This window comes from Capricornis sumatraensis, chromosome 14 (genome assembly GCF_032405125.1).
Source record: "Capricornis sumatraensis isolate serow.1 chromosome 14, serow.2, whole genome shotgun sequence".
Taxonomy (NCBI): Eukaryota; Metazoa; Chordata; class Mammalia; order Artiodactyla; family Bovidae; genus Capricornis; species Capricornis sumatraensis.
The window spans coordinates 46,260,573-46,332,661 of NC_091082.1; the positions used below are offsets into that span (position 1 = coordinate 46,260,573).

General features: G+C 41.7%; 1 protein-coding gene across 2 annotated transcripts; it reads left to right on the top strand.

The window, feature by feature from the left end:
• Window positions 1–667: 667 nt before the first annotated feature.
• Window positions 668–38,936, top strand: FMO4 (flavin containing dimethylaniline monoxygenase 4). 2 transcript variants are annotated; one of them, XM_068986643.1, is made up of 10 exons: window positions 668–841; window positions 5,237–5,376; window positions 10,554–10,742; window positions 11,367–11,529; window positions 24,679–24,821; window positions 25,942–26,141; window positions 26,409–26,417; window positions 27,270–27,622; window positions 30,233–30,302; window positions 36,341–38,936. In XM_068986643.1, exons 2-10 carry the CDS (start codon window positions 5,245–5,247, stop codon window positions 36,741–36,743), a joined length of 1,662 nt encoding a protein of 553 aa, XP_068842744.1. In that variant the 5' UTR covers window positions 668–841; window positions 5,237–5,244; the 3' UTR covers window positions 36,744–38,936. The 2 variants fall into 2 exon arrangements, with proteins under 2 accessions (XP_068842744.1, XP_068842743.1); XM_068986642.1 differs by lacking the exon at window positions 26,409–26,417.
• The last annotated feature ends 33,153 nt before the right edge of the window (window positions 38,937–72,089 follow it).

Genomic DNA, 72,089 nt, shown 5'->3' on the forward strand with positions numbered 1-72,089 from the left:
AATTGGCCTTCTCCTATGCACTGCAGCTGCTGCTGCTAAGTCACTTCAGTCGTGTCCGACTCTGTGCAACCCCATAGACGGCAGCCCACCAGGCTCCCCCGTCCCTGGGATTCTCCAGGCAACAACACTAGAGTGGCTTGCCATTTTCTTCTCCAGTGCATGAAAGTGAAAAGTGAAAGTCAAGTCGCTCAGTCGTGTCTGACTCTTCGCGATCCCATGGACTACAGCCTATCAGGCTCCTCCATCCATGGGATTTTCCAGGCAAGAGTGCTGGAGTGGGGTGCCATTGCCTTTTCCTATGCACAGTTCCTATAATAGTTCAAGAGACTAATTCTCAAGAGTCATAATTTAGTTAAGCAGAACGCCCAATTCACTGGCGATTGTGGTTTGGGGTGATTTGGCGCCCTCTAAAGGCTACCGTGAGAAGAGCAGTCGCTTACCATGTGCTCCTCTTTAAGTTTAGAGCTCCGTCGGAACTGTGACGTTTAGGAGGGTGGGCGAAAGGGGCAGAAGTCGCTTGTGGCTTTCCAATCCGACAGCTGTATTCTAATTCGTCATTGAGCTCTCCGTCGAGATCACGGAAGTTTCAACTGGTGCCCTACACAACTTTTTTTTCCCTCAGCGAGTATATTTCCTGTCATCAGCATGACAGGAAAAACGGCAGTTTTTGTTTTAAACCGAGAGCACTTTGATTAAAGTCAGCATTCCTTTATTTTTTTTATTTTCTTTTAGAGCAAACAGTTTGCGTTTGGATTTTTTTTTTTTTTTTTTAAGACAAACAGTGTCTTTGGCTATTGGCTTTGAGAAATAATTTGTAAAAGTACCTCTCTGGGCCAACAAGGTAAGTGTCCTGGATTTTTTTCTTTTAATGGGGAAATGTTTCCAGAAGCTGCTTTCACAGAGAGTAAATATTCCCCTTGGTGAGTGCACTCCTTAGAGCTAAATGTGATCCTCTCTTTGGAGAGTCTCTTGATTAGGGTTAAGGCAGCAGAATTAGGGAGAAAACCAGGAAGCAAAGGAACTTCTTAAGGAAACAAAGTTATGCTGTAGGGAGAAGCCACCCGGAAGGAAGACGTGGTGAGAATAACAGAATTGTGGGACTGTCTGTGATTCCAGGCTCCGTTCTGATTTCATCTTTTGGATGAGATGGAATTGCCTGTCACTGAGAAACACAAAATATTCCACAAGTGTCACGTTCGGAAAGACGGTATCAAAGGAAGAACACTGGTAGAGTGATATAATAAGAAATATAAACAGATCTAAGTCCAAGCTATGCTATGCATGCTATGTCGCTTCAGTCGTGCCCGACTCTGCGACCCCATGGACAGCAGCCCAGCAGGCTCCTCTGTCCACAGAACTCTCCAGGCAAGAATACTGGAGTGGGTTGCCATTTCCTTCTCCAAGGGATCGTCTCAACCCAGGAATCAAATCCAGGTCTCCTGCATTGCAGGCAGATTCTTTACCAACTGAGCTATAAGGGAAGCTCAATGGTCGATAATTGTTATTAATAACATCTGAAGAACACATTTAAGTCAGTCTTTTGCAAAGAATGATTCTAAAGAAAGCAAAAAACCCAACTTTGGTTCAGTTGCTCCCTTCACAAAGTTGAGTTTATTCTGACCCTGAGTTTAGATTCTAGCCCTAAGCAGAATCCAACCCTAACCCCTGCCTTTGCTTCTTTGTAAGTTTTAAATTTGATATAATTTCAAATTTATACACAGACGTTTCACAAATGCATCAAAGGACCCAAGTTCAGAGAACATTTTGTCCGTATTCGCCAGCTGTGTTTGCCACCTTCTGTACTATTGTTCCCCTCTTCCTCTGTATTTACATAAATCATAATCAGCTGTATGATTTGCTAATCATCCAAGTCTCTCCATCTCTCAAAAATGACTGCTACATTTTATGGTGTGTCAGGTATGGGATAGGGTTTTCCTGTTGTTCAAAAATCCAACTCAGTTGATTAGGGCTTCTTCTATTAAGAAAATAAATATCAGCAACCTTTGACCTACAATGGACCTTACAATTATAGCACACTCTTATAGTTTACAAAGAGCTTAGCAGTACTGTGTCCTCCCGGCCTGTCAAACCTGCAGTATTTTCCCCTGCCTTTCAATTTACATCTATTTGGGGCATCAATTATTTGGCACTTGGGTGTTTTTGCTCAGGAAAAACACAGCCTAGTACGTGTCTCTAGCTAGGTCTCCAGGCATAGATAAGCAGCCCAAGAGTGTCTGCATGCATTTGTACCCAGGGCATGCTGCTATTATAGAACATATTGCCTGATATCATGTGTGTCAGCCCCTGTCTATATAGTAGCATCTTCTTGTGGACAGTCGCTGGGTCTGTATTTATTACTGTTATTTAGTCACTGATTTTTAATCATTCTGGGGGCCCCCAAACTTGGTATCTGCCCTTAGAGTTACACAGAGTGCACGTGTGGAGTGAATTAATTTGTAGTCTCTTCACTGCAGCACATTTTGCATTTTAACCAGATCACTTAACAACTATTTCTTTCATCTTATTATTGCAAAAGCACAGCACAGCAAGATCTGCCAATTCCAGACTTCTCCCTCTTGCCCTAGAAATGTATGTGTTATCAGTGGAGGCCATTTATTTCTGATTAAAAGCTATCTAGACCTTTCACTCCCCAGTCCAAAGGAAGCCATAGGTGTGTTTGCCTATGTGTTTCCAAACTTGTTGATAAATTTTATCTGTGTGAGATATATTCTCCAGAAAGAAGAGAAGAAAGGAGGGAAGAGTTAGGGAAGTGGGAAATGAATCCTAAGTAAATATTTGGTGCTAGACAGTTTTGTGTAATTATTATCACAGTTTCAGACTCAAACAATCCTTCCGTGTGACTTTGTGTCTTATTTGCAAACAGTAAATCTTAAAGTGTGTAAGTGGGTTGTTTGGGGGGCACATGGCTTGTCAGTTGCAGAGACAGAGTTCAAACCCAGTTCTGCTGCCTCCAGAGTCCATTCTTACTGCAGACTACTCAACTCTTTCAAAATCAAAAAGAGACTCCTAAATAAACCAAAAGTCTCGAGGGGGAAGAGTGTTAATTTTGCTGTAAATAATGAAGCCAGGCAAGAAGTTCTCAACCTTACAAAGGGCTGGATGGCAAGTAAGATTTTGAAACAGGCAAGCCTGGAAAAGCCCTCTGATGCTGCAAGTCCCTGGGTCCTCCTCTGGAACCAGGTAAGTCTGAGGGGTCCAAGGGCTCAGAAGTCTTCTGCCCTCTGTAAAGTCATTAACTCCCTTTGTCTTTGTGCCAAGGGGTTATTTTTAATTTTTTTCCCAGAGCTTTCCCCTTTCTCACTTGTATTAACCATACCTCTTTATTTTCTAAATTTTGATGCTTTGACAGTTAAGGCCTTGCTGATGCCGATGGGACTGCTGCTCCCAGGCTTAGACAGTTCCTTGAGGTAGTAAACAGCCCTCCTGGGAGGGTGACTTTTTGAATGCAAACCAACCAATCCAGAGCCCATTTTCCCCAGTCACTTCCTTTACTGACACTCACTCTTCTTGTGCCTGAGGATTCTGATTTGGCTAGAGAGAAACTGCAAAGCCCTGAGGACAAACCCCCCACCACAAACCCAACCAGAAAGCATGGCAGCAAACCTGAGCTCAAATTAGGGAAGAGGCTCAGTAACAGGAATCATAGGACACTTCAGACTCTCATCCCAGTGAGATGTGCACATCCAGACTCATACTCAGATATCTAGAGTCTCTCTCGACTCAGCCTCTTACTAGCAGACTGGCCTTAAGTCATGTTCAAAGACTCAGCAGTTACACCTGAGTCCACCTGACACTTCAAAGCCCTCCATGGAAATCCATATAGCAGATTCTAGAGACCAAGATGAGATCACATGGAAATGGGGATGTTATCCTTGTCAGGAAAGATTGGAGGAAGCATGGTGTCATGACAATTTATAGCAGGTTTTTAAAATTGTAGTTTTGGGCATATGCGATATCAACATACATTTTTCTTTGATCAGATGGGTTAACACTAAGTTAATTCCAGCGAATCAGGTTTATGTCACATGGAGGGCTTTGAAGCGTCAAGTGGACTCAGGTGTAACTGCTGAGTCTTTGAACATGACTTAAGGCCAGTCTGCTAGTAAGAGGCTGAGTCGAGAGAGACTCTAGGTATCTGAGTATGAGTCTGGATGTGCACATCTCACTGGGATGAGAGTCTGAAGTGTCCCATGATTCCTGCTACTGAGCCTCTTCCCTAATTTGAGCTCAGGTTTGCTGCCATGCTTTCTGGTTGGATTTGTGGTGGGGGGTTTGTCCTCAGGGCTTTGCAGTTTCTCTCTAGCCAAATCAGAATCCTCAGGCACAAGAAGAGTGAGTGTCAGTAAAGGAGGTGACTGGGGGAAATGGGCTCTGGATTGGTTGGTTTGCATTCAAAAAGTCACCCTCCCAGTTCTGTATTACGGTCAGTCAAGCTTTCTTTGTTCAAAGTTAAGAACTTCCCCTCAATTCATGTAGTATCTTTTTTGCTGGCAGGGCACGACCCATGACTAGCTACTCTTTAGGACTTTAGATGCTTTGAATAAGAATGAACATTTTTGCTGGTTGCAGTTTCTAGGATTTTGGGAGGGTTAGGTGATAGCAGTGTTTTTAATACTGAGGGAATATAAAATCTTAAGGGGATCAAGACCATTTACTCCTGAGTCCAAAGGAAGCAACAGGTGTGTCTACCTATGTGTTCCCAAACGTTGATAAATTTTATCTGGGTGAGCTGCCTTTTCCAGAAAGAAGAGAGGAAAGGAAGGAGTCATTAGGGAAGCGGTAAACGAAAGCTGACTAGATATTTGGTGCTAGGTCTTGGCTTAACTAGCTAAGAATAAGAGCAAAATTTAACTGAGTACTTACTGTGTAGCAGACACACTTCTACAACCTTTCCAACATATCTCGGTCATTTAATTTCAGGACAATGCCTATTTTAGATAGGCATTATTATTTCCACTCTCATTGTACTGATGAGAAAACTGAGGCACAGAAAGGATAAACAATTAGCCCAAGATCATCCTGTAAATAAATGAAGCCAGCATCCAAACTGAAACAGTCTGATTTCAGAGCCCTCATATTTAGCCGAAATATGATTCTGCCTCAGCTCAGAGACAAAAGGAGGGTATCTATACTATTGTGAAAGTTGAATTCTGTGACAAGGGCTCCCTTCTAGCCTTGTCATATGAAGAAGCTCTGCTTAATCTGTATCATTCAGAACACACCATGGCCAAGCGAGTTGCAGTGATCGGAGCTGGAGTGAGCGGCCTGTCCTCCATCAGATGCTGCTTAGATGAACACCTGGAGCCCATCTGCTTTGAAAGAAGTAATGCCATCGGCGGACTATGGAAGTTTACTGTGCGTAGTTCATACCCTCCCCCTCCACCAACCATAATCTGGCCATTTGCTCTGTCCCTGCCCAGGCATGGTGGCTGTAGTCTATTTGGTGATCATCAAGAACTTCCCAGGTTGCTCAGTGGTAAAACATCCGCTTGCCAAAGAGAGAGATGAGGGTCCGATCCCTGGGTCAGGGAAGATCCCCCAGAGAAGGAAATGGCAATCCACGCCAGTATTCTGCCTGGGAAATCCCATGGACAGAGGAGCCTGGTGGGCTGTAGTCCATGGGGTCTCAAAAGCGACAGACATGACTGAACACACATGCATGGTGATCGTTAAGGGAGCCGCTCATCGCAGCATCACAGCTTTGTGTATGGAGTTGTGCTGACCCCACGCAGGATGCAGTCTGATTGGTGATGAACTTGGAGAATCGGCGGGGTAGGGGCAAGAGAATTTGGAGGAAAGAGGAAGAAACAGTTAAGTCTGATACACAAACATAGGATTGAACGTTACGATGATTTCTGGACCATGAACATTCTAAGACAAAGTAGCGGAGTATCACATTGGGTAAGCTGAATCTCATTGGTGAATGTGAAGCAGATGGCACCTTAAGAAGGACAGAAGTTGGCATCAGGGGGTGGAGCCCCAGCCCCAAGGCGTTGTTCATGTCTTTTGGAAGAGAATTGCCAAGGGAGAGGCAAGAATCTAGACCTTGTTAGGTCTAGGGGGTAGTTTTTACATTATCAGAAGAAGAACCCAGGCACTGTTTCTCTTCTTAAGAGTGGAATGTGCAGCCCAGGGTGTATGCTCAAGGTTCGGTCAGCCATTAGATGACTTGAGCATCAGGAAGTAGGGCTGGAAATGGCTAAATGACACATGAAAGGTTGTTGCTGAGTCATGAAAGACACTGAGATTCTTGGCCTTCAGCGAAGGGAATTCAATCCAGGGCCAGCGATAAGGCTTGATTGCTCAGAGCTTTTGTGTGATAAAGTTTTATTAAAGTATAAAAGAGAGAGAGAAAGCTTCTGACATAGACAGCAGAAGGGGGAAGAAAGAGTGCCCCCTGCTAGTCTTTAGCAGAAAGTTATATAGCTACTAGCAGGTTGCTAGTTAGAGAAAGGAAATGTCTCAAAACTCAGAGACTGGCACCAGGCCCCTTACCCACAACAGGCATTTTGAGATAACACTGGCACAAGGTGAGTTGTCCCAGGCCATAAAATGCTTGGCATGAATCTTGAAGAAAGGCAAGCAAATATATAGCAAATTCTAAGCAAATGCATAGTTTCATTAACATAGCTTAAGTGAATATTTACATCAATAAAATATACTGGTTCTGAGCCTTAGGCAAACCTACTTGAAGAAAGAGAGTCTAGGGTAAATATAGTTCATTAACATAACTTAAGAAAAATATTTCCATAAGAAAAACACATTGGTTAGCTCAAGGTTTGAAAAAAGTTAAGTTCAGGTGGAAACAGGTGTCATCATGGCAACACAGAATTTTAAAGGAAATCTTTCTATTTTGTATAGAGAAAGAAAAAAAATCTGACTTGCGTAGTTTGTTTCCTCCTGCCACTTAAGAGAGAGATAAAAGATGTTTGACATTTGCAGCCTGTTTCCTCCATTTGGAGACCCCTAGCCTTCCTACCTGCTACCCTCTCACACATGCCTCTGGCCAGAATTGGTCCTGGTTACTGGGAATATCAGGGTCTTCAGTGGGAATAAAGGGATCTGCCTCTGGTAGGGTATAAGGTGTCAAAAGATGGAGGCCCAAGTAGTAAGTGCTTCAGGGGGAAGAGAAGAGCAGCATTTGGCACGAGCTCAGGGCTGGGGAGGTACTTTACACTGGTACGAATGAGGGAAGCCTGCATGGAGGAAGTGGCATTTGCCAGTCTTGGATGGATGGTGAAGAAAACAGAATAAGCAAATGTATGTAAATGATCACAACTCTAGGATTATAGTGTACTGTGCTGTGCTTAGTCGCTCAGTCACGTCCGGCTCTTTGTGACACTGTCGACTGTAGCACGCCAGGCTCCTCTGTCCATGGGGATTCTCCAGTCAAGATTACTGGAGTGGATTGCCATGCCCTCCTCCAGGGGATCTTTCCAACCCAGGGATCGAACTCAGGTCTCCCACACTGCAGGCAGATTCTTTACCACCAGGGAAAGAATTTTCTGAGCCACCAGGGAAACCCATAGTATACTGCTGCTGCTGCTAAGTCGCTTCAGTCATGTCCGATTCTTACGACCCCATAGACGGCAGACCACCAGGCTTCCCCATCCCTGGGATTCTCCAGGCAAGAACACTGGAGTGGGTTGCTATTTCCTTCTCCAGTGTGTGAAAGTGAAAAGTGAAAGTGAAGTTGCTCAGTCGTGTTCGACTCGTAGCAACCCCACGGGCTGCAGCCTACCAGGCTCCTCCGTCCATGGGATTTTTTAGGCAAGAGTACTGGAGTGGCTTGCCATTAGGAAAAAACATTTAGTATTTTTTTTTCTTGTGTACTGTGGGCCTCATCAAGCCACCAAATGTCAGTATGGAAGAAAATATTCGGTCTGGTTTGTGTACTTTTCTCCTATTTTACCCTATTGTTGCAGGAAGGGCGACCCCTTCCAGGGCCCGAAACTGGGCTCTTGTCTAACACTCAGAAATGAATTGTCCAAGGAGACACATCTGCTGACAAAGCAAGAGATTTTATTGGGAAAGGGCACCCGGGTGGAGAGCTGTAGGGTAAGAGAACCCAGGAGAACAGCTCTGCCGCGTGGCTCGCAGTCTCAGGTTTTATGGTGATGGGATTAGTTTCCGGGTGGTCTTTGGCCAATCACTCTAATTCAGAGTCTTTCCTGGTGGCGCATGCATCGCTCAGCCAAGATGGATGCTAACGAGAGGGATCCTGGGAAGTGGACGGACACGCAGTGTCTCCTTTCGGGAGAAAGATCTCAGGGAGACTTGTAGCCAGGTAGCCGGTTGCCTAGTTTTATAAAAAGCAAGGTTGCAGTTACTAGCTTCCAGCAGACATTGTTTTGAGAACGGTGGCATCCAAGCCTGATACGACTCAGCAACTAGGCAACTCTTCCTGTTGGTGGTGGCTTATTAGTTCCGTATTCCTTATCAGAATCTCCTGTCATAAAACAACTCATGCAAATGGTTACTATGGTGCCTGGCCAGGGTGGGCAGTTTCAATCAGTGTGCTTCCCCTAACACTGTGGTTGGCTTGGTTTCCTTCTCCTATTATAAAGTGATATAAACTAATTTTAGAAAATAATATTGCTACTGTATAGCACAGAGAACTCCACTCAATGTTCTGTAGTGACCTAAACGGGAAGGAAATCGAGAGAAGAGTGGGTGTATGTGTATATATGACTGATCCAGTTTGCTGTACAGCAGAAACTGACCCAACATTGTAAAGCAAATATACTCCAATAAAAAATAAATTTAAAAATAAAAAATAATATTGAGTTAAACAAAAGAAAAAATACAGGACTTCCCTGCCAGTCCAATGATTCAGACTTCATACCTCCACTACAAGGGGCATGGGTTCATTCCCGGGTTGGGAAACTAAGATCCCATATGCCATGAGGCAGGGCCAAAAAAAAAAAGAAAAATATATATATAAATTAAATATAATATCAATACTCATGAGCACTAAATAAATTAGCACTATTTAAATTTTGATGTAATTTCTTTCCGTCATATACTTTTTTTTTTCAAAAATGCAATGATAATATTCATTTTCATTCATTCAAGTATTTGTGATGTCCCTCTCCCAGGACACACAGGGAACAAGACAGACAGGGCCCCAACCCTCCTTAGAATCTAGTGGGCAACAGAAACTGTAAACAGATCATTGCAATGCAGTGTAATCAGTTCTGTGCTCAAAGTTCAGGGTACTAGGTTGGGGCAGCAAGTATGATAGCTGCCTTGTGAAGATCTATAGGGTTATGGAAGGCTTCTTAGAGAATGTGATAGCAAAGAAAGAGACTTGAAGAATTAAGAGATTAGCTTTGAACAAGTTCATTGGTGTCCTTAATACAGGTCGTTTTGTTTTGTTTTTGGACGGCAAAGACCAAGATAAGAAGTTGAGGAGTCCAGGAGAAAACAGAGTCAGTGTGTGATGACCCCTTCATGAAAACTGAGATGAGACAGAGACAGACATGGGTGTAAGAGGCTATTGTTGTAGCCACACATTCCGGGAAACAAACTCACTCAGAAGGACAATGCAATAGTGGAGTGCAGTTTATCACACTGGCAGGCCCGAGGCAGAGTCTCCTCTTAGCCAAGGACTCCGACCAGTTTTTGTGAAAACCTTATATACCCTAAGTGTCCGTGCCCAAACCCACCTCCCCAAATTCCCTGAAACTAGTCTGAACAAAGGAAAAGAAAGATACAATCAAAGTTAACCTGTGATTCATAAGCCTTAAGCCTAGGCAGTTAACAGTGGACAATTATCAATAGGCCTGTGGTCATAGCCCAGTAAGCATAATAGAATGTATGATTCTATTCAGTTACACAGATAATTAGGGTATTCTTTTAGGCATGGAGAGTCTAGATATGAGCCCTGAGAGTCTTCCATCCAGGGATCTGGTTTTCCAGTTGGTATGTCGTTTCCATAGATACTGGGCATATAGCTCAAGTCCACAGTCTGCCCCAGGATGGAGTCCTGCCTTCGAGATGGAGCCTGTTCTGTTTCCTCCTTCAATATAAGTTGAAAGGGGGTGGGGGGGGGGTAGTTTTGAAAATTTGAGTCTTCAGTATTTTAAGTGTGGATGGGAACGACTTGATAAAGAGAGAGTGGTTGAATATATACATATACAATAACTAGAAAACTTTGTGAGGCATTCCTTAAGCAAAGGCAAGAAGAAGAGGCTCAGAACCTGAGAGGAGGGAGTAATCATGGCAAGGGAAGAAGGAGAAGATAAGCAAGATGGACCACGGGCCCACGTTCATGGATCTGTTTAAAGACAGTGTTAGGCCTGCAGAGCCCTGTTAAATGTTGTTAGCTTCTTTGTAGTTTGATGAAGATATTATATTTAACAATTCCAACCCCACCAGTGATTTTTTATATCTATAGCAAGGGGATCCAATGCTAAATTTTCCAGAAACTCTTTGGAATGACATATGGAATGCTAGCTGCTGGTGATCTCTGTTCTCTTCCTCCTAGCCCCCTCAGCCCACTCCATCAAGTTAACTGTGCTTTTACACAGGAAACTTCTAAAGATGGGATGACTAGGGTCTACAAGTCACTAGTGACGAATGTCTGCAAAGAAATGTCATGTTACAGCGACTTCCCTTTCCAAGAAAATTATCCTAATTTCATGAACCAAGAAAAATTTTGGAACTACCTCAAAGAGTTTGCTGAGCATTTTGACCTTCTGAAATACATTCAATTTAAGGTAAGATGGCTTGGGTTATGGAAGGTTAATGAATAGGGGCTGGCCCATTCACCAATATAATTGAAATGGGATGCCTAAGAAAACTTCTTCCTAATTTTCTCTCTATACGAATAAGGCAGATAATAATCCTGCTGTTCATGTTTTACTGAAGTCACTAAAATACTGAATTTCCTGGTTCCTTTTCTAAATCCAAAGTCTCATTCAGGATGAAATTTAGAATTTTTTTCAGAGGAAAGGAAAATTGGATTTTGTTCATGAAACCCATTGGAAAGAAATAACTAGAAGTCTGAACCACACAATTTATAATGGGTCAAAACTCATTTTCCTAAATTTTTCCAACATTCAGTATTTTAACTCATCTTCTTCTCACCAGAAATAAAAACTGAATGTTTCTTCCTTGCAGTGAAGTCATTCAGATGTTTTGGGTCCTAATCTTTATGACCACTTTTGAGACTTTGCACAAGTTATTTAACTTCTCTAGGGAGAAGATAAACCAATATTGAAAGGCCTTCTAACATGAGACTCACTTGACCCACTTGAAATAACAAACATGGTTACCATACAGTCATTGCATGAAGTCCCAAGATGACTGGTGGAAAACAAGTGTCTGTCTTTTGCTTTCAGACCACCGTGTGCAGCATAACAAAGCGTCCTGACTTCTCCGAAACTGGTCAATGGGATGTTGTCACAGAGACAGAGGGGAGGCAGGACAGAGCTGTCTTTGATGCTGTCATGGTTTGCACTGGACATTTCCTGAATCCCCATTTACCTCTGGAGTCATTTCCTGGTGAGTCACTTCTACTTGAAACCATGCCTGCTCTTCCAGGTTCTACTAGAAGTTACTGATTTGTAATTGGAAATATTTTCTCGTGATTCTAGACAACTTTATGTTCACCCTCAGAAATAATATGTACCAAATAACTTTGAAAGGCTGAAGTACTATACAGGTGTCAGGGTTTATTATGTACTTATAAATATAAATGCTGATGTTATCATTTAAGTTTTATCATGCCTGTCTGATTCAAGTTTAGTGATCACATAGGGCTCAAAACCATCAGATCTGTCATGAAAAAGGATAGGCTTTGAATTTTATCATTAAATTACAGGTCATTTGAATCAGAAGTGAACTGAAATTCAATAATTTAAAGGAAGTGACAGTATAAGGAAATTTGACAGAATTTTTTTAAGAAACTAGCCCAGAAATTATACATATAAAGAAATATTGTCACCCTTCAAGGTAGTCATTTCAGACTTCCCAAGTGGTCCAGTGGTTGGGAATCTGCCTGCCAAAGCAGGGGAATGGATTTGATCCCCGCTCCAGGAATATCCCATGTGCTGCAGGGCAACTAAAAGCCCACACACCACAACTACTGAAGCCCGTGCATCTAGAGCCCAGGTTCCACAACAAGTGAAGCCACTGCAATGAGAAGCCTGCGCACTGCATCCAGATAGTAGCCACTCTCACCGCAACTAGAGAAAGCCCACCTGCAGCAATGAAGACCCAGCACAGCCGAAAATAAAATTAATTAATTTTTTTAAAAAATCATCACAATAAGAATTCATCCACCTCCTAAACTATCCACACAAAGCAGTTTTAGAAATTTCCCTTCGTAAATGCTTTTGATTCAATAGCACATTCTTTTCAATATACTCACAACTGGCAAAACTCCATCGTTTGAGGTCAAATGAGGATTACTAAAATGTGCAAAGCTACTCTTCTTCTGTTACTTATAAGTGGCCCTAAAGGCAGTGGAGTATGAATTTTTGAAACTTCTCTGAGGAATGAAAAGAACTTTTAAGAAAGGAAGATGTAAAGAACAAAGTTTGCAAGCCTTAGCCAATAAAATATGAAATAAATCTGATGAACATAATCTCAAATTAACAAGATATTCTATTTTTTAAATGTGTTAGGGATCGAGGGAGACTTCAATATATAATTTTGCAATGAAGCAATGTTGTAAATAGTGGGCCAGCTTCAGGCTTGCTGTTAATCTAGGGGCTAAGCAGACAATCCCCTGGTACTAAAGGAATATCTAACTGCTGACTCATAACAATGTTTCTATGGGGAAAACTTTAATCAGAGAGGTAGGGGAGGAATTATCGTAATAGAAATATTGAGGTCCACCTCTGCTGCTGCTGCTGCTGCTAAGTCGCCTCAGTCGTGTCTGACTGTGCAACCCCATAGACGGCAGCCCACCAGGCTCCCCCGTCCCTGGGATTCTCCAGGCAAGAGTACTGGAGTGGGGTGCCATTGCCTTCTCCAATACATGAAGGTGAAAAGTGAAAGTGAAGTCGCTCAGTTGTGTCTGACTCTTAGCGGCCCCATGGACTGCAGCCCACCAGGCTCCTCTGTCCACGGATTTTCCAGGCAAGAGTACTGGAGTGGGGTGCCATTGCCTTCTCTGAGGTCCCCTCTATTTTGCCCTAAAACCCAGATATTGGTGAAGGAAGAAATTCACACATACAGATTTTAGAGACTTGTCCTGAGAGGGGTTTTGGTTTATGTCCAGACTTTGGAAGAGTCTGTTACATGGAACAGCAGGACAGATAATCCCAATTTCCTCCATGTTTCCAGAGTGAGGTACCTTGGTGAGTGGATATGGTGTAAGGTTTCTGGGAAGTTCCGGTTTGCTGAGTCAGACACAACTCAACGACCAAACAATAACAACAATGGTTCCCTGCAGACAATGGCCCTGGATAAGCAGCATTTAGCATGATGGTTATGAACAAAGTTCTGGATCCAGACTGTGGTGCTATTTGCATAATCTTGGATAAACATAACCTGCCTAAGCCTCAGCAAAGTAGAAATACAAATTCCCATTTCAGAATATTGATGAGGATTAAATGTGAAATACTATGAAATATAGCCCCAAAGGAAAAAATAACCCAAAATATTACACCTAGTTGGTGAATGGCAGGCAGAAACAGAATGTAAATCTGTTTCCTGTATGCAGATTCTATGATTTGACACTGATACAACAGGGCCTCTTCATACCTGGGCTAGACCAATACAACAATGAGACCCTAAAATCTAATAAATAATTTTGGCTCCTTCTTGGGTCCTTCAAAACATTATATGACAAACATGATTGTTTCCCAGAACATTGGCTTGCTTTATTACTGTTGTTGCTCTTGTTTTAGATATCTTAAAATACCAAGGGGGAAAAAGGGGGTGGGATGAACTGGGAGATTGAAACTGACATATATACACTATTGATACTATATATTAAATAGATAACTAATGAGAACCTACTGCATAGCTCACGGAACTCTCCTCTTACTCTGTGCTCTGTCGTGACTTAAATGGAAAGGAAATCCAAAAAGGAGGGGTATATGTATGTGTATAGTTGATCTGGGCTTCCCAGGTGACACTAGTGGTAAAGAACCCGCCTGCCAATGCAGGAGACATAAGAGACATGGGTTCTATCCCTGGGTCAGGAAGATCCCCGGAGGAAGGCATGGCAACCCACTCCAGTATTCTTGCCTGGGAAGTTCCACGGACTGAGGAGCCTGGCAGGCTACAGTTCATGGGACAACTGAGTGACTTTCACATGACATGACATAGCTGATTTCACTTTGCTGTAAGGTAGAAGCTAACAACATTGTAAAGCAACTATACTCCAATAAAAAGTTTTATAAAACAAAATTTAAAAATAAAACAGTATAATAAAACAGTATAATACAGATAAACTCTCTGTAAACAACAGCTACTGCTGTTATGAATCATGTCCTTTTTGGTAAGTTATTATCCACTATCTGAAAACTGCTTGAAAGAAACATGTGATTCCCCAGATTAAGAAGTGTTTCTCCCTCTTAGTTAAGTTATAACCCTGGCCTCAGTTATAACCTCAGAGAGCTGGACCCTCCCAGAGCCCACACAGGAATCACAGGACAGGGAGCACAAAGTCCAGCTCTGCAGGTCACCTATCATCATTCTCTCTCACACTCAGAAGTTGTGTAAGAGTGACTCTTTAAACACATCAGTTGTAATCATTAGTTACAGATTAATGATCACAAATGCCTAGTTATATTTAATCAAGTATTAACAAATGTCTTTGAACTTTGTCAGCGGTGTACATGGACTTCAAATGCGTGGTCTTCCTTCTCCTAAGGTAGTCGCTAAGCATTTTCCAACACATAACATTAGGGTGATAAGTATAAGATGAATAAACCACAGCAGCAAAGTACTCCAGAGATATTTGGTGACAAGGCAAACCAAGCCTTATACCCCTCAGCAGAACCCCTTTTTTCTGAATTAGTTGTTTTGATTTACCAAATAGATTCCTTTGAAGGGAAGGGCATTGCATTATTGACATAATCATTGATTTAGAATTACCTATGCATTCTACACTTTTTCTTGGGTGCCCTACTCAAGTAGGCAGTTATGGAGAATCTATTATTTGAAAAGCATTGTGTTAGATACATACAAAATCTATGAACCAAGGTCGAGCCTTCAGCAAGCTTCTCTCCAGCCAAACCCCAGTAAATGGCTTGAAGCCCCACTCTCTAATGCGTTTGAGGCACAGGCTTTTCCCTCTTCTTGAAACTCTCTAGTGCTTCCCTTTTCAAATTCCTAATCATCTTTCTAATGGCATTCTTTGGGAAAAAAAATTCACCTCCTCCAGGATGCCTGCCCTGGTTCAGTCCAGGCTGATGCCCCATGGGAGCCATTGTAACACCTCTTGTTCTGTGAAGCAGTATAGAAGCATTCTTGTCAGCTGAGCCCCAGGGGCAGATGACCTGACTTCTCCAGGCACTGCTACTTACTGTATGGCCTTGGGCAAGTTGCTTAACCTCTCTGTGTCATTTTCTCAGCATTAGTAATACTGAATCATAATATTGTTCACTTTGTAAGGTTGTTGTGAAGTTTAAATTAATTAACATATATAAAGTCTTTAGCAGAGTGTCTGGGACTTGCTAGTAAGGGCTGAATAAATACTAGTTATCTATTGTCTATTTACCTATTTCTTGCTCAAGGATGAACTCCTTGAGCTTAGAGACTGCCTTTTATCCTCACATCTCCTAAGCCTAAAACAAGAAACAGTGCCTTGAGTTGTACAATGTTGAAAGTAAAGGTCATGTAAGGTAGTTATTAACCAATTGTGTTTTGTCTTGTAACGTGCCTGCAGGACTCATCTGTGGGGCTTGTCCTTCTCCTGCCCTTGGTTGCAATTGCAGGCTATTCCCACCAATTTTCTCCTCACTCTCAAATAATAAAAAGTCCTCTGTCTTCTTTTTTTTTTTAATTTTTATTTTTTGTCTTTGCCACATAGCATGCAGAATCTTAGTTCCTTAACCAGGGACAGGGATCAAACCCATGCCCCCTGTAGTGAAAGCAGAGTCCTAACCACTGGACCTCCAGGGAATTCCCCCAACTTCTCATTTTTATAACTGAAATATTCTATGTTGTGTAATAGTAAAAACTTGCAGTTACCTGTAATGGTGAGGTTTCTCCCCTTCCTCAGCCGGTGCCTGCTTTGTGCTGACTGTGGCCGTGGGAAAGAGATGGTGTGCTTGCCTACTCTCTTCCTCTGACTGTTCCTCTCCGTTCCTCTCTGACTCTCTTCCTCCTGCAAGTCCTTTGCCCACCTGCTCCAGTCTCTGGCACTTCCAGAATTGAAGTCAGGGGAAGGACATGAAGAAGTACAGGGGCAGGAAAGTTCTTTATTGACTGGCACCAATGAGGTGCTAGTTCTCTCAGCCCTCGGGGGTGTTTAAGATCCATGCTTTGTGGGGTTCTCTCCAAGGCTCTGCTCCAGAGACTAGCCAGCCCCACTACTAAGGATCTCTCAGTGCAGCCCCTGTTAATAGACCAAGCACTCTGGGGCTGCCCAGTTGACAAGTCCTTCAATCCTAGCTTCTCCCCAGGTCATCTCCATACAAACTAGGTTAAGGTCTCATTGTCAGTCCAGATGGCTACCATGTGCAAAGTCCCTTTAAACTGCCATCACACAGGCTCTCTCCTACATAACTTTCATCTGGTCCACATGAAACATGCATTCCACACTGTCAGCATTTAAAAGAAAAACTTGTTACCAGTGCAGCAAGTTTTTCCACCACCCCTTGCAGGCAACTGCTGTCACAACCTGTCAAGCATGGGCCACACACTAGTCTCTGTGCTCCATAGATTCCAAGGGTCGAGGTCATACAGGGGTCTCCCGGAAGCCCCTCAAATCTGGCTTCATGTCAAGGGGACCGAAAATGCAACAGTGTTTTAAATCCTTTCCTGAAAGTCTCCTGTTTCCAACCTCTGGCCACTTCGACTCAATCCTTGAAAGTGAGTAAGGAGCTAAGGATGACAGAACTGGTCTGCATACACCTGTGCAAATTCTGCCTAGCTGGTTTAGCAGGGCCCTAGAAATGTGGCAACTATTGCATTTTGTTTTCAGCTTTGGGGTCCTCAGCAGGCAAAGACTCCCAATTAAAATACTGTGTTTTATATAGTAGCTCTTCAATAAATGTAATTGAGTAAATGAATGAATCAGTGACTGGAGAATGATAAGGTGAGACAGTCTTATCTTTTTACATGAAAATTGCAAAAGTACTTGAAGTATTAGGGTGAGAGGCTGAGGAGTCCTCTAAAGTGCAGAGCCCCCCTTTCTGATTCTTTGTCCTCTCACCAATCAGTGGGCCTGAAGGTCGCTGGCCCCATGGCTCTTGTTCCCTCTGCCACCTCTCATAATTTCCATTGCTGCCTCTGTGACCACTGACCCTTTCTAACTGGTCCCCAAGAAGGGTCCTCCTGCCTGGTGTTGCTTGGAGCCTAGAGACCAAATTCGGTTCAGAAGCACAGGAGGCTTTACTCTTTGATTGCAGAATGGAAAGGAGTGCGATCTGGCTGTAGAGAATAGCTCTCCAGGAAGGATCGATCGTGGGCGGGGCTGCTTTGTAGAGTTCTGTAGTGGGGAGGGGGTGGAGTTCTCCCCAGACAGGTACAGGCGTGATGTTCACGCTCCAGCTCCAGATTGCAGGGCACAGCAGCACTTCTGCACGAGACCCACCACCGCCAACATTTTGAATTCAGTGACATGCACATGCTTCTGCATACACCCTGGCGCTGAGGAATCTGCACAGTTTAGGAGTGTGTTAGTCGCTCACTCATGTCCAACTCTGTGTGACCCCCTGGACTGTAGCCTACCAGGCTCCTCTGGCCATGGGATTCTCCAGGCAAGAATACTGGAGTGGGGTACCATGCCCTCCTCCAGGAGATCTTCCAGACCCAGGGGTCTCCCACATTGCAGGCAGATTCTTTACCATCTGAGCCACTGGGGAAACCCTTTTCATACTAGGAGCTCAGGTCTAAAGGGCCAGGTTTGAGGCCTCTGCATGTGGCATCCTGTGAGCAAGTGACACTAGACTAAGCATAAAGGAGAAGAAAACAAGAGCCCAGAATGGGCTCTGCCAACCACACATCCCTCCTCTGTCTTTTGTCCTGTTCCTCATCCTTGAGAGGTATTAGGGGCTCAGGTCTGTCTTCTGTGATTGCTTCCTGTTAATTCCAGGCATCCTCACAACCCCGAGTAAAGGACCAGAGCTTCTTTCCAGCTGCCTTTAGATGTGTTGATGGTCACCAGGCCTCAACCCTAACTGTTCGTATCACTGAGCGACAATTTGTCTAACCTTTTGGAGACAGAGAACACCAGACAATTTAACGTACATGGCCCAAGTATTAGCAAGAGCAAATTTTTCCTAATAATGCAAGTGTCTAGGTCTTTTGCCTGTAGGCAAGCATCCCCCAGTGTGGAGGCTCATTGCTGTGGCCTCAGTTTTCCTGGCCATAGTTTGTTGTTTTCTGGAAGAGAAGCTTCAGTTCAGAGAGAGGTTCAATTGAGTAGGCTGGGGGTGGGGTGGGGAGGGGGGGGGGTGGTCTGTTGCCCCGGGGTGTCCTTCCACAGATTGGGGCTCGGGAACCTCTTCACTCAAGGGTGATGTGCCCACGGGGTGGTCCCCTGCAACTTCAGGGCAGAGTGTGGGTGTTAGGATCACCAAGTGGGGTCTCTTCCACTTAGGACTGAGCTGGTCTTGCAGGCTGCTGGTTTTCCAGGTTTTTAGGTGCACCCAGTCTCTTAACCAGAATGGGTAGAGAGCCAGGTCGGTGGGTGGGGTAATCACCTGGTTACCTACCTGGAGGGCATACTAGAGTTGTTCCATTTCAAGTTAAGGTTTCCCTTCTTTGGGGCTGGGGCAGGGGTGGGGGCGGTGGTGGCGGTACTGGGTGGGTCTACCACACTTGAGTTCAAATGCACTTAACTCTAACTTATCCCTTGGGGCTAACCACATAGGGAGTGGGCAATTGGAAGCTACCTAATCCAGTTTTCTTGAGCTTCCTGACACAGCTTGGCTAAGGCCCATTTCAAGCTCTGTTTAGATCTTTCTACTCTCTCCAACAATTAAGGCCTCCAAGCTAAAAGCAGGATTTGCCCATGGCACTCATTATCCCTTTCATCATTTGAGACACAAGGACCCTGGGAGCCCAAACCTAGGAATTATTTCTGTTAATAACGCTTCTGTGTGTGTATGCTCAGTTGCTCAGTCATGTCTGACTCTTTGCAGGCCCAGGGACTGAAGCCCGCCAGGCTCTTCTGTCCATGGAATTTTCCAGATAAGAATACTGGAGCAGGTTGCCATTTCCTACTCCAGGGGACCTTCCTGACCCAGTGATTGAACCCACGTCTCTTGCTTCCTGCATTGGCAGGCGGATTCTTTACCACTAGTGCCACCTGGGGAGCCCTAATAATGCTTCTATCCACCCAGAAAAAGAGGCTACTCGCACCAAGAGATAGCTGAAACTGCTGGGTACTCTCGCCATGACAGTGAAATCAGCCCCCCGGGCTTCCCCAGGACATGTTCCTCGGGTCTGAACAGGCCTGATCTGGGGACCTCTGAGGGGTCTGGTGTTGGGGTTGTTCATTGTGCAGATGGGGCAGGTCTCAACTATCTGACTGACTATACTTCTCGTGCCAGAAGTGACCATGAACTCAGAGAACCAATTATATACCCGGAGTGAGTTCCTTGATGAGCCCCGCTGATGGTTTGAGAAGCTGCAGTTTGGGAAAAGAACTATTGCCTGTGTTCATTACCTAGCCAGCCATGGCCTCCTAGATCTGTAGTGAATCCCCATTTCCAGGTGCGTCTAATTCTTCCTTTGTGCAGACTGAGGAATAATTGGATGGATCTGGCCTTTGAGGAATGGGGACGTGGGGGAATAGTTGCCAGGTTATTGGTTCTGGGTCCGCACTTTGGGCACTTGCACCCGTCTTGTTGTTTCCCTTTATCACCTCTGCATTCTTCTCTTGGTGACCTCTACAGTGAGGCACTGCCATGTTTTTTGGAAGCTATACTGCTTCAGTATGCTTAAGCCATTTTCACCTGTTTATTCTCTGCAGCAGACATGCCTCTTTCCTTCCAAATAGCCCCATGTGTGTAGGATGGCGTACACATCCTGGGATTCTGTGTGAACATCAAAGATCTTCCCCGTCCCAAAGGCTCCAGCAAGGCCTTTCTGACAGAAGTCCCTGGGGGTAGGCTTCTCGCCTCTAAGACATAGGCCTGGGAGGTCTCTGCCTATCCTGCCAGGCTTTTTCCTTCTCTCATAAAACTGCTCCTGTCCATGAATCATTCCTCTTTGGCATGTGGGAGAGGCTCATTTCCTGGGTCGGGGCAACTGGAATAGATCATCTATGGCTTCTGTGTAATAATGCTCCAGGGCTCTGTTTCTGTGGGTAGCAGGGTAGCAGGATTTAGCCTGTCAGTTTCTTATGGTAACTACTGGATTGTCTAAAAGCATAGCCTGAACTTTAATTGACTTTTTGGGGACTAGCCAAAGTCTAAATCTGGTATGGAGTTCATATAGTGATCAGCTGACCAAATGTTAACTTTTCAGCTTCCTTTAGCCAGGTTATAGTAGCTGCTGCTGCTGGGAAGCAAGGAAGCCACCTCTTAGCAGTTTGATCTAATTGTTTAGAGATAGAAGCAACCACCTGAGTAAGGGGTCCCCAGTTTTTGAGCAAATACCCCAAAGATGATTCCCTTTATCTTATGAATGTAAAGGTCAAAAGAGTTTAGCTAAATTTTAGAGAGCCAGAACAGGGGCGTAAAGTAATTACATTTTCAGTTCTTGAAAGATCTTTTCACAGTCTGAACTGCATTCAAAAAAAATCATCCTTTCTTTTTAATTTTTCATAGAGTCCCAGCTATTAGACCACAGTTAGGAATCCAGACGTGGCAAAACCCAGCCATCCCCGGACAAACCCCTAAGCTATCTTCTAGTTTTAGGAGGGGCAAGGCTGCCAATGCTTTCTACACTTCTCTTACCTTCTGTAGGAATGAAGCCTAGGGGTCACCCTAGTGTGTGGTATTTGAGCCTTTTTCTTGGATACCTTATATTCTTTATCCCCCAGGTGGTTCAAGGCGGTTACAGTATTTTTATCAAAGGCCTCCTCAGTAGGGCTGACAATCAGAATTTTGTCTACATTGGAGGAGTGTTGGTGTAGATCTTTTAGGTCTTTAGTTAAAGTCTATCCAAAGATGGTGGAGGAATTTTTGACCCTTTAAGGCAGGACTGCCCAGCAGTATTATTGTTTTCAATACATGTAAAGCATCTTTTAAATCTGATACAGAATTCCAGGTCCCAGGGGACAGTAGAGTAACCAGCAGTGTGTAGTATTAAAGACTCAGTTCAGTTCAGTTCAGTTCAATCGCTCAGTCGTGTCCAACTCTTTGTTACCCCGTGAATCACAGCACACCAGGCCTCCCTGTCCATCACCAACTCCCGGAGTTCACTCAGACTCACGTCCATCATTTTGGTGATACCATCCAGCCATCTCATCCTCTGTCGTCCCCTTCTCCTCCTGCCCCCAATCCCTCCCAGCATCAGAGTCTTTTCCAATGAGTCAACTCTTCACATGAGGTGGTCAAAGTACTGGAATTTCAGCTTCAGCATCACTCCTTCCAAAGAACACCCAGGACTGATATCCTTTAGAATGGACTGGTTGGATCTCCTTGCAGTCCAAGGGACTCTCAAGAGTCTTCTCCAACACCACAGTTCAAAAGCATCAATTCTTTGGCGCTCAGCTTTCTTCACAGTAGATGTATATCCTTGGTGGCTTCACTGATTGCCCTGAGGTCCTGTACCGTATGTTATTTCCCACTGGGTGTCTTTAGGAGGAGAATGGAGGTATTATATGCTGCTAGGCATGTTCTAATAAGGCCCTGGACAATTAGGCCATGTGACAGGGCAGTACCGAACAAGATTTCCCAAGGGAGGGGGTACTGTTTTCTATTTGGCCATTTATATATACATTTTAGATGGATTATCATGAAACTGGCTCCTGCAGCTTATCCCACCCATCCCTGGGCTCAGACCTCAGATTTATTTCAAGGAGATTAACTTGCTCTGTCTGGGAAGGTTTGTCATCAGCCATTATTAACATTATCATCTTGTGCCCTGTGTCTAAGGGGACACCAATCTCCAATTTGTTTCCCATTAGGTGTATAGTAGCCCCCAATTTATTAAGATATCCCTTCCTGGTAGGAGTATGGGGTGTATGGGAACATACAGAAAGGAGTGGGTGAGCCTATGTTTGCCCACTTTACATTCTGATGGTCCTATGAATACCCATTCATGAGCCTTCCCTGATAGCCCCATAATTCTACACATCTTGTGACTGAGTGGTCCTGATTTGATGTTCAGAACTGAGTAGGTAGCACCAGTGTCAACTAAGAATTTGACAGGCTTTCTCTCTCTGTCAAATGTCGACTGGGGCTCCTGGGGGTCAGCTGGAGTGCCAGCTTAGCAGCTCCCTGCCCCCATCATTCTTCTTTTGTTTGGCATTCCAGTCCCATGACTCAGGATAAGCGGTAGTATAGATTTGGAGGCATTACCTGAAGCACCTGAAGGAATGCCAAAGATTTTCTGTAGACTCTTGATTGATTTCCCTAATCTTATTCCAAAGCACAGGTTTCTTTCCTAGAGAAACACTCCTGAGTCAGGGGGTGATACTCAGAAACTTCCAGTTCTGCAGGATGCACCCTAATGAGCTGTCCTTCCATATGGCAGACATTTGGTTCCCCATAACTTAGATGTTCTGTTTTGGGTTTGTTTCAAACTATCAAGGGGAGCAGTTGAAGTGATTTGTTGGCACACAAATTCCACATGATTTGACATAAAAAGACTACAACTACTACTAAGACTTCCAGTTCAGGAAATTTGGAACCAGCACCGAACTGTTAATGGATTTCTCAAAAGACTAAAATGGGAGGTGTCAATATGGCCTGGCCTCCAATCTCACTGGGGGTGAGACTGGCCCTTTTGAGTCAGTCCCCAACAATATTCCTGCCCCAAATCATTCAAGCCAATAAGAACGAGACCAAGTTAGATCAAAAGCAAAAGTAAGTTTTATTCTCTCATCAGAGAATGGAGATGTGTGAGACTGTGCTCTCAAGAACATCTTTCCCCAACAGGCCAGCTCTGGGGCTGCTTTATGGGAACCTCATCAGTAGGAAAGAGTGTGGAGTTCTTAAGGGTCAGGCACAGCCGTGCTGCTCATGGCTTCAGATCGTAGTGCCCAGTGCAGCATCTCTGCCCATGGTACCCTGCCACCATCTCGAATTGAGGCATCCTGCACAGCACTTCTGCACATGTTCTGCTGAGCTAAAGGATGAGGCACAGCCTTTTCACACTAGGAACTCTAGTCTGAAATGCTGGGTACAAGGCCTCTGCACAGGATATCCTATAATCAAGTGAAACTAGACTACGTACAAAGGAAAAGAAAAAGGTTAGACTTTATTACGCAGATTCTACTTTTATTTCTTGGGAATTGTTAATGGACTTTGCCAGTGATGGCCACCACTGTAAACAGCTCTGCTTCCACTGTTACCACAAATCTTAGTTTTCTATGAACCCACAATTTATGTCTGTTATAGACGCCAATAAGATAACTACCAAAAAAAAAAGATCAAGAGAAGAAATATTTGGTAGCCCTTTTCATATACAGTATATAAATATCATAATAGTGATACTTCTATTGACGATGTTTGGAGCTTGAAAGATCAGTGAGAAATACAAATATAAATAACAAAAGAATAAAGTATAAATAAGCATACAGTATAATAAAACAGTAAGTGTATGAGTGCATGCTCAGTTGTGTCCAACTCTTTGCAATGCCATGAACTGTAGCACACCAGCTCCTCTTTCCATGAGATTTCCCAGGCAAGAATACTGGAGTGGGTTGCCATTTCCTACTCCAGGGATCTTTCCAACCCAGAGACTGAACCCAAGTTGGCAGGCAGATTCTTTACCACTGAGCCACCTGGAAAGCTCAATAAGTGTGTGATAAAACACAAAGTGAAGTAAGCACTAAGTAACAAGCCTAAATAACAAGAGTAATTATTTACATGAAAACATGCTACAAAATTTCTTTTTGCAAAAAAGGAGTTTTAATTCAATCTGTAAATATGTTATTAATGTATTCATAAATCACATTCTGATAGAATATACTTTTGGGTAAAATAAAGCATCAACAATTTATTGGGTTGTCCAGTAAGTTTGTTTGGGTTTTTCCCTACAATCATACAGAAAAACCCAAATGAACTTGGCCAATCCAATGCTTCTTGTCTAGGATGTTCAGGGTCATGCATGAGATGTTTCTTATTATCGTCTACAGTAAGCTTGATTTCCTTAAGTAATTGCTTTAAAATGGAACACACAGAAATATAAGTTCTCCTATGTTTTTATCAAGGCATTTTGTACTGTACCAATATCTGGGCTTACAGAATCCAGTGGGCTAGCAGATAGTATACTGATTCTACTTCCTGCAATTGGCACCAGAAGCAAAGGGCTGCCATGTTTCCGAGATGTCCCTTTTCCCAAAGATCCTATGCCTGCCAACTAAAGGAGTCATAACTCTAGATATTTCTGATCCCTCCTTCCACTCAGGAATCCATAGGTTTAAAGGCCAGATCCTACACAGCCAAGAGTACAAGATGCCAGCAGGCTTTCAGGGCAAACGCGTCTTAGTGATCGGTCTTGGAAACACTGGAGGAGACGTTGCAGTGGAGCTCAGTCGAACCGCATCTCAGGTACATCATCTCTGAATCTGCACTCCCGCCCCTAGATCACTTCTGGTGTCCGGAAGGTGGTATTCAAGGGTATAAAACACACTAGCCAAAATATGTGGAAATTATGTGGAACTGCTGAATTCCACATTTGCTAAATTATGTGGAAACAGGGTAAATGGGAAAAGAAAATCTTGAAAATCCATAAAGCCTTTCGTGATGCATGCTTTACACAACTGAACCATCTCCAAGAAGGGTCGAGGAAAACTGTATGGATGCCAAACCACTAGGTATTTTTCAGAGGAGCTCCTGAAACAAGGTCAAATGGGCAAATTGCTCTCCCCACATCAACTATCTTTCTTTTACATACTCTCAGTAATCCTGGAAAAACTCCCACATACAAAGAGAAAGGGAAGTTTGTTTTCTGAACATCTCTTCAACTGGAAATCAGATTTATACTTTGTTTTGTGGTAAAAGCACCTCTTACTTTGCCCAAGATGTATACATAATGATTTTAGAAATCCCAAGCAGAGGTACACCAATTAGAAATCTTCTACTTTATCATAAGTTATAGAACAATGATTAGATGTGGAAATAGTAGATTTTTATTTAATTCAGTTAAAATTGCTATCTCAAAACTCACTTTAAATTCCATATTATTTATGTAAAAAATTGCCTGATAAACAGTATGTATCTACTATTCTTTAAACATGATAAGAATATTTAACTGATACATAGATTAGTCAAAGTGATTTATGAAAACAATAACAGCGGTTGGAATAACTAGTCATTTGTAGATAGTGTTAGTCACTCAGTCATGTCCTACTCTTTGTAACCCCATGGACTATAGACCACCAGGCTCCTTTGTCCATGGAATTCTCCAGCCAAGAACACTGGAGCAGGCTGCCGTTCCCTTCTCCAGGGGATCTGCCTGACCAAGGGATCAAACCCGGGTCTCCTGCATTGCAGGCAGATTCTTTACCAACTGAGCACCAGGGAAGCCCAGTCATTTGTAGATCTGTGTACAAATTCACTAGTCCTCTGTTGTTATAAGACTAGAATGTTATAAGACCATTTGAAATATATTGAAGAAAAATATTACAAAGTGATATACATGTATTTAGTGTTCTTGCCTTATTTTTAGGTCTTTCTCAGTACTAGAACTGGTACCTGGGTTATCAACCGCTCTTCAGATGGGGGCTACCCATTTAATATGATGGTTACAAGAAGACACCGTAATTTTATTGCACAAGTTCTGCCCTCCTGGATTCTGAAGTGGATTCAAGAGAGGCACCTCAATAAAAGATTTGACCATGCGAATTATGGACTAAATATTACTAAGGGGTATTGAATTATATTTTCAATTAATGGTAAAGTTATTTAATCACTATTTCTCATTCTCTTTAATTCAGATCTTAAAGTGTTCGATAATTGTGACTTTGCCTTCGTTTATCCTTTTCTAAGCTTATTTTCTTAAGACAATGTCCATCAGTACCACAGAAGGTCTTGAAATAGGAGTATTCTCTGTCTGCTAGCAGACTAGTAAATGAAGAAAATGAAGGATGGAAACTTTATTTCCAGTTTGAAAATCAGGATTAAATTGGCCTTGAGTATTCTCAGGTTGGCTACCATTCACAAGTAAATGACAGCACCAGTGAGTACAGACGGCTAGCTCTCACTAACCTTTAATAAATGTCCACACTGGCTGAATGATTAGAGGTATGAATTGCCAAAAGGACTTCCTAGAATTATATATTTTAATATACATCTGTATAGACCTACACATTGGCAAGGAAAAAGAAAACCTTGGAAATGCATATAAAGTTATGATTTTTATTAAATGCTTGACCCAAATATTTTTTCTTTGGTAAGATGGCTTTCACTTATGGAAAAAATGAATAACAATGAATGATTCAATATATAAATTTTATAGGCATCATGTCTGCTGCAATTAGGTAGAATGATGCTCATAATGAAAATATGAAAATGTTCATAATGAATATATGTTCACTATGAAAATCCATTAGTAAATAGATACAATTTTTTTAATCCAAAAAGTTTTTTGCAATTTCCTCTTTGCCAAATGTCAATCTTTTGAGGCCTGGGTGATGTGAGATCCAGAACTGATTATCAAATGGATTGTCATATACTTGATCCTGACATTGCTCCAGAAATTAATTCCAAGAGAGAGAGAATTTTAAACCCCACAGGAAAAAAATAGGTTTAGTCAATTTCTACATGCCTTCTACTGGGAGCAGGAAAACAAAGCTTGTTATAGAAAGAGCAAGTGACAACTTGAGAATTGACACTTGCTGTCAAGTGACAACTTGAGAATTGACAACTTTGAATTAGACATTGGTCGGTTTACTCCCTTGATTTGGCAGATAATTATTTTGAACTGACTAAATAAATCATTTGCTGAATGTCTCATAAATATAGCTACAGTGAATAATTTTCTCCTCTGTGTCAAAGGAAAAAACCAAAAAAGATTGTGAATGATGAGCTGCCAACCTGTATCCTCTGTGGGACAGTCACTATTAAAACCAGCGTGAAGGAGTTTACAGAAACCTCTGCTGTCTTTGAAGATGGGACAGTGGAAGAAAACATTGATGTTGTGATCTTCACTACAGGATACACGTATTCTTTCCCCTTTTTTGAAGAACCTCTCAAAACCCTTTGTACAAAGAAGATCTTCCTATATAAGCTGGTCTTCCCCTCAAACCTAGAGAAGACAACATTAGCTATGATTGGCTTCATCAGCCTTACAGGATCCATCTTAGCAGGCACAGAGCTCCAAGCACGATGGGCCACAAGAGTATTCAAAGGTACCTGGACTCTACTTAAAGCCCTGTGTGAACAACTGAGTCTTGAAATCAGTCCCCTGAGATTTATCTAAAATCCAACAAATGTGAGCTAAAGTACCATAAAATATCCAAAAAAAATTTAATGAAGAATTAATTTTCTATGCATGTAATATTATGGTGACTGTGCTTATATCAGTAATGTGAGTGGAAAAAGAAGATTTGACTCTGCGGATAGGATAAATCTGGACAACAGAATAATCACACTTGCTGAGGAAGTACTCAGGATCCCGTTTTATTCTGCTGTAGTCAAATCTAGTCTAGTCTATTTACTCCTGTCTTTCCATTTATCACTAGCAGTAGAGTTTTATATTGCTTCTTAAGAAAGATATTGGGAGTAATATACACTGGGAATAAAGTTGGGGTCTAAGAAGGTAGTGACTTTTAAGAAATGCTCATAAAAACTGTAGACATTGGGCACTAATGGCTGTCAGTTATCACTGTCAGAACACAGGTGACAGAGTCAGGGCTGCCAGAGTCCAATCCCAGTCCAATCCCAACTCATTAGCTTTGCAAGAACCTCTTTAAATCTCAGCCCCTTTGTTAAAATGGGAATAACAAAACCTCTTTCATAAGGGTTTTGTAAAATGAATAACTCTACAAAGCAGTTAACACAGTACTTAGCACAGAGTAAATGCTCATTAACTGATAGCTGTTATTCTTACTTTTTCTATTGTTATCATACCTCTCCAGGGCAAGTTTTAGATTCGTAAGCATTGTAAAGAATTGGATTTGTATTATTACATTTGTATAATTATAAAAATAATCACAGTTGAGCCAATAGTTTGTTCGTTAGAATTTTGCCCTTCATGAATAAAAATCATCAATAATTTATAAGTAGCATATAATACAGTATTAAGTAGTACTGACTTCTCTCATACTGTACAAATGTAGTGTATATCAACTATACTTTAAAATGTTCTCCTAAATTGACAGACATGGTATTTTAATGGGGGGGGTGGAGTGGAGGGAGGAGAAGGTGATTAGGAATCTCATTTATTTGTATTACACAAAAAATCCCATGGCCTTTTATTAAACTATCCAAATGATTATTTAAGGCAAATTAAAGTGCTTTTACAGCATTTTCCAATTATATTAAAAACACAGAAGACTCTTAAGTACTGGGTTTGGGGGAGGGGCTTAATTATTTTTTTTTAATTGGAGAATAATTGCTTTACAATGTTGTGTTTGTTTCTGCCATACAACACTATGAGTCAGCCATAAGTATACATATATTCTCTCCCTCTTGAGCCTCCCTCCGACCCCCTCAACCCAATTCCACCCCTCTAGGCTGTCACAGAGCATCAAGATGAGTGCCAATTCCCACTGGCAAATTCCCACTAGCAATCTGTTTTACATATGGTAATATATGTTTCAGTACTATTCTCTCAATTCGTCCCACCCTCTTCCCCTGCTGTGTCCACAAGTCTGTTCTCTATGTGTTCCATTCCTACTCCAAAAATAGGTTCATCAGTACCAATTTTCTAGATTCCATATATATGAGTTAATATACAATATTTGTTTCTCTCTTTCTGACTTCCTTCACTCTGTATAACAGGTTTCAGGTTCATCCACCTGGGCTGGGATGATCCCGTAGAGGAAGGCATGGCAACCCACTCCAATATTCTTCCCTGGAGAATCCTATGGATAGAGGAGCCTGGTGGGCTACAGTCCAAGGGTCACAAGAGTCAGACATGACTGAAGCAACTTGGCATGTACACATGCACCTCACTAGAGCTGATGCAAATTCATTCCTTTTCATGGCTGAGTAATATTCCATTGTATATATGTACCACAACTTCTTTATCCATTCATCTGTCAACGGACATCTAGTTTGCTTCTGTGTCCTAGCTATTGTAAATATGCTGCAGTGAACATTGGGGTACATGGGTACATGTGTCTTTTTTTGAATTATATTACCTGAGTTTTTAAAGTATTTTATAATGAGCTCAAAAATGCTTATGAGAATGATAGAGCTGACAAAACAAAACTTGATTAGATCACACCACAGTAGTGATTGCATGCCTCTCCAGAGACCCTGCAAGAGACCAGGTACCACCAAGTGAAGTCTTTACAGCTTTATACAGGATGCAATGATCCCAGTGGCAAGTACACTCCAGGGCTAAGTCAGAGCTTTCTCATGTAGATTAGTGAGTACCCAGGTTAAGTGAGTTCAGAGAGGGATTTTACCTCCAGAAAATTATCCTCTGTGTTCTATTCCCATTCTGTACTGTGCTGTGCTAAGTCACTCAGTCGTGTCTGACTCTTTGCGACCCCAGGGACTATAGCCTGCTAGGCTCCTCTGTCCATGAAATTCTCCAGGCAAGAATACCAGAGTGGGTTTCCATGCCTTCCTCCAGGGAATCTTCCGACCCAGGGATCAAACCCACATCTCTTGCAGCTCCTGCATTGCAAGCAGATTCTTTACCACCTTGGGAAAGCCCCAATCTCTTTCTAAGCTATTGCAATCACATGTCCTGAGGTTGGAGCAGTGGGAGGCCAGAAATGAAGGGGAAGAGAACTCAAAGGAAGAGCCACATGTGACTTTGGTGTTGTTTCTGGCTTTTCTCACAGGACTCTGTAAGATACCACCATCTCAAAAACTGATGGCTGAGGCTATGAAGAAGGAGCAGCTCATAGAAAGGTATGAAATTTACCCTGCTACAGGGAAAATTTACCATTATAAATTTGGGAAGCAGTGGGGCAGGTTAGAAATAATTGCGTTATGAGCCAAAAGAATATAATTTTAGTCCTAACTCTTCCACCAGCTAGATTTGTGGTCCAGTGGTTAAGGCTCCATGCTTTCACTGCAGGGCGCATGAGTTCCGTCTCTGTTCAGGGAACTGGGATCCCTGCATGCCACACAGTGTAGTCAAAAAAAAAAAAAATTGATTTTTGGCTTTAGATGATGTGCCTGGTGGGGACATCAGGTCGCCTCAGCAGAACACAGAACCTGGCCCTAGACAATGGCAATCCTTTGTTTACTTGGCCCCAAAACCCTGTTCTCTTTGTTCTCCTACTTCTCAGGCTATTCTTTCTCTATATTTACAAGTGTCTCCTCTTCCTCACTCCTAAACATTGGTGAACCCCAACCTTAATCCTCAAACCTCTTCTTACTTCTGTTAACACTAGTAGGTAACCTTACCAGGCCCATGGCTTTAAATGACATCATGTACTCATGGCTCCCAAACTTGGGTCTCTAACCCAGATCTCTCCTTGGAACTCCAAATCCTAAACCAACTCCCTCTAGGTATCTCCACTTAGAAATGTAATAGGTATCTCAAAATTTAAAAAAAAAAAAACATTTTATTTATGTATTTGGCTGCCTCAGGTCTTCATTGTGGCACACAGGATCTTCATTGCATCATATGAGATCTTTCGCTGTGGCACGTGGGCTTTGTTCCTCTGTGACTTGTGGTATCTTAGTTCCCTGACCAGGGATTGAACCTGTGCCCCCTGCTTTTCAAGGCAGATTCTTAACCACTGGACCACCAGGGAAGTCCCGGTATCTCCAATTTAACATGTCTAGAAACTAACCCTCAACCTCCACCTGCACATGGGCTACTCTGAGACTTTCCCCTTCTTGGTCAATGGGTACTTATTCCAGTTGAACAGTCAAAAACCTTGGAGTGATCTTTTTCCCTCTTTTTCTTTCACATCCTCAGCAAATACTGTTAACTCTTACCTTCAGATAAATTCAGAATCCAGACCCCTCTGACTACCCTGGCTGCTAACCACCCCAGAACAGGCCACTGTGGTCTCTCACCAGGACACTTGCTGTCACCTCTTACCTGGTCTCTGTGCCTCCTCTCTTCTCTTCTATGGTCTACTCTTGACTCCACATAAGAGTGACCAATGCCACATTGCTCTTCTGTTGAAAACCCCCTGCTTCCCATTTCACTCCCCAAAACTTCCTGCAGCTCTGCACCCATCCAGGCAACAGCTCTGTCTATGCTCTCAGTGTCTCCTGTTCTCCCACCTTACCCAAACTGCTCCAGTCCCTCCAGACAGCTCCCTGGGCTTCAGGCATGCCTCGGAACCTTTGCACTTACTCTGCCTGGAATGTTCTGCCCCCTACCCCATACCTGTTGGCTCACTCTGTTCAAATATCCCCTCATAGAGAGAAGCCTTCTCTGAGAACACTGCATGAATGGCAACCCACCCATTCTCATCGTCTTTCCCCTTTCCCCTTCTTTGAATGTCTTCCTAATTCCTCTTACTACTTGATATATTCTATATCTGTTTGGCTGGGGTTTTGTTGTTGCTTTTTTTATTTGTTTTTCACTGTGCCAAGTGGCATACGGGATCTTAGTTACCTGACCAGGAATAGAACCTGTGCCCCCTATAGAGGGAGAACTGACTCTTAACCACTGACCAGCAGGAAAGTCGCTGGCTGGGTTTTTCACAGCCTGCTGCTCTGCCTGTTGGACTGTAAGTTCCTTGACAGCAAAGACTTTGTTTTACTCACTGTTGGAGTCCCAACACCTAGGATAATGCCTGTCATGTGACAGACACTTAAGATTGATTGACTGATTGAAGGAATGAATGAATAAGTGAAAGAATGACATTGGCACATCATGAAAATTTATGAATAACAGAAATAGATAGGGATAGAACATTCCTATACACTGTATATTTGACCCTTGAACAATACAGGTTTGAACTGCATGGGTCCGCAGATTTATATATATATATATATATTGGAAAAATTGAGGGAGGTTTGTGACAGTTTGAAAACACTTGCAGATAAATCATGAAGCCTAGAAATATTGAAAAAATTAATAAAAAGTTAGATATGTCATGAATGTGTAAAATATAGGTAGATATTAGTCTATTTTATCATTTACTGCCATCAAATATACAAAAATCTATTATAAAACTTAAAATTTATCAAAACTTACACACATAAACACAGATCATACATTGTGCCATTCACAAGCAAGAGAAATATAAGCAAGTGTAAAGCATGCATGCATGCTCAGTCACTCAGTCGTGTCTGACTCTTTGTGACCCCATAGACTGCATCCCTCCAGGCTCCTCTGTCCATGGGATTATCCCAGCAAGAATACTGGAGTGGGTTGTCATCTACTCTTCTAGGGGATCTTCTCAAACCCATGGGATCAAACCTGTGTTTTCTGCATTGGCAGGTAGACTCTTTACCACTGAGCCACATAGGAAGCCCAAACAGGGTAAAGATGCAGTGTTAAATCATAACAGCATAAAATTAACTGTAGCACTACTGCAGTAATTTCATAGCTACCTTCTGTTGCTGTTGTGATGAGCTCAGGTGTTTCACATAGCTGCCTAATATGTCATATGACACTAATCACCTCCGCATGAACACTTGACTCTCCAGCAAATTTCGTTATCACAGTAAAAAGTGATCTCTCACATTTCTCATGTATTTTCCATCGTGATTAAGTGCAATAATGTAAACCTTGAATCATAACACGGGACCCATTAGAGTGCCACTAGTGATGCTGGAAGTGCTCCCAAGAAGCAGAAAAAAGTCCTGAATTTACAAGAAAAAGTTGAATTGCTCAACATGTACTATAGACTGAGGTCTGCAGCTGCAGTGGCCTGTCATTTCACAATAAATGAATTCAGCATAAGGACCATTATGGAAAAGAAAATTTGTGAAGCCATCACTGTACCTGTGCCAGCAGGCATGAAAACCTTGCACTTCTTGTGAAATACTTTTTCATCTTGTGTTGAAAATGCAGCTTTTATGTGTGTGCAGGATTGCTATAAGAAAGGCATACTTATAGACTTTTATAGATTTGAAAAATAGTGAAGTCATTATATGACAACCGAAAGCAAAAGAAATGTGAAGTATTTAATGCTTGAGAAGGATGGTTTCCTGATTTTAGAAAGCAGGGTCTTTAAAAAAAAATGTCAAGATAATAGGAGGAGCAGCTTCTGCTGACCAAGAGGAAGCAGACAGAGTTCCAGGATGCCGTTAAGACAGTCACTGGAGAAAAAGGGTATCTGCCTGAAACAGTGTTTTATGCAGACAAAAGTGCCCTATCCTGGGAATGGCGGATAGCAGAATGCCACAAAAGACATTTATTATTAAAGGGGAAAACTGAGCGTAAGAATTTAAGGCAGGAAAGCATAGGCTAACTCTCCATTCATGTGTAAATGCAGTTGGGTTTACGGTCATATTAGTTGTTCAGTCGTGTCTGAACACGCCTGCCAGGCTCCTCTATCCATGGAATTCTCCAGACAAGAATACTGGAGTAGGTTGCCATTCCTTTCTCTAGGGGATGGGTTCACAGTCAGGACTGCCCTTAACTGTAAAACTGCTAACCCCCCAGCCTTGAAAGGAAAAGATAAATACCAGCTACCCGTCTTTTCATTGTACACAAGAAGGCCCGGACAATGACAACCCTTTTTCCAGATTAGTTCCTTCACTGCTCTGTCCCTAAAATCAGAAAGTACCTTGCCAATAAGTCTTTGAAAGTTCTTTTGATATTGGATAATCCCCTGGCCACCCAGAACACAAAGCATCTGAAGTGCTCTATGGAAATGATTTTCAGTGCTATGGAAGAGAATCCCAATAGAGAAAATATCATGAAAGCCTGGAAGGATTACACCTTTGAAGATGCCATCATTGTTATAGAAAAAGCTATGAAAGCCACCAGGCCTGAAACAATGAATTCCTGCTAGAGAAAACTGTGTCCAGATGTTGTGTGTGACTTTGCAGGGTTTACAACAAAGCCAGTCGAGGAAATCCTGAAAGAGAATGTAGATATGGGAGGGGAAAAAAAAAAGGTTGGGAGCGAAGGCTTTCAAGATAAGGATTTTAGAGAAATTCGAGAGCTAATAGACCCCATGCCAGAGGAATTAACAGAAGACAATTTGATAGGGGGATGAGTGCTTCCAAACCAGGGCAAGAGGCTGAGGAAGAAGACATAGGAGAAGCAGCGCCAGAAAGCAAACTGACATCAGACAATCCGGCAAAAGGATTCCAGTTATTTAAGACTGATTTTGACTTCTTTTACAGCATGGACCCTTCTATGATATAGGCAATGAAACTACAGCAAATGATGGAAGAAAAGTTGGTATCATACAGAAACATTTTTAAGAAAAGTGAAAAGGCAAAAAAGTCAGACAGAAATTATAGTGTATTGCCATAACGTTACACAAGTATTTCCATAAAGTTACACCACATGTGCCTGTCTCTCCAGCCTCCCCTTCCACCTCCTCACCTCTTCTCCCTCTGCCACCCTGAGACAGCAAGATCAACCCCTTATCTTCCTCCTCCTCAGCCTACTCAATGTGAAGATGACAAGGATAAAGACCTTTATGATGATCCACTTCCTCTTAATGAATAGTAAATAATCATCATACCCCACTGTTAATAATTTATCTGTTGTGTATGTGTCTTGATGTGAAAATCTAAAACCTGCACAGCAAGAACTGAATGAGAAGTTTTTGTGTCATCATCGTCATCACTGCTTAAGTATTTATCATATAGAACTTGATGTGTAAGATTTGTAGGGAGTGGATAGCCCATCCTTACTAGGCATAAGGTGAGTGACATTTACAGTAATATAAAATTAATAATGTGTTAGCTTTCTTATTGGTTTCTAACTTTGCTTTCAAAGAATTATATTACTATACAATATGCCTCTTTCTTTTATATTTGGAGAACAGTCCATCATCACAGGTAAGTGGGATTTTTTTAATGTAACGATGTTTCCAATACACTATGAATATGACTATAATACCATATACCATAAAAATTTTATAATGAGTATTCATTATTATATAGGCTAGGCTTCCATGAAACAATCATATTGCTACTGCTTCTTCATTATCAAGGTATGATTCATTATCCTTGTAAATAAGTATGAATTTCTTCTTCACATTATCTTTTCATTTTTGATGTCCAGTGTTAGGAATACAAATGACATCTACGGTGTTTTGTATCATATAAGACAATATTGATGTAGGTACTGATAGATGAGTCATCTTATAAACAGACAACATAAACTTATGGTATTGATGAGTACAGTACAGTCCTGTAAATATATTTTCTCTTCCTTATGATTTTCTTAATATCATTTTCTTTTCTCAGTTTACTCTAAGAATACAGCATAGGATCATATAACATACAAAATATGCGTTAACCTGTTTATGCTATCAGTATGGCCTTTAGTTTACTAATAATTTATTAGTAGTTAGGTTTGAGGGGAATCAAGTTTCACTTAGATTTTCAATTATCCAGAGGACTGATACCCCTAACCCCTCATTGTTCAAGGGTCAACTGTACTTATATCTGTGTCATGTTCGGTTCTGTTATACCAAGTATGACCCTCTCAACTCACAATTAACATCAATAAAAATAATTCAGGTGGTTATATATGTGATGCTTTCTGATGATCTTTATTTGTTCAATAACTGTGGTATCTGGACTGATCTGATTTTACCCTCATATCAAATTCAAGAACCTGAAACATTATTTAAAGCTCCTCTTTGCATTGTCTTCTGCCATCTCCTTTAACAAAATTAATTACACTCACAAATACCCTATGGAAATAAACTCCTTTTATTTTTTCTCTCCAACATAGGAAAACATTCCCAACATGGTTTGACTCCAGTAAAAAGAAACAAAATGGTGGGAGGTGGGGAAACTCATAACTTGAAAATCAAGTGATCCATCTTCTTCCCTCTCAGGGGTTTGATGAAAGATCCCGGTGTAGACAAAGCTGACTACATTTCCTACCTGGATGACCTCGCTTCCTTCATAGGCGTAAAGCCCAACATCCCACTTCTGTTCATCAAGGATCCCAGACTAGCATGGGAAGTTTTCTTTGGACCATGTACTCCTTACCAGTATCGCCTAATGGGCCCCGGGAAATGGGATGGAGCCCGAAATGCCATCTTGACCCAGTGGGACAGGACACTGAAACCCTTAAAAACTCGAACCATTCCTGGTTCCTTCAAACCTGCCTCCACATCACATTATTTGAAAGCCTGGGGGGCACCTATACTGCTTGCTGCCCTTCTACTGATCTACAAATCTTCAATTTTTTTGAAACTGGTGCCAGAAAAACTACAGGACAGGTTATCCCCTTAATTAATGAGTATTTGGTGAGGATAAATCTGATGGGTTATGAGGATTGTCCCCTGTCATATTAATTCTGTTCCCAAATACCTTGTGTTTTTCCCCTCTCCTCTCCATCATTGCTGTTATCATCCAAGTTTAGGTCTAATCATCTGTTACCTGAATTACTGTTCTGTCTTCCTCTCAAGTCTCAGTACCTTCTTCCTTGCCTCCTTTACTTAAGCAGTTGTTCTAAAATAAAAAATACTGTTATCGTTTCCATCAAGATCTTGGTAGGAACAAGATAGAACTCAAATTAGGTAATTTGTGGAAACTTTAATATAAAGATTATGTCCAATGGTTTGAGCAGAGTGTAGGGAAATCAGAAGTAGAATGAAATACTTCTAGACTAGTAACGATGAGATGCTTTTACCATCCATAGTTTTTCTAATGAGGCAAAGGGAGAACAAATATGAATAAGAGAGTGAGATTATGTAGAGAGGACCACCTCTCAAGAGCTGTGATCTCCAGCTCACCACTGAAGGCAGTCCATGGTGACCCCAAAAGTACAGAGCTAGGGAAATTCATTTCCTAATCTTACGTTCTTCCCTCCCTCTGATCTTCTGCCCATGCTTCTCAATGGCCTAACCCAACCAAAATTCAGAAGGCAACATTACCGACTATTGTGGATTTAATTGCATTCATTCCCCCCCAAATATAGTTAAGTTCTAACCTCTGGTACCTGTGAATGGTGCCAGAGGTAACTTACTTGGAAATAGGAAGTGAAAGGATGAAAGTCAAGTCGCTCAGTCATGTCCGACTCTTTGCGACCCCATGGACTGTGTAGCCTACCAGGTTCCTCCATTCATGAGATTTTCCAGGCAAGAATACTGGAGTGGGTTGCCATTGAAAATGTACATAAGTTGGAAATAAGATCTTTGCAAATGTACATAAGTTGAGATCATACTGAAACAGGGTGAGCTAGATCCAATATAAAAAGAGGATCCTTATAAAAAGAGGATAAAGCTGCTTCCTGGCAATCTAGTGACTAAGACTCCAGGCTCCCAATGCAGGGGGCCCAGGTTCGATCCCTGGTCAGGGAATTAGATTCCATAAGCCTCAACTGAAGATCTCGCATACTGCAATTAAGACCCAGTGCAGCCAAATAAATAAAATGTTTATAGAGAGAGGATAAGACACAGAGACACAGTCGTAGTAGAGAATACCATGTGAAGACAGGCAGAAGCTGGAATGATGCATCTACACACTAAGGATCGCCAAGCAAGCAAACACCGAAAAAGACACAGAGCAGGTTCTCTCTCAAAATCCACAGAAGAAAAAAGCCCTGCCAGCAACAATTCCAGAATCCTAGCCTCCAGAACTGTGAAAGAAGAAGCCACCCACTCTGCTACGGCAATCCTAGGATACGATGCACCAACTGATGTTTCCTGTGGAGGTCAGGCTCCTAGGCCACAGGATAGAGCAAAGGTGATGGAGGGTGTATGTGGAAGGACAACCAGAAAGGATCCAGAGCAGACATGTTGCTTTCCAGTTTAAAAATCCTTCAAAGTTTCTCCCTGGATTAGAGATAATAAATTCCTTAGCCCTGAAGAGGAGACTTCCTGATCTGAGTCCATTTGCCCAGGTAACCAGAATCCTGGGCTGTAGCTACCCCTCCTCTTCAAAATCCTACCATCTAGCACTCATACCTCCTCACTTTGGCATAAGCTGTTGCCTTTTCCAGCTACTCAAATTCACACCTGTCCTTCTAGTGCAAGCTTGATTATCTCCCTTTATGAAGCCTTCTCTGAGTCCCCAAAGCAGAGCTGACTGCCACTACATAATGACTGGGCTTCCCTGGTGGCTCAGATGGTGAAGAATCTGCTCACAATGCAAGGGATCCAGGTTCAATTCCTGGATTGGGAAGATTCCCAGGAGACGGGCATGGCAACTCACTCCTGTATTCTTGCCTGGAGAATTCCATGGACAGAGGAACCTGTTGGGCTACAGATCGTGGGGTTGCAGAAGAGTTGCACATGACTGAGTAACACTTTCACTTTCTTTCACTTTTCATGACTGCCATCTCACACACCACTCCATCATTTTTCTGTTCTTATTATAACATTAGTGTAATTTTCTTTTTGTGTCCATCTCCAAATAAATGCTGGGTTTTTGAGAGGAACCATCATATTGTTCAGCTAAAACACTGCCTGATAAAAATACTGCAAAATAAATATTTGATGACTAAACAGTGGCTTCACTGGCTGACATTCCTTGTCTCTCTTCTACCCACATTCTTTTCTTCTGCCAACTTGATAAATTACTTCAGACTACTTCAGCTCTGCAAATGAACAAGAACCGTCCACCAACATCTAATTTTATAAGACAATCCATGTGGCAGTCAGAATGTATACAACTGATCAGCAACTGGGAGCCAGGGGTACTGAAGGAAAGCACTAACTCTCGAATTCAACCTGGATTATAATCCCAGCTCTGCTATTAACTGTGAAGCTTTGATCAAGTTACTTAGCCTCTGTGAGCCTCAAGTGTCCTCATCTGGAAAATGAGGCGACAAGAATATCACCTACCTCGAAAGTAAACATGAAGTGAGACAATATAGGGTATTACTTACATAATAAGTTATAGTAAGTTATAATAAATTTATAACTATTAATAGCTGAAGAGTTTGAGGACATTTTAATTCTCTGAATTAAAGGATTTGCAGACTACGACCTGGCTCTATTCCCTGTTGCCTAATCAGGGAGTATGGCCTCTGCTGTCTGTGGGTCACCTGGGAGCAGCTTCCAGCTAGGATCACTCTTGTGTCCCAGTGCCCCCCTCTCCCCCCAAGACCTGAGTCCACCCGCACCACCACTGCTACCATCGCCATCGGCACCACTCCCATGCTTTTCAGACAGACCTTCCAGGATGCAGCAAGCCAGCAATACCAAAGGAAGAATTATTCTCCATCATTAGGAGTGGACCTCCTGACATAACTTGTTGATTGTGTCTCTAGGGTTTTATTGACAATAAGCCCTGGTCAAAGAAGCAACCTAATTCCAGATCTTCAAAACCAACTAAAACTGACCAATAGGAGCAGTGGTGTTGGAGGATGGAAGGAACAAAAAGTGCCCACCAAACCGAGAAGGTATCTTGAGACTGAAAAATGAGGCGGACAGCTCCATGTACTCACTGGATCACATATTACAAGGCAGCTTACTCACCGGGTGGGATCTGGATCAAGCAGACAACGATCCCGAAGTGTTCACAGCTGCACTCCATACCGCCAAGGGGTCTTGGAACAATTTTACAGTTTGCCTAGGCTCTGAGCATATGTCCTTGGAAACAGGACATGCATTCCTAAGTTAAGATCTTTGAACAAGTTAACTAGTCTCACGTGTACCAGAATACGTCAAGGAAGGTTTTCCTCATTGTTTGGGGACTATCAGAGCATAGAGGCCACCTCTATGGCCTTAATGATTCTTAAACAATATCTATTAACTATAAAGCCCTTGACTATGGAGAAGTGATCTGCTGCACAGTACAATCCTGGGTAGGGTCAATGAAAGGACGGGAGAAATTGTAAAGACCTATGATAACCCTCAGAGCAGCAGCTAGTGGTCCATCCACCTCCTCGATTGACAATGAAACACAGGGCCCAAGGGTGATTCATAGTCCCATAACATTTAGAAATATTATTAAAGTCATTTTAATTTTTATCACTTATCATATAATCCATATTTTTAAACATAAAAGTGTAATTTAAATTAAATGGACAATATTAAAGAAGAATTAGGAGGCAAACCGCATTTCCTAAGTTCTTTCAAGGAAATCAAAAATAAGCCAGCTGTAAAAGTCTCTTGTTCAACAATAAAATGTGCTCAAATCTCAGCATTACAATAACGTACTTCTGTTATACAATTTCTGAAGATTTATCTCCCCCAAAAGAAATTTTTCAAGTGTAGGAGAAGTCTCTTTTTTGAAAGGATTAAGCTTCAGAGATTGCATTTTCTAGTTTCATAACGTACATACATATAACAACGTAAGAGGAAATAAGCCCCAAAACATTTTCTTGGACTCCTCTTATGCATACAAGTTCTAACACCCTCTCCACGTTGAGCTCACGCTAGCTCTTCAAGTCAACACTGAGTCTCCATGCAGGTAGTAATCAGAGCACCTACCATTCACTCCATAGGATAGAAATGGAACTATATTCACACTCACACAATCCACTGCACTCTGTTGACCTCACTTTACCCAGGCAATCCAGCCTCCCTCAGCCACCTTCAGTTAACTTTCAGGTACCTGGCAAGTGAACAGTTGGCAAATAATCAGATGTAATGGTTCAGTGGCAGCAGACAAACAGTAACAGACAAAAGCAGAGAAGAGGTGTAACCAAAAAGGAAGACAGGAAGAGGCAGCTCTTTAGAGTCACGTGGGAGAAATAAATCACTCCCAATAACCTTTAAGACCACCACTAACTTGAAAGACAGAAAACCAGTCAACCACAGTAACAGTTTTCTGGGCCCAATCAGCAGAGGGCGCCCAGTCTCTCCATCAGTGGTTCAGAAGGAACGTGCTGAATTACAGCCTGTACTGTTCTAAAGCCTAAATCTTTCTTTGTGTGTGTGAGGGAGGAGGGGGGATTATTTTGTTTTGATTGCAGTGCACAACTTGTGGGATCTTAGCTCCCTGACTAGAGATCAAACCCTGGCCCTGTCGGTGAAAGCAACGAGTCCTAACCACTAAACCACCAGGGAATTCCTAGCCTGAATCATCTTTTGAGAGGAAATTTGGTTTCTGAAAGCAGCTAAAAATCATTTAGGACTCAGTATGAGTGTATAAGATGGAAAGACAAACTGAGAAATTTCCTTTTGATTGAAAATGAAACATGATATTAATAATAAAGTTGATTTGCTTCTGTGATTCCAAACAATAAGTCTGAAAAATGGAGAAAGAGCAAAAGAATGAAGAATGAAAATCCAAAGAAGTGACCAGAGCAAGATGCTTTCATACCTTTTAGACAAAGAAACAATACATTTGTAAAGACCTGACAAGGCAAGGGGGTTTGGGCTGGGATCATAAATGGTGAAAATGTAACTGGGAAGGCAAGGGTTAGTTTGACATGGTTTGTTTGTAAAGATTTCTCAGCCCCAAATTTCCTATTTCTGGTGATAAGAATATCTTCCTTCCTTCTGGTATAGGGAGGGTACCTTTCACATGGAGACTGGCGAGCGTCATAGTGACTTTTCTGCTCCTACTGTTGTCTCAAACTCTTTCAGCTTAAGATACTCAATATGCTTAGTCGCTCAGTCATGTCCGACTCTGCAACCCCGTGGAATGTAGCCCGCCAGGCTCCTCTGTCCATGGGGATTGTGGCTCAGGGCCACAACATGATATAGCACAAGAAGGGAAGGTGAGAGAGCTTATTGCCGAGGTTCCCAAGTGAGTCCAAGGCAAATGTGTACTTGCCCATGGAGGAAAGAAACAAACAAGAGCAAATGTTGAGAGTTTTTTACACAAAACTAATTTTTTAAAATGTGAGATTGTGTCCTTGCATTTTTGGTGCTAGTGTGTCATTTCATTTGTGAAATGATGATGGAGTTTGATGACAGTTTTTGGTTTTGCAGTTTATTTGTTCGCTTTTCTTTGTCCTTATTTGACAAGGTTAAAAAGTTGTGTCCTCAATAATTGTCAATTGTAAAATATTCTAAAATTAGTTATTTTGTAAGATAGGAAACTGAAGCCAAGAGGGAAACTAAAGAGCCATAAGTCCTATAGATTCACAGATCTGGCTTTTCACAGAACTAAACCTAAACCTCAGGCTTCCTCACTTCCAGCCAGTTCTGCTTTCGCTACACAAAAACTCCTTCCTCTGAGAAGCTGTTAAGAAAATCCCCTCCCTGACTTAGAGTCTTCTTTATCCCATGATATTTGCTGTTTTGATTATTAAGCACTGCGGGGCTTTAGTAGAAAATCAAGAAGTCAAAATCCAGGCAAAAAAACTGGAGTGGGTTGCCATGCCTTCCTCCAGGGGATCTTCCTAACCCAGAGACTGAACTCAGGTCTCCAACATTGCAGGTGGATTCTTTACCATCTGAGCCACCAGGGAAGCCCATTCAATATGCCTAAGTGCCATATTTTGGGCTAGCACGCCCTGAACCCTGTCATCATACTTTGTACCACAAAAAGTTAGACCACCACAAGGACCCAGGATACAGCAAAATTTCCTGCTCACACTTCTTAAGCAAAATCACACAAAAGAAGGTAACAAGGCCAAGATGATACCTGCCTGTCCTTTCAATGTCACACTGAAACATTGTTTAACAATCCTCTCAAGGATTATTTTATTTTCTAAGAGAAGTCTGAATGTTCTAATTAACTATTAGAGACTCAGACTCTGTAAAGTTAATTTGTAGATTTATGTTTAATAAAGATAAAATGATTCCTCCCTAGCAAAAGAGATAATCCCAAAGGCTATGGTCTAATGCCCTGCTAAACATGAATCAGCTTGTTTCTAATCTAAGTAATTTATTCTAACTTTTCTTTATTAAACTGCCTATAAATACTCAGCTCCTTAAATGCTCTTTGAACCAGCTTTACATACTGATTCCCTCACCAATTAATGAGATAATTAAATTTTTGACATGGGTTCACAGTTTACATCTCCAAAAAAATAAGGTTATGTTTTTAACTTCTGAAAATCACACTTTCACATTGTAGAAGTGAGTGAGCCACTGATGAGAATTCATCTAAGTAAGCCTTTTTCACAATGAAATCTGGTATGGAAGTGCTTTCTTGGCACCTACTACTGCTCAGGTCATGAGCAGCATGATATGAGGCAAAGGACATGAACTTCAAAGTCAGATCTGAGCTCATATATGATCAATGGACATGAATTTTAGCAAACTCTGGGAGATAGTGGAGGAAGGAGCCTGGCGTACTACAGTCTATGGGGTTGAAAGAGTCAGACATGACTTAGCAAGTGAACAACAACTGCCACTTTCTAGCTCAACAATTTGGGGAAATTCACTCTTTTTCTCTTAGTTCTACTCTGTGTTCATGAAATGAGGATACATATTTCTTCTACAGAATGTTACTGTTAGTGCTAAATGAAATAATACATCCTGCATTTAACATAGTGTCTGAGTCCTAGTAGATGGTTAGTACATACATCACCTTCCCCTTCTCCCAAGGGGATGCTGGCAAATGTCTAAAGAAAATGTAGTGTATGCAGATTCTCACAGTATAAACACTCCCACCATGACTGGTTTCAACCCATCAACCTGAACACAGAGTTGGAAATAAACATACAATTGGCCCTCACACTGCTATATGAGCTGGCTCTTTCTCCTTCTGTTCTCCACCTCCGCAATTCTTTCTCCTCTTTCATATCTCAATTCAAACACTTCTTCATCAGAGGAGATGCCCTGACTCCCAAGGTTAAGTCACGTCTCCTATTATTTTTCCTCATAGTACTGTGTGCCTTTAGTTCAGAACTCTTCTCACAATTTGTAATTACACAGTTATAACTATTAGTTAATTAACCTCTATCACATTGATTAGACTGTAAGAGCCAGAAAGACAGAGAATATATCTGTTTTGCTCTCCATTATTTCCTCAGCATCTAGTTCAAATCTGGTACCAAAAAAAGGGACTCACCTCAATAAATATCTGTTGAATGAATCAAGCAACCAAACAACTGAAGATGGATAGGTGAATGGATTGATAGATGCATGGATGGATGGATAGACAGAACTGAGTTTTTTGTCCCTTGTCCAAATTTTATGTAGTTATTTCCCCTCTAACAGATGCTCAGTCCTCCTCTAAATATTTAGGCACAAAGTTGGTCAAATAAATCCTCTTTGGAAGTAAAGAATTTTCTGATGGTTAGAGAAGTGCAGGACAGTGGCAAACTTTCTGAATGGCAGTCACCTGTAATGTCTCTGTGATTGAGACTGTTCTCCAGAGTCCACTTCAGAACTTGAGTCCACATCCAATTTCCTTCTCTTCTTCATATATTTATGTAAAAATAAAAAATTAATAAATAGGATAATAGTAAGTAGAGCCTTCAATTAAATAGAGTCAGAAAACCAGGAAAGGGAGCTCTCTTGTCCTTCGATTATAGCAGAACTCAACAGGAAGAAAGACTTCTCTTCTTCCCTGGTAAGGACTGGTGATGAAAAGCCATGGACTCACTTTTACTATTGCCCTTTTCCCCACTATAAAAATGTTCTCCCTCCCTTGCCATGTGGGAACCTTCATGTGGCTTACCATGGTTGCAGACCCAGAATTTCCATTTCCTGCTGGGTTTCTGGTGGTGCTAGTGGTAAAGAATCCACTGGCCAGTGCAGGAGACACAAGAGACATGGTTGATCCCTGGGTCTGGAAGATCCCCTGGAGAAGGAAATGGCAACCCAATCTAATATTCTTGCCTGGAGAATCTCATGGACAGAGGAACCTAGTGGGCTACAGTCCACAGGGTCTCAAAGAGGCAGACAGGACTGAAGGGACTTAGCACACATACATGCACACTGACCCCAAACAAATTCATCTCTGCTGCAGAAATACCTGGCAGTCTCTTTGCTTTAGGTCCAACATTTCTTACCACTACTCATACAAAATGCCTTCTATCCAAGTTATAGATTAAGATCAACATTTACTCAGCTTGACTTTGTTCCAGAGAAATAATTTTCACTCATAACTAGAAGTATTTTTCTATATTCAAAATTATCATCTTCACTATTCAAAGGCAACATAGTTAAACTAAGTATACCCCCCCAAAACAGAAACACTTATTTTGAAGTACTTTCTAGAGTGTTGTATAAAAAATGTCTTTTTAAAACTTCTGGTTAATGGCAGAACACAGGATAATTTTTATGTCATCTTTTTAAAACAACAATAAAGGGGGAAAAAAGACAATAGCAGATGGGCGATGTCATCACATTTTCAGCAAATAAAAAGCATATGGAAGGGCCTTCCCTAGTGGTCCAGTGGTTAAAGAATCTCCCTGCCAATGCAGGGGACATGAGTTCGATCCCTGTTCCAGAAAGATTCCACATCCAGCCAGGCAACCAAGCCCAGATGCCACAAGGACTGAGCCTGAGCTCTAGAGCCACAAGCTGCAACTACTGAAGCCCATGCACCCGAATGAGAAGCCAGAGCCCTGCAACTGGAGGGCAGCCACACTCAACAAACTAAAGAAAGCCTTTGCACAGCAACAAAGATCTGGCAGCCAAAAAAAAAAAAAAAAGATGTAAATTTAAAGACCTGTTCATTAAAAAAAAATAAACCATATGGAAGAGACTCCCCTGGTGGTCCAGTGGTTAAGACTGTGCTTCTACTGCAGGGATTGGTTCGATCCCTGGTCAGAGAACTAAGATCCCACATGCAGCACAGTGCAACCAGAAAAACAAACACACATACACACACACAAAACACAAAAAGCATATGGAAGGTAAAGCAACTGACTAGCAAAGTAGAGGAACTTTATAGCTTAAATTAACATAAAGGCATCTAGCGTGGCAAAGGATGGGGATGGGGCAAGTAGATAAAACCAGGTGAGGTAAAGTCTATATTCTAAAGGAGAAGCCCCAGATCCTATCTTCCTGCCCTTCATAAGTATGGCACTCACTTCTCTGGAATGGCTTTAGCAAAAAATATCTGGATTCTAATTTTCAGGGGACCTCAGCAAAAAAAGTGGAGTGCCTAAAATCCCAGTCTGATCACATCCTAATCAGTCCCACTAGTAGAGAAGTCCTGCACAAGCATCAGTTCAGTTGCTCAGTCGTGTCCTACTCTTTGTGACCCCATGAATTGCAGCACACCAGGCTTCTCTGCCCATCACCAACTCCCAGAGTTCACTCAACTCACGTCCATTAAGTCAGTGATGCCATCCAGCCATCTCATCCTCGGTCATCCCCTTCTCCTCCTGCCCCCAATCCCTCCCAGCATCAGAGTCTTTTCCAATGAGTCAGCTCTTCGCACGAGGTGGCCAAAGTATTGGAGTTTCAGTTTTAGCATCAGTCCTTCCAAAGAATACCCAGGACTGATCTCCTTCAGAATGGACTGGTTGGATCTCCTTGCAGTTCAAGGGACTTTCAAGAGTCTTCTCCAACACCACAGTTCAAAAGCATCCATTCTTCAGTGCTCAGCTTTCCTCACAGTCCAACTCTCACATCCATACATGACCACTGGAAAAACCATAGCCTTGACTAGACAGATCTTTGTTGGCAAAGTAACGTCTCTGCTTTTCAATATGCTATTTAGGTTGGTCATAACTTTCCTTCCAAGGAGTGTCTTTTAATTTCATGGCTGCAATCACCATCTGCAGTGATTTTGGAGCTCCCCAAAATAAAGGCTGACACTGTTTCCACTGTTTCCCCATCTATTTCCCATGAAGTGATGGGACCAGATGCCATGATCTTCTTTAAGCCAACTTGTTCACTCTCCTCTTTCACTTTCATCAAGAGGCTTTTTAGTTACTCTGCACTTTCTGCCATAAGGCTGGTGTCATCTGCATATCTGAGGTTATTGATATTTTTCCCAGCAATCTTGATTCCAGCTTGTGCTTCTTCCAGCCCAGCGTTTCTCGTGATGTACTCTGCATAGAAGTTAAATAAGCAGGGTGACAATATACAGCCTTGACGTACTCCTTTTCCTATTTGGAACCAGTCTGTTGTTTCATGTCCAGTTCTAACTGTTGCCTAAGCATACAAAGTCACAAATTAACAGTTTGATTCTGTTCTCTGAAATGTGAACAAAAGACAAGGGCCAATATACGTTTCAGGAAATCATCTAATACAGAAGGCAGGGGCCAAAACAAACACAGAAGAAAAGAACTTGGAGGAATAAAAATAATGCATGAGTTAACATCAAAAGAATTACAATCCAGGGAATGCCCTGGCAGTCGGGTGGTTAGGATTCCTCACTCTCACTGCTGAGGGTCTGGGTTCAGCTCCTGGTCAGGGAACCATCATCCCACACGCTGTGAGGCATGGCCAAAAAAAAAATTATAATCCATCTTCTCGGAGAGATAAAAGATAGTATTGGGCCCGTGAAACAAGAACACAATATTATTGTAAGAAGAACAATAGAACAAGGAGTTTGTAAGAAAAAAAAGAATGGAAGATAAAGTTCAGGAATTCTCACAGAAGGTGGGGCTGACAAATAAAATGATGAACAATACAAAAGCAAAGAAAATGTAAGGACCCATCTAGGAAATTTAACATCTGAATAATAGGACTTTCAGAAGAGATTAAGCATGATTAAATTATTGTGGAGAAGTAAAGTTTGCCACCCAAAATGGGTCTCTTTGGCATGAAGATTATTTTAGGCTGATTATTTTTAAGAACCAGAAGTCTCAAGAAGTTTTTGTTTTTTATCTCTCCCTTAGTTACTTAAAAAATAGGTAAAGGGTCTGTTCCTGGAACTGAGCTATCACCAGTGAAGTGAGTGAAGTCGCTCAGTTGTGTCTGACTCTTTGTGACCCCATGGACTGTAGCCCACCAGGCTTCTCCATCCATTGAATTTTCCAGGCATGAGTACTGGAGTGGGTTGCCATTTCCTTCTCCAACCAAAGACATCTACATAAAACACGGGCTGGGCTGGTGAGGGAGACTTGGCAGGGCCCAGATATCAGAGCCCACTCGGTGTCCTGTTGTCTCTGCCTGGCCCAGCAAACATCTGTTTACCAAACATTGTCTTTTCCATCTCCATGTCAATTGCCTTCAACTACTCAATTGCCTCCTCAAACTACTACTTCAATCCTGTTTGGTTTTCAGCTGAAGATGGTATTTAATGTGAGGGCTTCAGCCATTTTGGTGAGTTACTCAGTTTTCCTGGGTCTCTCCCATGTATCTATGTTATTAAACTTTGGTTCAATTTTCTTCTATCTGTCGCATGTCAGTGTAATTCTCATACCAGCCAGAAGAACCTAAAGGAGTAGAGGAAATTTTTCCTCCCCAACGTGATTAAAGAAATAATACAACCTCCCCTCCCTCAACTGAAGACCCAGTGGGAAAGCCCACTCATTTCATTCAGCATAATGAATGAAAAAAGCATGGTGGAGTTGTTTTAGACATGTGAGTTTTCAGCTGCTGTTACAAATAATAGTGAAAAGATATCACATAAATAGTTCAATATAGGAACCCAGAGCTTAGGGGAGAAATCAAGTTTAGAGATACAAATAGGAATCCATTAGCTTGTTAAAAAACAAGTATTTGAAGCCAAAATATTGGATTAAATAACCTACAGAGAGTTAAATAGAAAAGGAGAAACAGAAAAGAGAGAAGGGAATAGACTAGAGCTCAGAGAAAAGTCCTGCAGAGGAGATAAATACAATGTCTCAGAGAACCAGAGAAAAAGAGTACTTCAGATGATGAGCAAAATCAACTGTATCAAAGGCAACCACAATGGAGGGAAATAGAGGAGATTTAATTCTTGTATTTACTGATTGGAGAGTACCAGTCATCTTAGTAAGAACTGCACATCTTTTAGAAGCATTGATTTTTTCAAAGATTACAGTTGGAGTATGGTGGGATAATGGAGAAGGAAATGGCAACCCACTCCAGTATTCTTGCCTGGGAAATCCCACAGAGGAGCCTGGCAGGCTATAGTCCACAGGGTCTCAAAGAGTCAGACACAACTTAGCAACTCAACAACAACATGGTAGGATAGGGAAAGATGTAGGATATTAACAATTTAAGTGCCAGATAATATAAAACATTGTTTAGATATTAAAATAAATGTGGACAATTTATGGAACAGAATACAGTATTTACATTAATTTCTGAAATAAATTAGGAGACTTCAGAGAAACTGAGCCATGTGAGGGCTTTGCTGCCATATGGTCCTTCTCTCCCAAACCTCACAGAAGTATTTTGCTCAGCAACCAGGGCTGCCCAGAGCTAGTAATATTAATATGTTAATACTTCTATGGGAGGACTTCCCTGCTGGTCCAGTGGTTAAGAACCTGTCTGCCAATGCAGGGGACATGGGTTTGATCCCTGGTCAGGGGTGAACTAAGATCCCACATGCGTCGGGGCAACTGAGCCTGTGAGCCACAACTCCTGAGCCCACTCACCTAGACCCCATGCTCTGCAACAAGAGAAGCCACTGCAGTGAGAAAGCCACAAACCAAAGGAAGAGTAGCCCCAACTGGCCACAACTAGAGAAAGCCCATGCCCGGCAACAAAGATCCACTGAGGTCAAAAATAAATAAATAAAATAATTCTACGGGAAAGTTTGAGAAGCCCCACCCAAAACATGAATGCATTAACAAATGACTCCTACTGGTGACTCAATTTTTAGAGAAGGCTTCAAAAGTGACACTGTTATATTGAAAATATCAACAGATAATCAACAAGGATCTATTGTATAGCACAGAGAACACTGATCAATATTCTGTAATAACCTGAATAGGAAGAGAATTTGAAAAAGAATAGATAAATATGTATTTATATTTCAATTATGTGCTGTACACCTGAAATTGACACAATATTGCTAATCAAGCATGCTCCAATATAAAATAAAAATTAAAAAAAAACATTTGGGGTGAAATATGAAAAGTCAGGTTTTTGAAAAAAAGAAACAAAAGTCACGCTTCAGGAGACAAGATTGCTGACAAGCCAGGGCACATTTGGTGAATCCCCTGGACCATTGTTGGGTCCAGCTCACATACTGCTAACCCTGGATAGCCTCCTGTCACTGTATACTGTATTAATGTCTGCTAAATATTTGAGGAAATTCTCCCCTATAGCTTTCTGAGAAGTCACTTACTATGTTTGCATTCCATTAAATGAATTATATGCCTGTTTTTCAGTGAGAGTCACAACTGTCCCAAATGAAGGGATTCGACTAGGTCAGTGGTTTTTAACTTTCCTGTTATCTCCTCCGGGAGATCAAAGATAACTGGGTGGGAGGCAAAATTAAAACATGGCTTCCCCTCAACTCAACCCACACCCCTGCTTTTTTATCTGCCTTATATATTGGGGTACACAGTAATATTTTTTGAGGGACTATTATACCCTGGAGAAGACTCTTGAGAGTCTCTTAGACTGCAAGGAGATCGAATCAGTCAGTCCTAAAGGAAATCAACCCTGAATATTCGTTGGAAGGGCTGCTATTGAAGCTGAAGCTCCAATACTTTAGCCACCTGATGCAAAGAGTCGACTCTTTGGAAAAGACCCTGATGCTGGGAAAGACTGAAGGTGACAGCAGGAGAAGAAGGACAAAAGGAAAAGGTGACAGCAGAGGCTGAGATGGTTATATTGCTTAATGGACATGAATTTCCCCAAACTCCAGGAGATAACAGAGGACAGAGAAGCCTGGTGTGCTGTGGTCCATGGGGTGGCAAAGAGTCAGATACCACTTAGCACCTGAACAACAGCAAAAAATTTAGAGGCCACTCATTCCTACTAATTCAAAGGATTACACAGAAAAGGATTCTGTGTAAAAACGTTATACTCGGTCAGCTCACTCTCATCCCTAGTCCTGCATCCAAGTGGAGATGCCCAGGAAGTAGGTGGATATTCAAGTTTGAAGCCCCCGAAAGACAGTGGGTTCTCATTCAAAGAAAAGCACTGAATAATATAGAACACTGCATTTCTGTGATAAATTCAGGAGGAGCATTTCTTATAATGCTGTTGTATTAGTTGATGGCATAAGTCACTAAAAGTAATTTTAGGAGGGACCAAAAGAGCCAAGTACGAGTAAGAGGCACCGGACAGTTGGAAGGACTACCTATCCTTTAGAAATCTTCCTTGAATATTATTTTCCTCTCAAATGAGCTTTTGGCAAGGGTTTAGCTCCTTACAGATATGTGGCAAATTAAGGGAGTAATTCTCTGCACTTTGACAATCAACTCTGCCAATGTATACAGAAACATTTACACAACTCTGAGAACTCAGTTCTCTATACCTGCAATAACTTTAGCCAAAAAAAAAAAACCTTCTTGCTCATATTACCAATTGCCCAACTGGTAAAAAAAGGAAAAGAATATTTCAATGAAATGTTTTTATTTTAAATTTAGCAGTGCATTTTGCAGTGAACCCTTCAAGATATTACAGTTGCAATATGTAATCCTGGGTAATTAAATGAATTAATCTGTTCATTTCATATGAATTAACACTAGAACATACTTCCTGAAAATGATATATAAAGTGATATACAAAATAGGTGTAGTTCCTGCCCTTTTCGAGCTTACATTCAAGTGGAGAGATAGAAATTAAACAAATCATAAGTAAATATGTGACTACAGACTGAAAGAAGTTTTGAAGGAGCAGTCTAATAAAAGGAAAATGACAGAGTGACCTAATTTAAACTGTGAAGGAATGTTATCAGGGAAGCTATCTAAGGAAGTGACATTTAAACTAAAATGTAAAAGATTAGTAATAACTTTCCAGCTAAAGACTGGAGGATTAAGGGCATCTCAGGCAAAGGCCAGCAGGCAGGAAGTCCTTGAGGCAGAAGATGGCATAGTGCTGCTGGAAATCAGTAAGCAAGGTAATTGGCCAGGAGGTAAAACTAAACAGACCAAACAAAGCAAGACCTTACAGGTCATGGGAAGGATATTTGCTTTTACCTAGGTAAGTGTTCGGAGAAGGCAATGGTACCCCACTCCAGTACTCTTGCCTGGAAAATCCCATGGACGGAGGAGCCTGATAGGCTGCAGTCCATGGGGTTGCTAACAGTAGGACACAACTGAGTGACTTCACTTTCACTTTTCACTTTCATGCACTGGAGAAGGAAATGGCAACCCACTCTGGTGTTCTTGCCTGGAGAATCCCAGGGATGGCGGAGCCTGGTGGGCTGCCATCTATGGGGTCGCAGAGTCGGACACAACTGACGAGACTTAGCAGCAGCAGTGCGAGCAGCAGCAGATAAGTGTTGTAAACAAAAGTACTACTGGACCTCTTTGATGGTGCAGTGGATAAGAATCCACCGGCCAAGGCAGGGGGCACAGGTCTGAGAAGATTCCACATGCTGTAGAGCAACTAAGCCCATGTGCCACAACTACTGACCCTGCCTGCTGCAACTACTGAAGCCCGCATGTCTACAGCCTGTGTGCTGCAACAAGAGAAGCTACCACAATGAGAAGCCCATGCACGGCAATGAAGAGTAGTCGTGGCTCACCACAACTAGAGAAAGTCCTCTCAAAGCAACGAAGACCCAGCACAGCCAAAAATAAATAAGTAAATAAAAATTTTAAGTACTAAAAAGGTTTTTTTACTTTTCCGACAAAGTCCATCTAGTCAAAGCTATGGTTTTTCCAGTAGTCATGTACAGATGTGACAGCTGGACCCAAAAGAAGGTTGAGTGCCAAAGAATTGATGCTTTTGAACTGTGGTGTTCAACTGTGGTGAGAAGACTCTTGAGAGTCCCTTGGACAGCCAGGAGATTAAACCAGTCAATCCTAAAGGAAATCAACCCTGATATTCATTGGAAGGACTGATGCTGAAGTTGAAGCTCCAAAACTTTGGCCATCTGATACGAAGAGCCAACTCACTGGAAAAGACCCTGATGCTGGGAAAGATTGAAGGCAGGAGGAGAAGGGGATGACAGAGGATGAGCTGGTTGGATGGCATCACCAACTTGATGGACATGAGTTTGAGCAAGCTCCAGGAGCTGGTGAAGGACAGGGAAGCCTGGTGTGCTGCAGTCCTTGGAACTGCAAAGAGTTGGACACGACTTAGCAACTAAACAATGAACAACAGATGTATTAAGGTATAATTGATCCACCATACATACAATTAATCCACTGTAAGCATATAGTTTGGTGAGTTTTATTACATTTATACAGTTGTGCAACCATTATTGCAATCATCCAAAAGTTCAGTTGTGCCCATTTGCACCCATTCATTCCCACCCTTACCTGAGGCCACTGCTAATCTGATGTTGTTACTGAACCTAACTTATGCACAGCAAAGCCAATTTGCTGATGCTGGATCATGGTGAAGGAAAGCACAGTGTTAAGGCAGGGGACCAAGTAAGGAGAATGGGTAGTTCATGCTCAAAAGACCCAAACTCCCGAGAGGCTTTCAGGGAAGCGTTTCTAAAGGCAACACTGCGGTTGAGGGTGGTAGCGTACAGGAGCACCTTATAGGTTTCTGATTGGCTGGTGGTGAAGTAACAGGGTGATGTTTCAGAAATCTTAATCATTTACCTTCTGGTTCCAACCAGTCTGGGGTCTACCTGCTCTATCTTCCACCTACTTTAGTTTCTGCAGAACAACTCAAAGACACGTGTCAGGTTGTTATGTATATCCACTGAGGAAAAACTAGACTCTGCTTTGTCTCTGAACTACTGTTTAAACTATCATTACTTTTCTTGCTTGACTGCTTTTGTTTTTACATTCACTCATTTCTCTAATTAGTAACTGCTCTAAAGAGTATGCTCTTTGGAACTCAGGGAAGGCCTAAGAGACTAAAGCCTTCTTCTACAAATAAGAAATGGGGGACACAGAGGGGCTTTTGTACCCAGGAAGGCCCCCAAAGGATCCTGTTCAGCTTCAATGACTGTCGCCATAGTTTTCTCTTTTCTGGAAGATTTATTAAATAGAATCATATGATATGTAGACTTTTGTGTCTGGCTTATTTCATCTAGCACAGTTTTTGAGATTCAGCAATGTCATTGTAGTTTGTTCCTTTTTATTACTGAGTAGCATTCAAATGTGTACATAAAACAGGTTTATCAATTCACAGTCAAAGGACATTTGGATTATCTGCAGGCGGTGTCGGCAAGGTTCTGTTTAACTATTTTAAGAAACTGCCAAGCGGCTGCATGATTTTCCATCCCATCAGAAATACATGTGACTTTCAGTTTCTCTGTATCTTCATCAACACTTGCTATTGTTTGATGAAATAAAGTTCATATTTTATGGCAAGATAAGAAAAATTGAAATATAAAAATTTTCTTTGCTGTTTCAACCACCTTCCTCCCATTTCATAGGTATCATGCCTCTGCATTAAACAGACCTCCTCAGGAGATAACATCCCTTCTTAATCTCAAGGGTCACAACCACTTAGGAGATAACCTTTCTTGATCTTAAGAGGCCACAGTGACCCATGACCCATTACTTTGTACCTGTAGATCCAGACTGTGTAATTTGTCAAGAATATATCCTTTAAAGTACAGCCCTCTATCTCAAAAACCTATATAACTGTGCTTTGACCTTTAATGGGCAGAACAGTCCTCAGCTTTCTGAAAGACTTCTTCCTGGGTTATCATTCTCAATTTGGTTAGAATAAATTTTCCATTTCTTTCTTAAATTGACTGATTAAACTTTTTGTGGACAGTCTGACCTTTTTCATCTTACTCATTCTAGTGGGTGTGTATTAGTATTAATATCACTTGTGGTTTTAATTTGTGTTTCCCTAATGAATAATGATGTTTAATATCTCATTTATTTTCAGTGTAACTGTAGTTGATTTAAAATATCATGTAAGTTTCAGGCATAGAGCTTCAGATTCTTTTCCATTACTGGTTATCACAAGATACTGAATACAGTTCCCTGGGCTTTACAGTAAACCCTTGCTGTTTTTCTGTTTTATATATAGTATATATAGTACTGTGTATCTGTGAATCCCATACTCCTAATTTATCCTTCCCCCTTTCCTTTTCCCTGTGGTAACCATAAATTTCTATGTCTGTGAATCTCTTCTGTTTTATAAATTTGTGTATTTTTAGATTCCACATGTAAGCAGTATAATATTTATCTAACATTTCATTTTCTTTGAACACTGGGGTGCATGTTTCATTTTTAATTATAGATTTGTCGGGATATATGCCCAGGAGCGGAAATGCTGGATCATAGTAAAGTTCAAGTAAGTCACTTCAGTCATGTTGAACTCTGTGCAATCCCAAGGACTGTAGCCCACCAGGTTTCTCTGTCCATGGGATTCTCCAGGCAAGAATACTGGAGTGGGTTGCCATCCTCCTCTCCAGGGGATCTTCCCGACCCAGGGATCAAACCCAAGTCTCCCGCACTGTGGGCAGATTCTTTACCATCTTGGCAACTTAGCTTTCTTAGCTTTCTGAGGGAACTTCATATTGTTCTCCATAGTGGCTATACCAATTTACACTTTCACCAACAGTGCAGGAGAGTTCCCTTTTCTCTACACACTCTCCAGCATTTGTTATTTGTAGACTTTTTAATAATGGCCAATCTGACGGGTGTGAGGTGATATCTCATTGTGGTTTTTTTTTTTCAAAACGTACTCATTTGTTTTATTTCTGGTTGTGCTGGGTCTTTGTTGCTGCACAGCCTTTTCTCTAGTTGTGGTGAGTGGAGGATACTCTTTAGTTTTCGGTGCTCAGGCTTCTCATTGCAGTGGCTTCTCTTGTTGGGGAGCAAGGGCCCTAGGGCATCAGGGCTTCAGCAGTTGTGGCTCCCAGGCTCCAGAGCAGAGGTTTTAACAGTTGGGGCACATGGGCTTAGTTGCTCTGCAGCATGTGAGATTGTCCCTGATCAGGGATGGAACCCGTGTTCTCCTGCATTGGCAGGCAGATTCTTTACCACTGAGCCACCAGGGAAGCCCTCACTGTAGTTTAGATTGGCATTTCTCTGTTAGTGATGTTGAGCACCTTTTCATGTGCATGCTGGTCATCAGATAACTTTTTTATAATAGGGAAGAACAAGTCTGACTCCATATTGGATGTTTCTTTTACCTTGACCACTATACTCCACTGCCTTTACTGCAAGCTAAAAAAGCAGAGACATTACTTTGCCGACTAAGGTCCGTCTAGTCAAGGCTATGGTTTTTCCTGTGGTCATGTATGGATGTGAGAGTTGGACTGTGAAGAAGGCTGAGCGCCGAAGAATTGATGCTTTTGAACTGTGGTGTTGGAGAAGACTCTTGAGAGTCCCTTGGACTGCAGGGAGATCCAACCAGTCCCTTCTGAAGGAGATCAACCCTGGGATTTCTTTGGAAGGAATGATGCTACAGCTGAAGCTCCAGTACTTGGGCCACCTCATGCAAAGAGTTGACTCATTGGAAAAGACTCTGATGCTGGGAGGGATTGGGGGCAGGAGGAGAAGAGATGACATAGGATGAGATGGCTGGATGGCATCACGGACTCGATGGACGTGAGTCTGAGTGAACTCAGGGAGATGGTGATGGACAGGGAGGCCTGGCATGCTGCAATTCATGGGGTCGCAAAGAGTCAGACACAACTGAGTGACTGAACTGAACTGAATCACAAAAGGAAGATTGCCTATAGCTTAAAACATACATTAAGATCCATCTCTGGGAACCCTGCTGCCATATCTGAGTGTTACACTACAACACTTTTGCTTAGCTCACAAAAAACATCCTGACCAGGCCCACCTGTAAATAGCTGCAGGAAAGACTAGCACATCTCCTCTGGAGTATGGTCAGAACCAGGAAATATCTGCAGCAGCTTACTGCTTTTTCACTTTACTTCCTCACCACTCCTCCCATCTATGTACTGTAAAAGAAACTAGCATTGAAACACAGACAAGATGGTTCTTTATGGCACTCAGTTCAGTTCAGTTCAGTCGCTCAGTTGTGTCCGACTCTTTGCGATCCCATGAATTGCAGCACACCAGGCCTCCCTGTCCATCACCAACTCCCTGAGTTCACTCAGATTCACGTCCATCGAGTCCGTGATACCATCCAGCCATCTCATCCTCTGTCGTCCCCTTCTCCTCCTGCCCTCAATCCCTCCCAGCATCAGAGTCTTTTCCAATGAGTCAACTCTTCGCATGAGGTGCCCAAAGTACTGGAGTTTCAGCTTTAGCATCATTCCTTCCAAAGAAATCCCAGGGCTGATCTCCTTCAGAATGGACTGGTTGGATCTCCCTGCAGTCCAAGGGACTCTCAAGAGTCTTCTCCAACACCACAGTTCAAAAGCATCAATTCTTCGGCGCTCAGCCTTCTTCACAGTCCAACTCTCACATCCATATATGACCACTGGAAAAATCATAGCCTTGACTAGATGGACCTTAGTTGGCAAAGTAATGTCTCTGCTTTTGAATATGCTATCTAGGTTGGTCATAACTTTTCTTCCAAGGAGTAAGTGTCTTTTAATTTCATGGCCTCTATAATAAGGCCTCCATAAAACCCAGAAGGAGGTGGTTTAGAGAGCTTCCAGGTTGGTTAGCATGTGGAGATTCAGGGAGAGTAGTTCACCTGGAGAAGACATGATGCTCCACACTCTTCCCCCACACCTTGCCCTATGATTCTTTTCCATCTGACTGTTCCTGAACTATATCCTTTTATATAATAAACTTATAGTCTAGTAGGTAAAATGTGCCATTCTAGCAAATTAATCTAACCAAAGGAGGGGGACTATGGGAACCTCTGATATCTATTATTTATAACCAATAGGTCAGACAGGCAACAACCTGGGACTTGTGATTGGCATCTGAAATTGGGGGCAGTCTTGTGGGACTGAGTTCTTACCTGTAGAATCTGCTGCTGTCTCTGTAGACAGTGTCAGGTTGAATCGAATTTTATACCTACCTGGTGTCAGAGAATTGCTAGTTGGTGCTGGTGTGAAAAAGCCCCTTTCCATACACATTGGAATTGGTCCCATACATTGGAACTGGGTGCAGAACCTTTAGCAACTTTTTAAGTAAAGAAGCCATTTGTATTTCTTCCTTTGTGGTTTCATAATTCCTATTATATCCTGTTTGCTTAATAATTAATGGTTATAGGAACTCTTTTATGATTATCCTCTTGCTTGTTACATATGTTGCACATATGTTTTTTTCTCCCAATTTTTCTATCTTTAGTTTATGATAACTTTCATCACGAAAACATTTAATTTTACAAGAGAACTTTTGTTTATCTGTTTCTTTGTAGCTTCTGGGCTTGGGGTCTTTCTTGTGTGTTTCTCTCTCCCAAATTACTAAAATAATCTTTGCTTTATTTGAGTGCATCATAGTAGAGTTTCTTAAGCTTAATCCTCTAAACAGTTTGAAACTTATTTTATGATATGCTGTGGGATAAAAATAAACTTTTTCTTTTTCTAAATAATGACTGATATTCTCAATGGCATTTATTCAATACTGCATTATTCCCCTTTGATTTGAAATATTGCCTTTAATATACTAAGTTTTCATAAATACACAAGTGAAGCCAGATTCCCCAAAGTTGATCTAAGGTTTTTGTGGTTTTTTTTTTTTCACAATAAGAATTACAGTTATTCCTGATAATAAAATCATAGTATCAGCATATAGGTGTGCTTAGCACACCTTAGCAAGCAAGGATCATGTACCCAGCTCAAAGGGACAGGATGTTAAGACATTATGGAAGAGCTACTTTAAAAGGAGGGCATATGGGCTTCCTTGGTGGCTCAGCTGGTAAAGAATCAGCCTGCAGTAGAGGAGACCTGAGTTTGATCCCTGGGTTGGGAAGGTTCCCTGGAGGAGAGTAAGGCTACCCACTCCAGTATTCTGGCCTGGAGAACTCCATGGATTGTTTAGTCCATGGGGTCACAACGATTCAGACACGACTGAGCAACTTTCACTTTCTTTTTTTCTTCCTTCATTTGTATTTCTTTCAATACAAATCATCAGGCTATATCACAATATAAACTACATCACACTACATTTTACTTCCAACTGAATTAAATATCTATTGACCTAGATTCTCTTGATGCTCTTAAAGTACAAGTTCTATATTAGCTTCAGCAATTCTGGGGACTATATGCAGCTAAGTAGTTAAGTTCAGAATAGATTCCTGACCACAGAGACAAAGGCCAAAGAAAGATCAATAAGAGCTGCACATAATTTTATGCTGTTTTTAAGAGATTTCATCACAAGGTGATACTTGAGTAAGACAATGGTCAATAAGGGAAGAGCAGTGCAAAATTTTCTCCTGCTTGTCCTATAAACTATTTACCTAAGAGATTTCAAATGGAGTTTGTCCAGGAATAGACTTACTGGCAAGCATTTTAGATTTAACAACTGATGAATTAAAGGTCTATAATCTGTGAGGAATGAAGAAATGACCTTTAAAAAATGGAATAGACATTTTAAGGCCTACCAGACGGGACCTCCAAATAGGGCTAAAATACAAATAACTGCTACAAATGAGAAACTATTATTCCACAAGGCTTGAATATCCTAGAGGAAGGAGATTTACACCACACATTTTGCTTACTTGTGGCTGTGCTGTGTGAACGTGTGATCAATCAGGAAAAGACTCAGAGTTGATTTCCTGACTTGGTCCTCCTCTATGGATATAATCCTAAGAAAATAAGAGCGAGGATTTTTAGTTTGTCCTTCTAATGTTCTCATTAAAACAAGAGCAATTTACTAGATACCTGCTTCTCCAACTCCATGAAATCAAAATAGTATTTATTGAGCAATTTCTTTGCATGTACCAGTCAGCATCCTGTTATACATTAATTCTCACTAATATTTAGAACAATCCTATTAAATAAGTGGGCTTCCCTGGTGGCTCAGCAGTAAAAGAATCCACCTGCAATGCAGGAGTTGCAGGTTTGACCCCTGGGTCAGGAAGATTCCCCTGGAGGAGGAAATGGCAACCCACTCCGGTATTCTTGCCTGGGAAATCTGATGGACAAAGGTGCCTGGTGGGTTACAGTCCATCGGGTCACAAGAGTCGGACACAACATAGTGACTAAACCACCACCACCATTAAATAAGTCTCACTGTTCCCCTTTTATAGAAAACTGAAGTTCAAAGAAGCTAAGTAACTTAAAACTAGTATATGGCATGGACATGGTTCCAATCCAGTCCAGCTGATTCCAGAGTGTAAGTTCTCAACCATTGTACCATACCAGCCCAAAGGGAACAGATGGAAGGAACAGGGCTACAGGTGTGAGATAAGTATGTTGTCATCCTTGTGTAGCAAGGAGACTATTAGAGAGCAGATTTTATCTGATTTCTCTAGAGAGAAATTAGAGGAAGCAATGTTGATTCTCAATAAACCAAAGTACATGCATTATCCTACAGCTGTGGTGTTTAAGAAGTTGATCTTTAATAATTTAGATAACTTTTAATTTGTTGTTGTTCATCTTGTGCAACAAAAGGCAGGCTCACTAAGCCAGCCTGCACTGCCAACAATTTGGCGAAAATTTTCATCCTCCTACCACAATCAAATGTTCAATTTAATTTCAAACTGTAACTAGAAAGTGTTACTTTTTAATAATTATTATTTATTGCTGGCATAGACTCCAAATAAGTCCATTTATGCATGTTTTCTTATTTTGTGTTATTATAGATAGGTGACGTCTATAGTACAATGTGTAAGTTGGTTGTTATTATATAAGCAGCAATTATTAATATAAGCAGCAGGCTTTAGCCAAATCTGCTGAATAGATCAAGTCAGATTAGGTGGGTCAGAGTAGGCCACAGGAAAAATACTCAGTGTCCCTGATAAAAATATAATCTAGAAGTCACAATAAGTGAAAAGAGCAGTACTTTGTTGAGTGGGGTAATTTTTAAAAGACAGGATGAAATTCAGGATGTCTAATCGACCATTTCCTCTTTCAAATAAAAGGGCTAAGAGGGTAAAGGAAATAAATCGAAATGTCAAGGCAGTTCAGCTTCCATAAAGTAGCTGGATCAGTTGTCCTGATTCCAAGTCACATAACTGAGCTATCAAGACTATAGGTAGGGACATCCCTGGTGGTCCAGCGGTTAAGATTCTGAGCTGCCAATGCAGGGGACTTGTGGGTTCAATCCTTGGTTGGGGAACTAAGATCCCACATGCGATGTGGTATGGCCAAAAGATTTTTAAAAAAAGAAATACAGCAGGTAAAGAAAGAAATACTGCAGGCAAAAAAAGAAATACTACAGGTAAAAAAAGAAATATTGCAGGTAAAAAAATAAATACTGCAAAGGTAAATCCCTACACCATGAGAACACCCTTTTCCCCCTAAAGAACAGTCTAAACTTGTCTAAGAGGAGGAGATTTGGACTCACACTCCTATTAATAAACTAAGACTAGTTGCACATGATTTCATTAATCCTTAATTTTTCTAAACCAGTCCGGTATTTGATTAAAATGTATGAAATCATGCTCATCACTTATTCTAACTAGAATTCTGTTTCTCGTGTATCAAATATGTTAGAGTCAATGATACCTTGTACTCATCTTGCGTAAGAACTATATGATTCTACAAGTATAGAGTTGTAGGAAGAATAGGCACAACAGCAGTTTCTGAGGGGGAAAAAAAACTGTCCCAGAATGATTATTCACTATGAGCTGAGAAATGCAAACAAGTGGATGAATGTAACAATAGCACCTAAATCAAAGGAGGTTACAAGTTAAGAGCACTCTGTACCTCCCAGCCCACTTTCAGAATATCATCAGTTCAGTTCAGTCGCTCAATCGTGTCCAACTCTGTGACCCCGTGAATCGCAGCACACCAGGCCTCCCTGTCCATCACCAACTCCCACAGTTCACTCAAACTCACATCCATCAGTTGGTGATGCCATCCAGCCATCTCATCCTCTGTTGTCCCCTTCTCCTTCTGCCCCCAATCTCTTCCAGCATCAGAGTCTTTTCCAATGAGTCTGTTCTTCGTAACAGGTGGCCAAAGTACTGAAGTTTCAACTTTAGCATCAGTCCTTCCAAAGAACACCCAGGACTGAACACCCATCCTTTAGGATGGACTGGTTGGATCTCCTTGCAGTCCAAGGGACTCTCAAGAGTCTTCTCCAACACCACAGTTCAAAAGCATCAATTCTTCGGCACTCAGCTTTCTTCACAGTCCAATTCTCACGTTCAGTTCTAAAAAACACATTCTAACAATGACGCTGATAAAGTAAAATGTAACCAGTAGATGGTGATCAGGATGGTAAGGCATCAGGATATCCAGGCTAGAAATAATACCAGGAGGAAGCTGGATGCTTATGGAATATTTGTTTCCAGCTCCTGGAAAGATTGTTCCTCCTACAGCCTTACCACTGGAAACCATCTAGGAATCCAAACCAGAGCAAGAGGTTATAAATGAACTGAGAGAGCTCACCTTCTCCCTAGAGTTCACCTGGACAAATGTCCACATGCCTCACCTCTCTGTTTACCTTAGTCACCCACAAAAGCCCAAGCTTCCAGATCACCCATCATCATTGGGTCTTCTCATGGGACACTGTACGTACCTGACTGGCCCAATTTTCTTGAGGCTCCCAACCCATTCTGTCCTATGGAACTCCCATCAAACTCCTTGTTCTGAAATAATTCTCTGAGTGTGCCCTACTCCGTGCTTCCCAATAGCCTCTGTGCATATACTGCTGCCTCTGCATCCTTTCCAAGTGAATATTTTTTCCCACATTCAACATATCACAATGTCTGGAGATGGTATAAATATCCTTGTTCTTCTTTCTCACGTAAAAACCAATTCCCCTCTCTGTGCCAACAAAAATTCAGCCCTTTAAAGAGCACACCGTTAGACTCCAGAGTCTATTAACTCTTTAGTTTACAACCATCCATCAACCTCCCATCTCCCACCCTCGTTCTCCGAAGATCGGAAGCCTTGGATTTTCTATGCTCTTTTTAGCCAAACTGTTGTCATCGCTCTTGGTTGATTCCACAACCAAGCCAAGAGCCAACCAATTTACATTCCTACCAACAGTGTAGGAAGTTTCCCTTTTCTCCACCTCCTTCTCAGCATTTATTTTCTGTGAACTTTTTACATACCACACATACATGGCCTTTCTGACCAATGTGAGGTGATACTTCACTGTAGTTTTTCTCTAGTAATTACTGATATTGAGCATCTTTTCATATGCCCACTGGCCATCTAAATACAGTGTTTTTAAAAAGATCAATTTAGTTGCTGTGTTAAGTAAAGCCAGTAAAGTGTGGGGTGGAGTGTCAACAATGGATAGAAACAGAAGCAGAGAGATGAGTTAGGATATGTTGACTTAAACATTCATAACCTGAAAGTTGAGAGTTTTGTTTTATTCGGAGGGAATTTTTAGGACTTCAAGTATGAGAGACAGCATCTCAAATAACCGTGAGAGAACTGCTCCAAGGAGGCAAGGGGAGGAACCGGGTTACATAGAAGTTTTGTAAGAACAGGTAGTCTGAACATCAAAAGATCAGTTGTTGCTGTGTTGCTGTTGTCCTTCAGTCACTAAATTGAGTCCAGCTCTTTTGCAATGAAGGCTCCTCTGTCCTCCACTATTCCCTGGAGTTTGGTCAAATTTATGTCTTATTGAGTCAATGATGTTTTCTAACCATCGTATCCTCTGCCACCTCCTTCTCCTTTTCCAAAGATTATTGTTAATTAAAGAAAACCAGATATCTCAAGTTAAGGAATTTATTAGCACTTTTCTATGTATGGAAGGATGCAAGAGTCTGGGCTCACTGAAATCATTCCTTTCATATGAACCTCAGCTATCTGGGGTCAGTATCCTGTGTTTTCACATCCTGAACTTCCCTTCCTCAGGGCTCACTGTAGAGAGTGGTTGTAGTCTGGTGATTGTTAGAAAGCAGGTATTCTCCTTCTTGAGTTCCCTTAGGGCTCACCAGCTCACATTGAAGGGCTGCAATCGCTGATAATGGTGACATCCTTGCTTACTGATATGGCAGGAAATATTCCATTTCTCATTACTGACTCAATGGACACGAATTGGACCAAACTCTGGGAGATAGTGGAGGACAGAGGAGCCTGATTTGCTGCAGTCCATGAGGTCACGAAGAGTTGGACGTGACTTAGCAACTGAACAACAACAACAATTTCATCTCCCAGATGCCACTGCAGAAGAGAAATGATAATAACTAGGACCAAAGTTGCAGCCCAGAGGAAGGAGAGATTTGCTGATTCTGGATATATTTTGAAGGCACTTGATGATGTGTAGTGTGAAAGAAGGGAAAGAATACAGGATGATTCCAATATTGTTGACCATGATAACTAGCTTATAAATACCATTCCCTAAACATTCAAGGGAGATGGTATGGACCTAACAGAAGCAGAAGATATTAAGAAGTGGCAAGATTATGACCCAGCAATCCCACTGCTGGGCATACACACCAAGGAAACCAGAATTGAAAGAGACACATGTACCCCAATGTTCATCACAGCACTGTTTATAATAGCCAGGACATGGAAACAACCTAGATGTCCATCAGCAGATGAATGGATAAGAAAGCTGTGGTACATATACACAATGGAATATTACTCAGCCATTAAAAAGAATACATTTGAATCAGTTCTGTTGAGATGGATGAAACTGGAGCCGATTATACACAGTGAAGTAAGCAAGAAAGAAAAACACCAATACAGTATACTAACACATATATATGGAATTTAGAAAGATGGTAATGATAACCCTGTATGCAAGACAACAAAAGAGACACAGATGTATAGAACAGTCTTTTGGACTCTGTGGGAGAGGGCAAGGGTGGGATGATTTGGGAGAATGGCACTGAAACATGTATACTATCATGTAAGAAACGAATTGCAAGTCTATGTTCGATACAGAATACAGGATGCTTGGGGCTGGTGCACGGGGATGATCCAGAGAAATGATATGGGGTGGGAGGTGCGAGGAGGGTTCAGGATTGGGAACTCATGTACACCCATGGTGGATTCATGTCAATGTATGGCAAAACCAATACAGTATTGTAAAGCAAAATAAAGTAAACATAAAAATTAAAAAAAAGAAGAAGTGGAAAGAATACACAGAAGAAATATACAAAAAAGGTTTTTGTGACTCAGATAACCGCGATGATGTGATCACTCACTTAGAGTCAGACATCCTTGAATACAAAGTCAAGTGGGCTTTAGGAAGCATCACTACGAACAAAGCAGGTGGAGATGATGGAATTCCAGTTGAGCTATTTCAAATCCTAAAAGATGATGCTGTGAAAGTGCTGCACTCGATATGCCAGCAAATTTGGAAAACTCAGCAGTGGTCACAGGACTGGAAAAGGTCAGTTTTCGTTCCAATCCCAAAGAAAGGCAATGCTAAATAATGTTCAAACTACTGCACAATTGCAGTCATCTCACATGATAGCAAAGTAATGCTTAAAATTCTCCAAGCCAGGCTTCAATAGTAAGTGAAACGTAAGCTCTGAGATATACAAGCTGGATTTAGAAAAGCCAGAGGAACCAGAGATCAAATTGTCAACATCTGTTGGATCATAGAAAAAGCAAGGGAGTCCCAGAAAAATATCTATTTTTGCTTTATTGAATATGCCAAAGCCTTTGACTGTGTAGATCACAACAAACTGTGGAAAATTCTGAAAGAGATGGGAATACCAGACCACCTGACCTGCCTCCTGAGAAATCTGTATGCAGGTCAAGAAGCAACAGTTAGAACTGGAAATGGAACAGACTGGTGCCAAATTGTGAAAGGAGTATGTCAAGGCTGTATATTTTCACTCTGCTTATTTAAATTAAATGCAGAGTACATCATGTGAAATGCCGGGCTGGATGAAGCACAAGCTGGACTCAAGATTGCCAGAAGAAATATCAATAACCTCACATAAGCAGGTGACACCACTCTTCTGGCAAAAAGTGAAGAGGAACTGAAGAACCTCTTGATGAAAGTGAAAGAGGAAAGTGAAAAGCTGTCTTAAAACTCAACAGTCAAACAACTAAGATCATGACATCTGGTCCCATCACTTCATGGCAAACAGATGGGCAAACAAGGGAAACAGTAAGAGACTTTATTTTGTGGGGCTCCAAAATCACTGCAGATGGTGACTGCAGCCATGAAATTAAAAGATGCTTCCTCCTTGGAAGAAAAGCTATGACCAACCTAGAAAGCATTAAAAAGCAGAGACATTACTTTGCCAATAAAGGTCCATCTAGTCAAAGCTATGGTTTTTCCAGTCATGTATGGATGTGAGACTTGAGACTATAAAGAAAGCTGACTGCCGAAGAATTGATGCTTTTGAACTGTGGTGTTGGAGAAGACTCTTGCAAGTCCCTTGGACTGCAAGGAAATCCAACCAGTCAATCTTAAAGGAAATCAGTCCTGAATATTCATTGGAAGGACTGATGCTGAAGCTGAAACTCCAATACTTGGGCCACCTGTTACGAAGAACAGACTCATTGGAAAAGACTCTGATGCTGGGAAAGATTGAAGGCAGGAGGAGAAGGGGATGACAGAGGATGAGATGGTTGGATGGCATCACCAATTCAGTGGACATGAGTTTGAGAAAGCTCCGGATGTTGGCGATGGACAGGGAAGCCTGGCATGCTGCAGTCCATGAGGTCGCAGAGATGGACACAACTGGGTGACTGAATTGAACTGAAACATTCAAGTGCATGGCCTCAACTTTGCCACTAATAATCTAAATAATTTTAGACAAACTATGAGAGATTTAAACTAAATTAGAAGTCCTCCTACTGTGTTTGGTGCATGTACCTCAGTAGGCTGTTCAGGAGATGGGAGGAAAGTCAGGCAAACTGAATTGTGGGCTTTGTATATTAAGGGTCTATTTAAGGTCTCATTTAAAACAGGAATCTGGGGAGTTCCCTAGCAGTCCAGTGGTCAGGACTCCATGCTCTCACTGTAGAGGGCCCAGTTCAGTCCTTGGTTGGGGAACTAAGATCCCACAAGCTGCATTGGCAAATTAAACAAAAACAGGAATCCACTAATAAACTTTTAAAAATCTTTTTAATTTGGGAGGTAATTAGGTCATGAAGGTGGTGCCCTCATAATGGGATTAATGCCTTTATAAAAAGAGATTCTTCTCTCTCCCTCTTGTTCTTCCCCCTCTTTCCCTCCCTCTCTCTGATACAAGAAGATGGTGGTCTCCAAACCAGAAAGAGGGGCATCATCAGGTCACTGACAGGTGTCTTTCCTCAAAGCTGTGAGAAGTAAATGTTGCCTAAACTTCCGAAACTACATCCATTTTATAGCAGCCCAAGCTAAGACAATCATTCACCTAGGTGACTTATAAAACTCCTTTCATTTCCGCTTTAAAGTTATGTCAAGAAGTTAAAATTGTTGATTCGTACGAGTGGCATTAGTCCAACTCTACCACCTCACAGCAACAGCCAGCAGAAAGACTGAGTGGGTTTTGTTGTGACCATAATCACTATCAGTATAGCAGTGGTCACCAACTAAGGAACCTTTGTATGTGACTAGTAGGAGAAAACCCAAAGTGGGATTGCTCAGACAATGCCGCACTGATTACTTCAATGGTATTTTCTTACTTACCTTTCCTTGGAATAAAGCTTTAAGTTTCAGCAGCTGATCTCCTTTTGAAGGCTCTTTCAGCTTTCAGTTTCTTTCATTCCTGACTTGAGCCTTCTGGTAGTAAAGGCTAAATCCTAAGTTATCTGAGTGACTCACCTCAGGTAACTGAGAGTGAAAGAGAAACAGGAAGTACCTATGAGAACTAGAGACAGCTGCCTGAAAACAAGCCAATTTCCTGTCCAGGACATTAATTTCTCCTAAAGCCACTGCATCACTTTCCAGTTCATCCAGTATTTTAACCCAACGTTTTACTCTGGCGTGGTCCGTTCTTATTGTGTGACTAAAGAACTTCTGACTCCTCTGTTTCTGCTGTTTCCCATAAAAGGAAATGGGGTGAGAAATGCTGAAATAGCTCCACCCAGATGGTTAAAGCAATACAGAGTTGGACAGAATTACACTCACCTTAAAATAACTCCCTTGAACAAAATCCTGGGAGTGAGGTTGCTGGATCATATGGTAGTCCTATTTTCAATTTTTTGAGGACCCTCCATGCTGTTTTGCACAGTGGCTGTATCATTTTGCATTTTTACCAACAGTGCACAAGTGTTCCAATTTCTCCAGAGCCTGGCCAGCACTTAAGGGGGTTTGGGGGTTTTGTTTTTTCTGGCGGTTTATGGGCTTTGGATAACTCAGCTTAGCTTTTTAACACTGTTTATTTGTTACTTTTGACTGCACTGGACCTTCATTACTGTCCATGAACCTTTCTCTAGTTTCAGTGAATGGCGGCTACCGTCCCTTGCGGTGCCCGGGCTTCTCACTGCGGTGGCTTCTCTCGCTGCTGGAGCACAGGCTCTAGGAGCATGGGCTTCAGTCGTTGCACTTGGGCTCAGTAGTTGTGGCGCATGGGCTTAGTTGCTCCAAGGCATGTGGAACCTTCCCAGACCAGGGATCAAACTCGTTCCCCTGCATTGACAGGTGTATTCCTAGCCACTGTACCATCAGGGAAGTCCTATGTGTTAGTTTTGATAACAGCCATTTTAACAGGTGTGAGGTGCTATCTCATTGTGGTTTTGATTGCATTTCCCAGATGATTACAGATGCTGAGGATCTTCTCATGTAACTCTTGACCAAATCAGGATCTTGAGGAGATATTAGCACTCTATGTTCACTGCAGCACTATCCACAACAGCCAAATTGTGGAGACAAGTAAAATGACCATTGACAGACAACGATTTTCTAAAATGTGATACACACACACAACGGAATATTATACAGCCTTAAAAAGGAAAGAATCTTGCCATATGCAACAACATGGATGAACCCTGAAGACATTTTGCTAAGTGAAATAAGTCAGCTACAGGGGTACAAATACTGTGCAATTTCATTTACATGAGGTATCTAAAATAGTTAAACTTATAAAGTGAAAAAACTGTGATTACCAGGAGCTAGGGGAAGGGGAAATGAGTTGCCAGTCAATGGGTATAAAATTTCAGTTATACATGAGGAATGAGTTCTAAAGATCTGTGTACAACACTGCACCTAATAGGTAGCAATACTGTACTGTACACTAAAAATCTGTTAAGAGGAAAATGACATGTTAAGTGTTCTTATCACTATATGTATATAATACATTAAATTATGCAGTATATATTTATAATTAATTTTTATTGGAGTACAGTTGATTTACAATGTGCATTAGTTTCTGCTGTACAGCACAGTGAACTAGTTACATATATACATATATCCGCTCTTTTTAAGAATCTATTCCCATATAAATATATATGAGGGAGTGAGTGAAAGTTGCTCAGTTGTGTCTGACTCTTTGCGACCCCATAGACTATAGAGTCCATGGAATTCTCCAGGCCAGAATACTGGAGTGAGTAGCCTTTCCCTTCTCCAGGGGATCTTCCCAACCCAGGGATAGACCACATTGCAGGCGGATTCTTTACCAGCTGAGCCACAGGGAAGCCCATAAATATATATACACACATATATTTTTAAACTTGCTTGATATTGGCATATTCTTTGAATGACATAGTGATCAAGAGTATTTATAATCTTTGGACCCTGGGCAAGTTATAAAACCTACCTGTGCCTCCATTTCTTTATCTATAAAATAGGGCAATAATAGTGCCTAAATGAGATTAAGTGCCTGAAATAGTGAAGATCATGAGATAAGGAGTACATATGTGTGTTAGCTTTCATTGTTATTGCTGAGTTTACCCAGAGGAGTCATTACTAAGATAGAGAAACATCTCCAAAAAAATAAAAAACTTCTCCCAACTACCTGTGATGTGAGCAAAATTTCCACTTTTGTCTCCACTGAAAAAGCAAGAGAGTTCCAGAAAAACATCCACTTCTGCTTTATTGATTATACCAAAGCCTTTGACTGTGTGGGTCACAATAAACTGAGGAAAATTCTGAGAGAGATGGGAATACCAGATCACCTGACCTGCCTCTTGAGAAATCTGTATGCAGGTCAGGAAGCAACAGTTAGAACTGGACATGGAACAACAGACTGGTTCCAAATAGGAAAAGGAGTGCGTCAAGGCTGTATATTGTCACCCTGCTTATTTAACTTCTATGCAGAGTACATCATGAGAAACGCTGGGCTGGAAGAAACACAAGCTGGAATGAAGATTGCCGGGAGAAATATCAATAACCTCAGATACGCAGATGACACCAGCCTTATGGCAGAAAGTGAAGAGGAACTAAAAAGCCTGTTGATGAAAGTGAAAGAGGAGAGTGAAAAAGTTGGCTTAAAGCTCAACATTCAGAAAACGAAGATCATGGCATCTGGTCCCATCACTTCATGGCAAACAGATGGGGAAACAGTGGAAACAGGGTCAGACTTTATTTTTTTGGGCTCCAAAATCACTGCAGATGGTGGCTGCAGCCATGAAATTAAAAGACGCTTACTCCTTGGAAGAAAAGTTATGACCAACCTAGATAGCATATTCAAAAGCAGACACATTACTTTACCGACTAAGGTCCGTCTAGTCAAGGCTATGGTTTTCCAGTGGTCATGTATGGATGTGAGAGTTGGACTGTGAAGAAGGCTGAGCACCGAAGAATTGATGCTTTTGAACTGTGGTGTTGGAGAAGACTCTTGAGAGTCACTTGGACTGCAAGGAGATCCAACCAGTCCATTCTAAAGGAGATCAGTCCTGGGTGTTCTTTGGAAGGAATGATGCTAAAGCTGAAACTCCAGTACTTTGGCCACCTCATGCAAAGAGTTGACTCATTGGAAAAGACCCTAATGCTGGGAGGTATTGGGGGCAGGAGGAGAAGGGGACGACAGAGGATGAGATGGCTGGATGGCATCATGGACTCGATGGACGTGAGTCTGAGTGAACTCCGGGAGTTGGTGATGGACAGGGAGGCCTGGTGTGCTGCGATTCATGGGGTCGCAGAGTCAGACACGACTGAGTGACTGAACTGAACCGTAGCACTATGCACCACTTCCAGTGCGCCTGTGCCCTTATTAGAATTACTGATACAGGATATTACTCAATGATACATCATTACAAAGGCATGACTTTTCTTTGAAGGCTTCCCAGGTGGTGCTAGAGATAAAGAATCTGTGTGCCAATGCAGATGGGGGTTCAATCCCTAGGTCAGAAAGATCCCCTGGAGGAGGAAATGGCAACCCACTCCAGTATTCTTCCCTGGAGACTCTCAAGGATGGAGGAGCCTGGCGGGCTACAGGCCATGGGTCACAGAGAGTCAGACATGACTGAAATGACTTAAAACACACGTACAACTTTTCTTTGCACTGATGTTTCTGGTAAGGTCCAAAGGGCCCTGATGAGGCACAGTGAAGGTAAGTTGACTGGCATTCCAGGATGGGTCAGGTTAAGTTGCTGAAGTGAGCAAAAAGAGAAGCTTTCTGGGAAATCTTGGAACTTTAATGACGGGGTTGGTGGAAGGGAAGAGGTGGCGAACTCTTTCTTCCTCTCCCTCCTTACCCCTGGGTCACAGAGGATCGGAAAGCAGTTCATTACAAGAAATGTTGAGGTGCTTCTCTCTCAGCCTGCCAGAGTAATTGCTTTTAAATGTAAAAATTTAAACTCCTGCTTAAAATCCTTCAATGCCTTCCCATTTCACATAATGCCATGGACCAATATTTTGGAATGTGTATATGGGGGAAAGAATCTGACATGATGAAGGTAGAGGGTCCCTAGAGATAGATGGGTTTATAGGAACACTATTTGCAGGGAGGACAAAACACCCCTCACCAAATTACAACCTGGGGTTTTCTCATGTCCTCTCAAAATCCTCAC

Bases quoted from the DNA above. Each gene is read 5' to 3' on its own strand.
- FMO4 (XM_068986643.1), top strand. From the start codon at position 5,245: ATGGCCAAGCGAGTTGCAGTGATCGGAGCTGGAGTGAGCGGCCTGTCC. The intron at 5,377-10,553 runs GTGCGTAGTTCA...GCTTTTACACAG, and splicing joins GCGGACTATGGAAGTTTACT to GAAACTTCTAAAGATGGGAT. The intron at 30,303-36,340 runs GTATGAAATTTA...CTTCCCTCTCAG, and splicing joins AAGGAGCAGCTCATAGAAAG to GGGTTTGATGAAAGATCCCG.